The sequence below is a fragment of the Trachemys scripta genome, chromosome 8 (genome assembly GCF_013100865.1).
Source record: "Trachemys scripta elegans isolate TJP31775 chromosome 8, CAS_Tse_1.0, whole genome shotgun sequence".
NCBI lineage: Eukaryota > Metazoa > Chordata > Testudines > Emydidae > Trachemys > Trachemys scripta.
This window is the reverse complement of record NC_048305.1, coordinates 36,718,963-36,787,823: the sequence shown is the minus strand read 5'-3', so window position 1 is coordinate 36,787,823 and position 68,861 is coordinate 36,718,963. Positions and strand designations below refer to the sequence as shown.

Below are 68,861 nucleotides of genomic sequence, written 5' to 3'. Positions count from 1 at the left end.
GCGAGCTTAGCTTTTCAGTTAGACATATGCCTAACTATTTCTAAGCCTCACAAAGTATATGGCAGGGGCACACACGATTGACAGCCACCAGGTGGTCTAGTGGTTAGAATAATGGACTTGGACTCAATAAACCAGGATTCTATTTTTGGTGCTGCCACAGGCTGCTCAGTGACCTTGCCCAAGTCGCAGCATTGCTCTGTTCCTCAGTGTCCCCATAGGGATAATGCTGTTTCCTTTCTTGGTAAAGTGCTTTGAGATCTGAGGAAAAGTACTATGGGAGAGCATCTCAACTGCAAATCTATATGATAATTACAACTGCCCCATAATGAACGCTAACTCCTACCAACAACATTTTTCTGTTTAAAAAAAAAAAAATCCAAAACAAAACAGCAAATTCACTGACAGGAAATTTGGTTAAAGCAGAGTTAAGGTTGCTGAGTGACAGTTCATGCTCAGCAAAATTCAAACTTGTGAAAACCATGAAATAGAGCGTTATGGTACATGCCCACACAACCATATCTCTGCCTTCTTGGAGCAGAGTGCCCATGTGCCATAACACATACTTGCCCTCTGCCTTTGCATTGTACTGAAAAGGAGATGCCTACACTTGCCCCATACAGCTACACAGAAAGAACACTACAGCTGCTAAATTTTACACCCCCCTTCATTCTTAGGCACACAATGCCATACAGCTTTCTACTGTACTTCCCCTTACCCTTCATTAAACCCACAGACAAGGTTCATCTTACTTCTGCCTAACTGCTAATCCCTGTGGCAAGAAGACTCCCACATTTCAGTGTTACATTGCATGAGTATCCCCCAAGATAGAATTATACCATATCAGGGTTGGAAGGGACCTCAGGAGGCCATCTAGTCCAACCACCTGCTCAAAGCAGGACCAATCCCCAGACAGATTTTTGCCCCCGCTCCCTAAGTGGCTCCCTCAAGGATTGAGCTCACAATCCTGGGTTTAGTAGGCCAATGCTCAAACCACTGAGCTATCCCTCTCCCCCAAATTAATGGAGATATCCTAGCTCCTTGAACTGGAAGGGACCTTGAAAGGTCATTCCGTCCAGCCCCCTGCCTTCACTAGCAGGACCAAGTACTGATTTTGCCCCAGATCCCCAAGTGGCCCCGTCAAGGATTGAACTCCCAACCCTGGCTTTAGCAGGCCAATGCTCAAACCACTGAGCTATCCCCCCATACATGGAGATATACCTATGTCATAGACATGCACCTCTTTCCTTTGATCACATGTGCAGGTCAGGGAGAGGGGCTCTCACATACCCTTAGAGGGGCACAACCCCCCCTCCACCCAAAAAATAGCTTCATATCTCAATCACAGGCTCTTCCAATCTGCTCCAGCTAATCCCTCCACCATTCAATGCAGTGACATCTAAGGCAGTGAAAGCAGCTGGAGTGCATGCAGCTAATTCCAAGGGGCTATTGCCAGCTACAGGGGGGCAGAATGAAGGAGGTCTGGGTATTTACCTTATCTCTGTATTTCCTGATTCTTTTCAGAAGTCTTAAGTTTTGCTGGAGTCAACATTTTGCAAGGCCACAGATACCATCCAGCAATCTTAACTCTGTGTTAATGAAACTTTTTGTCAGTGAATTCATCTCTGTTGTAGACTCATTCCAATTGTTTGAGTCTCTTCCCGTCTGGAAGACTTTACAGGCTTTGAATCTCTGCTCTCCCCTCTTTCTGCACCCCCACTCTTTGTGCTTTTTCTCCATTGAGAGAGGGTGACCAGAAGTGTCATTAGTATTCCAGGTGAGGGCATGCCATTGAGGCATTTAATGGATTGAATATTTCCAGTATTCCCTGTCCCATTCCTTTTGCATCTGTTTTCATTATTGGCCACTGCTGCTCGATTTTCATTGATGCTTAGGTTTTTTCCCCCGTGAGTGGTGGTAGTTAGTTTGAAACCCAGCAGTGTCTGAGTAATTCAGATGATTTTCTCTGCTGTGCATTACCTTGCATTGGAATTCATTGAGCTTTGTCTGCTGTTGTGCCACCCACGCACCTACCTTAGCTCCTCAGACTTGGCTAACTGTAATAATTGTCACTTTGCCACCTTGCTGCTTGTTGATGTGTTCAGTAAACGCTGGTCCTCATACAGAAACTTGGGGCACCTGCTGTTAACCTTTGCCATGCTGAAAACTGAACATTTCCTCCTCCTTCTTTGTTTTCTGTCTTGCCCAGTTTCTGTTCCATGATGGGACTTTAATTCTCATCCGTGCCTCTCCTTCCTGAATAGTCTCCTGTGAGGCCCTTTGTCAGAGGCTTTTGAAAGTCCAGCTAAATTGTCATCCAGTTTTCACTTGTCCACTGTTTCGTAGCAGGAGCAGCTAAGCCCCTGGGACTTCTGGGAGCTGATGGTGGTAGGGGTAGTTGGCTAGGTGGGTCGGGGTGGTAGCCAGCCCCTCTTCTCTACCCCCAAAGTCTCAGAGGAGTGGAGCTGAAGATTCTGTTGTAATTGGGATATTTCCATTGGGTTCCCATTGAGTGACTCTGCTTCCTTCCAGGTCAACGACCGGCGTATCCTCGATGGGATGTTTGCAGTTTGCGGGGTACCAGACAGCAAGTTTCGAATGATTTGCTCCACTGTGGACAAACTAGACAAGGTAAGGGCTGAGGTTTCCTGTTACAGCTGCTTTGTGGGTTTCACAGCCCGCCCAGTCAGCACAGACTGCTCAGACAGACTAAGGGCAGTGGAATCTGGTTAGAGAATGCTAGTAAACGTTGAATTATTTCATTTCTTCCCCCGTGTGTTGGACATTGGGGGTTCAGCACCTAGATAGTGTAACTAGGTCTCCACGAAACACCCTATTTCCTTTAACATCCCCAATGGGTCCTGAGCAAACTGATTTACAGTGCAAGTCACCCTAAATCCATGGGATTCTGCAGGTCTCTTAATTCACCGTCACAAGACTTAAAAGGATGAGCTGCTGGTTATTAACCTGGAGTAGTGAAGCTCCTGTGTGTCTGGAGCGCAGGGATCCCACCACCCCACTCCTGGTTGCCATCTGGAATCCATGCTGCATCGGAACGTTCAAAAGCTTTTTTCTAATTCAGTGTTTGTGGGGCCATCAACATCCACTGTTGTGCTGGGGATCTCATTACAGCCCAGCTGTTCTCCAGCACAGATCTGTAGTATAGATGGAACCTTGCTAAAGCCTTGGTATCTGGCATAGTGGCAGACTGCAGCAGGAGGAGTATAGAGGCCAGGATCCTGCAAGCCAGCCACACTTCAGATGACTGAGGACTGAGTTTTGTCAGGTAAATTTGCAAATGAATAGGATGTAGCGGCATTGTCCTGTCAATGGCTCTGTAAATATCACCTTGTGAGCAAGTGCTCTAGTGCTCAACAATGCTCCAGCCAGCATCAGAGCAGGAGACACACCGTCTGTGGAGGCTGGGCATTGCTAGCTGTAGTGTCTGTGGGAGGCTGGGGTCATATGCGGACTTGTCACTTCAAAGCATCCCTTGCTCTAGCAACTTGTGCATCCTGTGAGGAAGGAAGGAGCTGCACTGTGGATGCTTAGGGAGATGGAGTAATGGTGAAACCATCTCCATGTTCCAATCAAATGAAAGTACAGAGGAAGGAAAGAGAAACCAGCCTGAAGAAGCTGTGAGCGCTGAGATTGGTACCCACAGTGTGTGGGATATGCACGTTTCTTGTGGTGGACAGGCTTATGCCAACCAGGCTGGCTAGTGTAGATGAGCTGTAATGGTCCAATTCTCTATTGTAGCCAGAGTTAAAGATAACAGCCCAGCACTCTGCACTGGTCAATAGCTTTATTTCCAGGAGGAACAATAGCAGCAATTCTCACCTCCACTTTGGTTTGTGAAGATGAATGAGGTCAAAAAGTGAGTTGGCCTTCAGCTGCCTCTCTAGACAGTTTTCTTTGCTGCTGAGTCTTGACTGTAATTCCCAGGCAGACTTTACAAAGCTGGAGTTAAGGCTGCAAATGACTTTGCTCCTCTGTGCTAACTGAAGGGGGAAACCTTAAAAGAACGTTATAAGGAGTTGGAGCCAGAAACCAGACCACTGGAAAATCTGTAAACAGAGTTAAAGCCCAGGTAAGGAGCCAGGGTAAGGCAGCCTAGGGACACCATGACAGAGGAGGGGCCCTGTGACCTCCTTGTGCCGTGGTTCCACACACACTTTGAGCCCTGATGGTGGGGGGCTCTCTCCCCTCCCAGAGAGGCACAGACATTAGCATAGGGTCCCCTTCTTCACTCTCCTCCCATAGAGCAGCAGGAGGGGCCCAGCCTTCTCCTAGAGGGGCAGCAATTACAGCAGGGAGCTTCCACAGTACTTAACCTGGTAGCTGACATGTAGTTGCTTGGGAGGGTGGATTGCACCCACTGTAATCTTCTCCTGCCATACACAGAGTCCTGTGCTGGGGTGGTGTTGACCATCCCTTACGCCATGCATTGGGTCTTGACGTTAATACCCAATTGAGATGCATAGGACAGTTCCCCCTCTAAGAGCTACTGTTTCAGACTCTCTGCAGACTCAGGCAGATATAGCTACACCAGTTACACTTTGTATTTTTGAGCTTTCCTTTGCAAATACAGCAAACTCAGAGTTATGAACACCTCGGGAATGGAGGTTATTTGTAACCCTGAACTGTGTGTAACTCTGAACAAAACATTATGGTTGTTCTTTCAAAGTTTACAGCTGAGCATTGACTTAATACAGGTTTGAAACTTTATTATGAAGAAGAAAAATGCTGCTTTCCCTTTATTTTTTTAGTAGTTTACGTTTAACACAGTACTGTACTGTATTTGCTTCTTTTTTGGGGGATGGAAGGTGTTGTCTCTGCTGCTTCCTGATTGTGTACTTCCGGTTCCAAATGAAGTGTGTGGTTAACTAGTCAGTTCATAACTCTGAGGTTCTACTGCATGAGGGCTAGGAACTTTTTTTACGAAAGCTGAGATTCTGATGTGCTCACCCGACTGTAGGAGCGGGGAACCCTTGTGCTGGGGCCTATAGTGTCTGTGCCTTAATCTGTCTCTGTCTCTACTCACAGCGTTGAGAGCCATCCTTGCAGCTGAGATGTCTGCTGTACTCGGGCGGCTCCAGGCACCAGCGCAGCAAGTGCGTGCCTGGGGTGGCAAGCCGCGGGGGGCGGCCTGCCCGTCACTGCAAGGGCGGCAGTCAGGAGGCCTTCGGCGGCGTGCCTGCGGGAGGTGGTCCACTGGTCCCGCGGTTTCAGTGGCGGGTACGCTGAAGCCGCGGAACCGGCAGATCACCCACAGAAATGCCGCTGAATCCATGTGACCGCGGACTGCCCACAGGCATGCCACCGAAGGCTGCTTGACTGCCATGCTTGGGGCAGCAAAAAACATACAGCCGCCCCGGCAGTACTTCAGTTATCTTCCTATGTTTGAAAGTATTAACAGTGAGAGATTTATACACAGGGCCCACCCCTGCAAGCGCACTGCAAGCACTGGGAGTTGCGCATCCCTACGTGGGCTAGCAAAGGGTGTCAGTAGGACACTTGGAAACTTGCTGGAACCTTTACTAATTCAGAGGAATTTGGGGGAGAAAAATTTACACAGCTGCTTTAGTGAAATCTCTCAGGACACACAGGAAAAGGCAGAGTGGTTAGTAAACTAACTATATTGAGTAGTTGTAAATAAAACAAAACCTGCAGCAGCTGGTCTTGTCTTTAGCAGCCCTCTGCTCTAGACCAGTGGTTTTCAAACATTTTAGGCTGCGTACCCCTTTCCAAATAATGTAGCCTACCATGTACCCCCATCTGAGATAGGGTCATAATATACCTATGACTAGATTGCCGAGTCTTCCTAAATAAAATGCGTTGTCTGCCATTACAGGATTTTTCTTACATACCCCCGACGAAAGCTCCTTTACCCCTAGGGGTACATGTACCCCAGTTTGAAAACCACTGCTCTAGAATGTACTTCTAACACTTGCATTCTTCTTCCTGTGGAGGCCTCCTTTAATGATTCTAACAACATTCAAGAAAGGCTACTAGCTGGATGCTTAGGTTTGAATGCTCAGCAGTGAAAGAGTTAATGCTAGCATTTTGCGGTTCATCGTTAACCCCAAAATGCCAGATGTAGTTTGTGTCTCTCTGAGCATGTGGCGCTGCACCTGTGCTGCTGTAGTGTAGATGCTTCTTACTTCGATGGAAGGGATTTTTCCATGGCTGTAGTTAATCTCTCTCTCAGAGGTGGTAGCTAGGTTGTCAGAAGAATTCTTCCATCAACTTAGTTACATCTACACCAGGGTTTAGGTCAGCCTAACTATATTGCTGAGGTCACACAATTTTTCACAGCCTTGAGCAATGTAGCTAGGACAATCTCATTTTTAAGTGGAATCAAGGCCTGAGCTATTTCAGGCTGCTGGCTGCATACTCAGGCCTCGTCTACACTAGGGGGAAAAGGTGTGGCTTCTACAATGAGATCATAACACACTGTAAACACTAGTGGAGAACGGGCAAGGTGTAGTTTTACCTTGGTATAGCTAGTCATTTTGCCCTGTCTACACGAGGGTTTTTACAGTGTGTTAGTGGTCTCCTTCTAAAAATGACACCTTTTTTCTTAGTGTAGACGTGGCCTGGAAGCCAGTATCTGCACTGGCAAACATGGGACCTGCAATTCATAACCAGTGCAGCAGCAGAAGCTGTAGAGCGGACAGGTCCTGGGTGGGCTCAGATGTTTTTACTGCTGTGACCCTGGCCTGAGATCAAAACAAAAGCTTTGTTTGCTATGTCATCCCTGAGTTCTGTGATAGTTTGCTCCATGTTCTTGCTTGATGAATTCCATTAGAGCTGCTGTCCCAGGGATGGATTTACAAGATGATTTTAAGACAGGGTAAGGGGTAATGTTATCAGAGTAACAATGCCCTGAGGGGATGCATTGGTAAGTGGGTAGTGTGTGTTGGATATGCTCATTGGATATGCTGTGTAGTGTAGCACTCCCAAGAAATATAGTAGTTAGGAGGGGGGTGAATGGCCTGGTCTAGTGGGCTACTAAAATATGTAATTGGCTATTCATTTGTAAATGCTGGCACCCTGCATCATTATTCCACAGACAACTGAGTCACTAACAAAAGTAGCCAGTCTGTCCTCCTCCATCGCTGCCTCTTTCTTTGTAGTGGTGTGATCCCAGGACCAGGAGCCCAGGTACCCCAGCTAATCCCAGCTCTGAAGCTGATTCTAGCTGTGACTTTGGAAAAGCCACTTAACCACTATGTGCCTCAGTTTCCCCTCTGTTAAAAGAGGGGAGATAAATACTTACCGACCTTGGTGCTGTGGGGTAGGTTTGTCTGCGAAGTGTTCCCTGTTGTCATCTCTGCAGTATTTTTTTTCCTCTCTTATTTTCTCTTAGCCTTTTCTAGCTGTGTTCTCACTTTCTTTTCTTATAACGATTTTTACTGTATCTTCTTTTATACCTTGCCACACATTGTTCTGCTTCACATGAAATAAATTGACTAGCTCCTGGAATTCTGAGGCATAAAGGTGCTTTAGAGTCTGATTTCCCAATTCCTCTTTGCTGCTCTATTTATATGAAGCAGAACAGTGGCAGACAGGGAGAGATGGTGATGAGCGCTCCACTGAGAACAACTCCCAGGAGCAGTGGGTTCAGCCTGGGGAGCTGTGATTAACATTCTCATCTCCCCTTCCCCAGGCAACATGGGAAGATGTGAAGAGCGAGATGGTTGGAGAGAAGGGGCTCTCGCCAGAGGCTGCGGATCGCATCGGGGAATACGTTCAACTGCATGGTGAGTTCTGTGGAGCTGTGAGACCTGGTTCCCTGTCCAGCCTCACCCAGGTCAGATGAGAGTCCATGTGGGTCACTTCACCAGCCACTCCAATTTCCTTGGTCTCTGCATGGGGAGGGTCAGGGTTCCCCAGAGGTTTAGCTGCTGTTGCCCAGGCCGAGCTGACATGCAGCCTGCACATCACAGGTAGGATGCATGGTCGGTATCCCCTGGGAGGGAGATAGAGATGCATGAAGCTGGAGGAGTGAGCAGGTGGCTGTGAGCCAGGCTGAGTGGAGCGAGTCCATGGGAGCTTGACCACGTCACCCTCCCTGGTATATTTAAGTTGTGTGTCATTTCTGCAGGTGGGCTGGGTCTGATTGAGCAGCTGCTCCAGGACCCTAAGTTGTCCCAGAACAAGCTGGCCCGAGAGGGGCTGGGAGACATGAAGCTGCTGTTTGAGTACCTGACCCTGTTTGGCATCGCAGATAAGGTGAGTGGTGAAGGGACACTGACCAGGCCTGACTGGGTCATTTGTTGTGCCTGGTAATGGGATTCCCCTCCTGTCCCACAGATCGCCTTCGACCTGAGCCTGGCGCGGGGTCTGGATTATTACACTGGGGTGATCTACGAGGCCATCCTACTGCAGCCTCAGAACGCCCACAAGGAGGAGCCGGTCAGCGTGGGCAGTGTGGCTGGAGGCGGGCGCTACGACGGGCTGGTGGGGATGTTCGATCCCAAGGGGCGGAAGGTGCCCTGTGTGGGAGTCAGCATTGGAATCGAGCGGATCTTCTCCATCATGGAGCAGAAAGTGGAGGTGAGTGCCACCTGGCTACTCTTCCTCCTTTGATCCTGGGGAGGACAGACTGGCACCTGCCCTTCCTCCCTGCTGACACAGGGCTGATCAAAAGCTGCGGGGCTGGGGAGCATGCAGGCTCACAACCTGTGTTGGTCAGCCACTTAGTTGCCTAAGTCAGATTGCTGTGGCTCTACATGATTAACCAGTTTTAGGCAGGTAAATATGATCAGCACAGTAGTGACTGGGTAGTCTCTGTAACTCCATCTGGCAACAAAAGACCCAGGTTCAGATGCTGCTTTAACATCTAGGAAGATGAAAAACACAGCCCCCTGCCCCAAAGAGCTTACCGACCGAAAGATAAAGTGGTACAGCACAGGGTTGTCAGAGTGACAGCTACCACATGGAGTGTTCATGGGTTTTAATACACTGAGCAGGGAGGCAGGAGCTCACGTTCTAACTGGGGAAAGCAGTGTCTGTCATTGCAAAATTGTGAAGGTGCCTCATCCCATTGCTTTAGCGCTACCTCTGACCGCTGCTCTTGTTTCTTCCTCAGCTCCCCAGCCCCTTCCTGCTGGGCTGGAGGGACATCTGCTCCTGAGAACTTTTCTGCCAAGTCTTTTGTCAGGAGTTAAGCCACTAGCCTACTATTAGACTATTTTAATTTATCTCCACAGTCCCAGCAGGATTGGCACCAGCCCAGAGGCTGGATTTGACCCTTTTCCTCAGAACTTAATTTATTGTTCAAACACACAACTCACAAACTAACACAAACCAAGGCTTTTCATCCTAAGTGCCATCGCCCTGGGGGAGGTCCCTTGCCACAACAGCCAACCTGCTTCCTGTAGCTTCCCTCCTCCTCCTCTGAGCTCTTTCAGTCTGTATGGGAAGCAGCTGACCCTTCCCAGCTGGAGATGATCTTTCCCTCTCACAAGTCCAAATACCTGTTCTTAAAGGGGCTCTGCCTCATAACAGGGCTGCCTGGCCCTTAAGGGGACAGACCACCCAGTCTAAAGCAACCTGACTGCAAATCCCTTCCCTGCTCAATTGCTTATGTTTCAGTTTCTTGTGATTTCATGACCCCCAGCTCTCTCATCAGCCATAGAGTTCCCCTGCAAATACAGACCAGACAAGATCTGATTTTCTCATGTTAAGAAAACAAATCTATTTAGGCCACCACCTCCTCTCCAGCTTGGGGCACAAGCCCAATGCTTCTCCTTAACAGGTGAGCTTTACAGGGGGCTCTCAGGCAAAGTAGAGCCAGGAAAATGCCACTTTGAGTAACTGGCAGAAAGGGAGGAAGAGCATAAAGATGTCGAAGTTCCTGGCCTCCAGTGGGGAAGAAGGGGGAGAGAGTGTGTTCGTTCGAGCTTGGCATTGCTTACTTAGTGGTACCTGGCTCAGTCTGGGTCCCACCTTTCCTGCTGCTGCTATGGAGCTGGTGATGTTTTTTGTAAGGCTAGGTCAATGAGAGTACATCTGTTACACTGGGAAGGTCTCTGGGGGGAAGCTTCCATGGAATTGCTCATCTCCAGCAGAAACTCCAACCCCGTGGCACTGGAGTGGGGAAAGCTAGAAACTGCATTTTAAACCAAATTGGATCCCCAAGGATATAGAATGTAGAACTGTGGGGATTTGGCTTGTTGGGGTTCCCAGGGGCTCTTCCACTGCGTTGCTGCTGCTGGCTTGACCTTCCACTGTCTAAGCTACTGGCTTCCCAGTCCCCATTGAATCCATGCGTGCGAAGTGCTCTGTGTGAAGTGGTGGTGGGTCCTGATAGAAAGGGTCTGGGTGGGTGAGGAGTGTCTTAGCTCATGAGCGGCTGGGTGTTTCTATACGTCATCAACAACTCTCACAAGACTCTTTCCCTGCATCCAGGCTTCAGAAGAAAAGATCCGGACCACAGAGACACAAGTGCTTGTAGCAGCTGCACAGAAGAAACTCCTTGAAGAGAGACTGAAGCTCATCTCTGAGCTGTGGGATTCTGGGATCAAGGTATGGCTGGGCAGAGTCTGAGTGAGGGAGAAGAAGGAAACTGGTTGGCTCCAGCCCTTCCATTCCCAGTGCTGGGCATGGACTAGAGCCATCCTCCTGTTCGTGTTACCCTAACCCCATAAGTGGAGAGGAGGGAGATGCTCTGGGGAGACATGCCACGTGAGCAGCAAGCCCTGCCTACTTGAATGTGACCTTGCTGCCTATTCTCTTCTATCCAGCCTCACCATTCCTACAGTTAGGCACTCACTCTGCTGTACATGAGGCGGGGCCAGAGCTGCCAGTCGCTGGGAAGGGGGGTTGGCACCCCTTTAAGAAAAGTTGTACACGCTACATCCTGGTGGCAGCAGCAGCACATGGTTTCCAGACTTCCTGCTTTCCCTGGGTTGTGCAGCACTAGAAATCCTTTACACAAGCTCTCACTTGGCTCCAAGTTGGGAATATTGCTAACCTCTTCTACAGGGCAAAGGGCACTCTCTAGCATGGCATGCATCGGTTGCCCTTCTGATGCCAGCAGAGCTAAGAGAGCTATGTGCCTCATGCCACACCCCTGATGCCTTGCCTAGCTGGGGAATATTGCATCTTTTGCTCTCTAGCCTCAACTGCCAGACCCACCATTGGAACTGGTAGGAGAGGCTCCCTATGCTTCAGCAAAACAATGCAGAGGAAAAGAGCTCCACCTGTGCCCATGGCACACTTTGCTAATGTTGGGTAAGCTGTTTCAGTTTTGGAAGCATTCTAATTGGGTTGCTTTTCAGAAGGGGGACCCTGCCCCCCTGCCTGGTCATTGAGAGATCTGGTCCTGCTGCCTCAAATGCAAACTAGATGGAGAAATCCAAGAACAGGAATGGCAAGTGGGTGCCTGGAGAAATCAGCAGGTATCAAATGTATTGCTGTACTGTGGGTCCCCTCTAGGCAGAGATGCTGTATAAGAAGAACCCCAAGCTGCTGAACCAGCTGCAGTATTGTGAAGACACAGGAATCCCTCTCGTTGCCATCGTAGGAGAGCAGGAGCTGAAGGATGGAGTTGTCAAGCTGCGAGTCGTAGCTACCAGGGAAGAGGTGAGGATGCCTTTGAATATAAGGGATGGGCTGAAGATAGACATTAACAGGCTTTGTCTTGCCAAAGATGAAGTGGACCAAAGCCACCCCAGTACATGGGAATGGATGTAGGAAGAGAAATTGAGGTGTCAGTAATCTCTCAGCCACATGAATGATTGTTGGGTACCATTGCTGAATTTCTCCTTTATACCCCTATAGTGGATATAATGCAGCTGTATTAGTATGGGGACCTTCCCATATACTGCATCTCAGGAGGCCTTAGAATTAATATCAGCAGAAGATATCAAAGGAGCTAGGCACATTCATCTGACTTGAAGAGTCAGTGAGCTACACGAAGGCTGTTTGATGTGGCAGGTACTACGGAGGAGAAGGCTCGCCCACCGACAATGGCTAAACTGAGTGCGGGGACAGAGGGGAGGTAGATGCTAGATGAGGACAGGGAGGGGAGTGGAGATAAGGTCTGTGAACTGGTGACAATACTTTGCACATATAGGCTGGAGCAAGGCTACAGAGGGATGGTTCAGAAATAAGGGCAACTTTGAACTGGCTCCTACAGGCATGGAGAGCCTGTGAAGGTGTTGGATATGGTTGTGCTTCTTTGCATGAGAAGGTGGATAGCAGCATTCTCTGTGTGCTGGGCAACCGGGTCTTAAGGATGCCATAGAGAAAGGAGTTATTAAAAACTGTTTAGATTGGACCCTGTGCTAGAGATGAATCAAGCTGGAGAGCCACTTACCTAGGAGTTGTTTTGCAGAGAAGGGGTGTGTGTGTTAGAAACATTACTTCAAAAATGAACAGTTCTGAATACTTTGGCTTGATTTGTGGGAGGACAGCTAGGTGCTCTTTTGTCAGACAGGGCAGTGCGTGCGATTTGGGGTATTCTTGGATGGACTGGAGAAGAATGGTTCCAGGAGGAGGCTGGATTATAGGAGGGGAGTGGTTCTGTTAATTCATTTATTTGTTTTTCAGATTGATGTTCGCAGGGAAAACCTCACTGAGGAAATCAAGAGGCGAACGTGCCAGCCCTAGCCTTCCAGCCAGCCAGCCACATCAGCTAGTTTATTGGATTTCAACTGATACGGAGGAAGGGGAAGACTTGTAGAGATTTCCTCTCTAAATGCCAGAGTTCTTGCTCATGACATGTCAGTGGGGGCACAGGGGTCTTTGAAGCCGTATTTATTATTTTATCATGAAATTCCTTTTCCCAGAGGGAGCAGAGATGCTGCTTTGCCTTTTAAAGAACACTGTGCTCCTGGGCGTAGCCAGTGAGAGAGCTGGAGAGGATGTTTCCTGAGACACTTTGGAGAATGCCAGCTGTGTGTCTGTAATCATTACTGTTACTGGGCAGAGCTGTGGCGCCCTGGGCCATTGGCAGATACTGAGGATCTTGGTCACAGCTTCATGTTCCTTTCTGTTTGAATAAAGGTTCTGCACGGTGTCACTTCTCTGCCTGGAGGGGAAATGACCTCGTCTCAAAGTGTAAAACATTCTAAGCAAGCTTAATAAATCTTCTGACAGTCCCACACCTGCCTCTTGTTTGACTGTCTTCTGGGATTGCAAGGATTTCAGGGCCTCTGTTACTCTTCCCCCCCACACTCCCTCAGGACAAGGGCCGGGTGTTAAATGTCACTGCTGCTGCTGTTCCATTCTTTGAGTTCCAGGGACCTTTTAAAAAGTGCACTGGGGATGGTATTTTGCAGTGTGCAGTGAAAAGCCTTATCTGGAAACTCCCATTGGAAACTGTAACTATGCTGGTTCTGGTGGACCCAACTGAGAGTGCCAATTCAGGACAAATTGCTTAAAACAGGGCAGTTACAGCCCAAGGCTGGGGTTTTTTCACCTCGAAGGCAAACCAAACCAGCCAGACTAAGAGGACTTTGGTTTCACCCCACTAGCTAACCACAAGTCACACAAGCAATTCCTTTTGACACTCGTTTCCCAGTATCACCACCAGTGCCACTCATTATGGGGACAAATGGTTATGAAAACCAATACCCCAGTAAAAGAAAAAAGGTTCTCCTGATCCCCAAGGATCAAGCCACAGACCCAGGTCAATATACAAATCAGATCTTACCCACAAATCACGCTGTTGCCAATCCTTTAGAATCTAAAATCTAAAGGTTTATTCATAAAAGGAAAAAGATATACATGGGAGCTAGAATTGGTTAAATGGAATCAATTACATACAGTAATAGCAAAGTTCTTGGTTCAGGCTTGTAGCAGTGATAAAATAAACTGCAGGCTCAAATCAAGTCTCTGGAGCACATCCACAGCTGGGATGGGTCATTCAGTCCTTTGTGTAGAGCTTCCTTGTAGCAAAGTCCCTCCAGAGGTAAAAGGCAGGATTGAAGACCAGATGGAGAGGAGGCATCAGCCTTTTATAGTCTTTTCCTCTTTGTTCTTATTGTGGAAAATTACAGCCAAATGGAGTTTGGAGTCACATGGGCAAGTTCCTGCATACTTTGCTGAGTTACAAGGCATATGTGCCTTTTCTCAATGGGTCAGTTGTATAGCTGATGATCCTTAATGGGCCATCAAGCAGGAGCCGGAGCAGGGACATGCTGCTGCTTCTGGGAGCTGCTTGAAGTAGGTGCTGCTTGGAACCTGCAACCCTGAGCCTCTCCCCACGCTCTGACCCTGCCCTCCAAACCCCTCAATCCCAGCCCGGAGCACCCTCCTGCACCCCAAGCCTCTCATCCCCAGCCCTACCCAAGCCTGCACCCCCAGCTGGAGCCTGCACTCCCATCTCCACACCTCACTCCCTCACCCCAGCCCAGAGCCCCCTCCCACATCCAGATCTTATTTCTGGCCCCACCCTGGAGCCCACACCCCCAACCAGAGCCCTCACCCCCTCCCACCCCAACCCCAATTTTGTGAGCATTCATAGTCTGCCATACAATTTCTATTTCCAGATGTGGCCCTCGGGCCAAAATATTAGACCATCGCTGCTATAGCCTGTCTAAACCTTAGACATTTCCGCCCCGTGCATCCCTTCAGGCTTGTAGAATGTGAAATTGTTTATTTCTGAGACCATTCACCTAATCTCTGTCCAAATCCTCTCTCAAGATTATTCTGTAAAACAGCTACAATGTTGAGTCTTAACCACTCCCCTTCTTCTGTTTCAAATCCTAATGCTAATTACATGTTTTTGTCCAAGGCTGGAATTTTCAAATTTGTCCAAATCCCATCAAAATTTAGTGGAAGTTGGATACCTAATAATCTGGGCTTTTTGGAAATACCCCAGACTGATTAGAAAGTTGCATGCATTGAAATGTAACCTAAATCACTTTAAAACAAATGTTGCATCTTCAGCAGACTGTCATGATTGTATACTTAAAAGTAAAACTCAAAAGCCCAGATTTTGCTTAAATTAATGAGAAAGCAGCTCCTATTTTTCTTTAAAGGTAAGAGTGGTTACACTTAGCACATTTTTTAAATGTAGGAACTGGCAACTGCTTTCCAACTACCAAGAAAGAAAATTGCGGAGTTGCTACTTTCTCGTGCATTTAAATGGGTGCTGAATTATTAAAGTTATACTGTCAGGAAAACCTGAATTCTTATTAGAGTATCAGTATATGGGAGCTTTCACTGAGATAACTGGTAGTGTTACAGAGAAGGTGGGCTAAGGAATAAGGTTCCTAAGCAAATAGAACAGGATCCAACCCTGACATTTTTCTTTGTCACAAAACTTGCACTGACTTAAAAGAGCACCTCTGATTTAATACTTAACTTCAAGGTGCTACAACTGATCACTGCAGTTTTCCTTTAAAACTTCTGAACAAACCAAAGCTGTACTGTGTTGGGTTGGGTAGGGCTGGAAGAGGCTATATTAATTCTGGGAGAAAATAAATGAAGAAACTCTCTTCTCCATGAGCCACTTTCCCTGAAAAATCAGAAGTGGGTGGGTTTGACTGGCTCTGGTGCCTGCTTTCTTTTCTGGAGAAGCTGGTTGTGAGTAGGTAGTTGTAAGTTTCTGCAAAAAAAATTGTTGACTCCTACAGCAACTGCATCTGAAAGGACTGGGCTGGGGGGGGGGCATTACACTTTGCTAGCCCTGTTCACACAGGGCAGTGCACAAACCGCCCCAGAACATGTTGCCTTTCTCTGACCCTGCTAGCAAATGCAAGGACATTTCATTATCGTTAAGATAGCGCTGGTTCTTGAGCAGTCTCCATTCCTATTCAGTTCCCTTATGTTATTCTGCATCGTGCCAGCGTCAGATCCTCAAGGTTCGGCAGTAGCTGGGCCTGTGGCTGCCAGGGCATTGGGCTAGTAGTTGGGGGTTTCTGCAGCTATTACTTCTCGTGGTTTTTCTCATTAGTGTGAGTGTCGGCACAATAAGGGAGCTAATGGGGAGGGAGGGTGGTTCTGTACATAACTATCCTTCAGTGCTCTGGAACAGGAAGAAGTGACAGGTGCTATCCGCCTCGCTGCTGCATGTGGGGGGGATCAGCTGGGGCTCCCGTCCCACCCCTTTCGTGGGGAAACTGCCCGCATGGCCCCTGCCCCCTTGCCTTGCCGGCAGCCCTGGCGCGGAAGCTGCGGGGAGCAGCGCCCCTCTCCGCAGGCCCCCCAAGGGCTGTAACTTTGTAGCGATGCCCAGAGACGGCAACTTCGCCTCAGCCGCTTCGCCCTGGGTGCCGGAGCGAGGCGCGCCGTCGGGGCCGAGGCCAGCCCCACCCTGCAGCCCGGGGGCGGGGTGAGCCCAGCCAGCGCCCAATGAGCGAGCCCCGATCGCGGCCACTGGAAGCTTCCAGGCCTGGGGAGGGTATAAAGGGGCGGCGGGCGCAGCCGCTGCTGTGGCGGGTTTGGCTGGTGTAGCATGGAGGGCGCGCTGGAGGCGCAGGTGAGCGCCCCGGGCCTCCCCTGCAGGGGCCCGTCTGGTTGGATGGCGGCGCGAGTGAAGGAGCCTGGGCTCTGGTGCCGAGCACGTTGTCCTGGGATCCCTGGGTAGCTCTAGCCGCCTCTTGCTTCCCACCCGAGGGCAGGAGGAACCTCCAGCGTCCTCGGGCAGCGCAGCCTCTTTGGCTGTTGTGGCGCCTTCCGCCGGCACAGGGCTCCTGGAGCGGGGCTCAGCACTTTCCCGGCCCCAGGGGGCCCGTCCCGTCTGCAGGCAGCGGAGCGAGCTTCGCTGTGAGCGTCTCCTCCGGTAGAGGGCAGGGCGGGGCTGCCGGGACCCTCCTGGCGCGGGGGACGCAGGCTTGGAGGGATGTGCGGGGTTGTTGCCATCGCTGGTTTGGGGTAGTCGCTCGAGTGCTCCCGTGTGCTGCCCCTCTTGGCTCCGCAAACTGGCCCTGAGGATGGCGGGTGCCAGGTTCAGGGGCCCGGCGGAGCCGTGCAGCCAGTTTTGCTGCGGGTCTGGCCAAGGGGCCGAATTACCTCCCTGGAGACTCCCCTAAACAGGCGCTTTGTGGAGAGGAGTCTGCCCCAGGGTCCGGGAGCGTTAATGAACTTGGATCCCCTCTGGGACCTCTTCTTTCTCTCCCCCCACCCGTGGGTCCCAAGAGGCTGGGGTGGCGCCCTTGTCAGCATGGAGGAGCCCGGAGGTTGTGTGCGCCCCGATGTGGGAGTCCAGCGAGGCTGTGTTCGGTGATGCCCGTCCCCTGCGGAGGAGCAGGGGAGTAGGTGGAACTCCAGGAAGAGGTGGGGTGGGGTTCTGGAAATCGGCGCCTGTGCTACTGATCCCTCAAAGGCTTGGAGCCTGCAAACAATCAGAGATAAATTAATGTAACTCTCCCCAGGATTTAGCTACAAATTTTGGCTTTAATTATGTGTAAATGTCAGTCTGTTAAGGCTGCCTCGGCACGATCTGTTGTACGTTGATAGTTTTGGCACACCCCCTGCCTGTTCTGGCTGACACCATTTTCCCCAACTGCTCAGCTACCACTCTGTTCAGCTGGCTGTTGCAGCCAGACCATGTTTCTCCTCAAGAGATGCAAGTTGCTTAGCTTTGGTGGCAGGGTGCTGCATTCCCAGATTAATGGGGAAAAACCATCTTCATAAGACACTCTTTTAGAGCCCCATAAAGACAACTCAAACTGGGGAGGAAGCCCATCTTTAAAAGGGGAGGGGGAAGGTGACTTAAAATCTTAACATGTATTATGGCCATCTCTACCTTTTCATGGCTGTGTTAAGCCCGTGAGGTGCCCTGGCAAGTTGGATTCTGTATGCAGGGAGCATTGTTGCTGGTTTAGAAAACTAGGGAGTTTAGGGCCAATCTCTTTCCTGCTGTCTAATCTCTACCTTCTGGAAGGATTTTTCCTGTTTTAGAAAAACAGTACAACTAAATATGTACTAGCTGTAGAAACTATAAAGTTGAGGCTTGAGAGCAGTCTCTAAAATGCTTGCTTACTTTGGAAAGCTGCCCTGTATTAATGTAAAGCGTGACTGCTAACCCAATCTAGTTAGACTAGTGCAGACCCCTGTGTGGCTGCACTTATTTTAATGCAATTTAAACTGACTTCTAATCACCTTAAGCTAAATCAAAACATGCTTGTTTTGAAACCAGAATAAGAGCCTATACACAGGGGTTTGCACCAGTTTAATTAAAGTGGGTTTAAAAAAAAAACTTGAGTGACATTGATGCAATGGTCCCATGTAGGAAAGGTTTTAAGAACTCCTTGTTTTACGGTATCTTCATACCCAGGAAAGATGCTGATGTCTCTTTGGGTGGGGTATGGGAGCTGCCACTTTACCAATATTTCTCCAGTCTGTTCACTCCAGCTGAGTTGCAATTTAAGTCTTATAAAATGCAGCTTCTAATTGGCGCGAGTGAGTCTCACAGCAATATGGTATTCTCTCAGGACATACATCTGGAATAGGATGCCAATCTTAGCATCAGTCTGAGTTGGTGGCTGACTGCTTGCTACACCTTTTTATGTATTACTCTTTAGCTTTTCTCGAATACTGAGGTGTTTCTCTTGAAAACCTTCTGCAACCTGGGAGCTTCATAGGTCCTCATCACCATGGAGTGGGTGGGTGTGAGCTGATGAGGCTCCCTGCAACATGGGATCTACCATGGCTCCATTTAATCAGACTAGGTAGGTGAACCTTGACTGAGTAGAGCCACTGGAGGTCTCTGTGATGTAATGAGTCTTGTCACATGTTCTCTGACCCTGGAGAATAAGAAAGCACAGTCTAAAGTTTTACATACCACTTGATAGTTGTTTTTGGAGGAGGGTTGTAAATGGGTGTCCGTCTACTGGTGGGATGGATCACTGCTAACTCCCTTCCTTTGAAGGCCTCAGGTGTGAGGTCAGAAATAACCACTGGGACCTTGGACAAAGTGTCTATCTGGTTCCTTGACAGATGTGGAGTGATGCTGTCAATCAGAACAATAAAACAGCCCTGTTGGCCTGGGTGAAGGAGACTGGCATCCAACTGGTGCAGGTCAATGGTCAGAGGAAGTATGGAGGCCCTCCCTCAGGTATGTAGACTGCTTTTTCAGTTGCTTTAGGCATAGAAATATAGTCACTCTACTGGTTCCAAACTGCTGAGTCCATTCACTGCTCCGTAGCGAGTAGCAATTAATGGAAAACCTAGATAAGTTTCCTGATGAGGAAGTGTGGTGATTTGGGGGCATCTGTACAATGTAAGAATTTTCATTGATATTGTGAAGCTGTTGCTATGAAAACTAGTATCACAAGTGTGTGTGTGTATTCCACTTCTGCTGGCAAGAAATTGTCATGTCTCTGCCAGACCAGGGACAATGTTGGGCTATTCGAACTCAGTGACAACTTACCCAGAGTGAAGCACATTGGGACACATCCACAGTACAAACTCTTGCCAGTGCAAGTTACATAGGTAAAAAGCTGGTGAAGTTAGCATATCACTTGTGCACTTGTATGCTTGGCTCCTTGCATTGGTGTTCTGCACGCTCACTAGGTGTGCCTATAACGATATGCAGTGGGTAGGTATCCTGGTGTGCAACTCATTGTGTTCTGGCAGTGCATGGAGGAGCAGAAACAAGTTGCACAGGGGTGAGTGGAACTGCAGGGTCAAGTTCCTATCATGTAACTTTCTGCATCTCATAACCTCTCTACCCCATAATTTTTGCTCCTGTTTTAAAAGTCCTGTGAACCCAGGCAGGGCTTGTCATTGTTGGCCATCTCTGATAGAAGCATGGAGTCTGCGCAGCTCTGCACTATTATCATGAGCATTGCAGGCACAGGATACACAATATTTTTGGAATTTGTAGAGCCACAAGAAGAGTGAGGGGTGTATTGGGGTGCTATGATGGAGCTCTCCATGGACTGCAAAAGGGGGCAAGCCTGTGTTTGAACATGTAGGTCCACAAGAGTCTATAGGGATTTTTGCTGCTGGAGGAGCTCCATTATATCCTGATAAATCTGTCATCGTTTCCTGCTGGGACTCCTGGATCTTTCTCCTGTCCACTCTATCCTTCTCCATACAGTCTGCGGTATTCAACCTCCAGGTCCTTCGTTCACAATCTGATACAGCTCTTGCTTGCAGGATCTTGCTCAGCATGTCATCTCAAGTCCTCCTCTTTCACCACCTTATCTGGCTCAGGTGTTCTGCATGTGTGAAGGGGGAACCCCTCAAGCCCATAACAGCTACAGACAGAGGTGATGTCGGGGTATGAGTCACATGCATGAGTCACATGCCCCATTTCTGCAAGCACCGAGCAGGGCCACTCCTAGACATTGTGGTGCCCTATGCCACCCCTCCACAGGGGTTGGCCCCAGGCCTCCGGGGAAGGGGGGGAAATGCGCCCAAGGTCTTTGGGGGCAGGGGGGAAACCGCCCCCTAGCACGAACCAGCAAAGTGGGTTGGGGCTGGATCGTTCCACTTCCCGCTGCCCAGTGATTGCAGGACAGGCCTGACCCCGCGCTCACAACGCGGCGGGAAGTGGAGTGACCTGGCCTCAGCCTGCTCCCCAGGCTCCCAGACTTGGGGAGCAGGGAGGAACTACCCCCCCAGAACTCACCAGTGGCATGGCTGGGAGCGGGCTGCGGCTGGGTTGCTCCGCTTCCTGTTGCCAGTGAGTGCAGGGCACACCCAACCCCTGCTGCAGTCCCCCAGCATGTAGCTCAGGGAAAGGGGTGGGGGATTTGGGGAAGGGGTGGAGTGGGAGTGGGGGCAGCTTTCCTGGCCAGGGGATCGGGCTGGCCACTGGAGCAGCATGCAGCTGCGTAGGGCAATGTGGTGCCCCAAATGTAGCTTGCGTGTGAGTAAGGATGGCTCTGGCGCCGAGCTGCGCTTGCTCTTCGTGTCCTGCCAGTGGGTCAAGAGGGGTCTGTCCTGCTGCTGTGCCTCTCCTTGGCATGTTTCTGGCTCACTCAGTCCCTCTCCCTGGCAGCTGGGCCCAGGCAGGGAGCAGAGGGGGCAGGATGGAGCCACTTTGCACGCTGGGTGAAGGTGGCTGCCTCTGTGCAGCGTGGCTGCTGCTTGGAAAAGCCCAGCTGTGGAGGCAGCAGCGGCCCAGGCCTGGCTGCTGGAGACGGGGGGCAAGCGAGTAAGAGGTGCCCCCCTGCAAGCTTATTTCCAGCTCAGCCCCTGTCCCTGGCAGCTGGGCCAAGGTGGAAGTGGAGGAGGTGGGCTGCTACTGCTTCCCCAGCCAGGCGCTTGCTCAGGCAGCCATTGCTCTGCAGCTACCCTGAGCAGCCACCCTCAGCCAGTGGGAGAAGCGGCTCGGTCTCAGCCCCTCTGCTCCCAGCCTGGGTCCAGCTGCTGGGGACAGAGGCTGAGTGAGCAGGAAATATGCCTGGGGAGAGGAGAGGGTGGAGCGGTGGGCAGTGGGAGAAGGACAGTGCCCCCCACCTGCAGGTAACTCTTGTGGGGAGTGTGGTGGCCCTGGACTGAGCTCAGAATTGGGGGCGGGGGGTGCAGGGGTTTGCTGGGGAAGATATTGGGCACTTCCTCTGCTCACCCAGAGTTTGGGGCATTGCCTGCAACCCTCCCTGTGCTGAGGTGTCCACAAGGTACAGGAGCTCTCGGAAGACACTGTGGTGCTGCGAGTTTCCCAAGGCAATGGGCCCAGCCCTCCAGGAGCTGGTGGGATTGGCTGTCCTGGCCCAGGGACATGGGGCTGCAAGGTTCCTCCCAGAGGTGACACATGGGATGGTTATGTCAATCCCCAACACCCCCCCACCCCCAGTATGAGCAGGTACAAGTCCTGTCTGGCTACAGATAAAACCAGATTGACCGTTTGCCTTCCTGGCTTGTGACATGCCTGACTCAGTTCCTTCGCTTTCACATGGCACTGCTGCTGATCCCTGTCATTCTCATTGTCCTGTGCTACCTGCTCATAGGTGTCCATGTTTCTACAGCTGGATTGGAGCTATGCCTGCACAGCCTCTTCTCCCCACAGGCACAGAAGTTCTGATATCTCCTGTCCACTCCAGGCTGGAGCCTATGACCAGCTGGGCAGCTGCACACAGCAATCTACTAGGTGTGCTTGCCAAGATGGACAGTCAGGAAAAGGCATTTAAAAATTTCAAAGGTGGGGGTGGCTTCTGGTCTCTGAGTCATGGGCAGTGGAGATGACAGTTGAATGTGTCAGGCACTGTGGGACAGCTGCTGGAGGACTGTTAGGGTCTACATAGGTAATGCAGGGTCTACACTCGCACTGTGACCCTCTGTATGTCAACCATGGCTCAGTGCTGCTTGGGGAGCTGATACTACTATGTTGGTGTAATGGAGACCTTGCATTGGTGGGAGACCAGTTTACACATACACGCACAACTAGGTTGATGCAAGGCAGCTTATGTTGACTGAACTTTGTAATGTAGACCAGGCCTGGGTGTACTCCAGCTATGAGAAGATACGCCCACCTCTCTCTGAAGGGATGGGGGAATGGCAGGAGTTGAAAGTTGTCAAACACAGAACAAAGAGGAGGTGTTGGTGGGATGTACAAACTAGGAAAGGTCAGGCACAAATGTACAGGCGATATGTTGGGCAGGAGGGGAGGGAGGGTGTGGATCAGCCAAGGACCGAGAAGGCAAGCTGGGCTGGAAGTCTCCATGCAGGAGAAGCAGTCCAGTGTGTAGAAGTCTGAGGCCAGGGGCCCGGCTTATCTACCTGAACAGAGTTGGTCTGCCAAGGGCAGGGTGAGCTAGTGAGGGGTGTTGCAGTCAGGTTGTTTTCTAAATGATCTGTAATCTGAGGCATGGTATCCGCTACTGTTAGGTCAGCAAAGAGTCCTGTGGCACCTTATAGACTAACAGATGTATTGGAGCATGAGCTTTCATGGGTGAATACCCACTTCATCGGATGCATGTAGTTAGGTCGACGTTAGGCAGCTTACATCAACCTAATTATGTCAGTGTCTACACTGCAGCCTTGTCCCACCGATGTGAGTGCCCCACTACACCAATATAATTCCTCCACTGCCATGAGAGGTGTAGGGTTTATGTTGGTGTAGTTAGGGCAACAGTGTCTGTGTAGACACTGCATTCCGTACATAAGCTGTTGGCTCTTGTCAATTGACAAGAAAGCTGGGCAGCTAGAGCCCAACTGCCTCTTACTCCCCGGAGAGATGGGCAGCTGGACCCTACTCCCGGCCGAGAATGTTGGCTGTCTGGCTGTCTTGTCAATTTTATGGCTCTGGAGCCGGGAGCAGGGAGGTGAGAAACCCCAGGTGGTTTGCCCCTGCTCCTGGCAAGGAATGGGGAGGCAATTGGGGCAGGGGGGGACCTCAGGCTCCTTCAGGGAGCTGCCAGCAAAATGGAGAGACTAGGGTCTCAGCTCCCCACACTGCCCCTTTTAGGTCAGTGGAAGCGCTTCTGGTGAGGATGTGCACCACCAACCCAAGGAGAGTAGTATAGACATGCACCACCACAGTAATTACTATGGTGGTTGTAAGCCAACCTAATAGAGGTTGGCTTAGGGTATGTCTACACTATAAACTGGAGTAATTTTCTCTATTAAAGATCAAGGATGTGTTAGACTTCTGTGCAAAGTCTGTATGTGTTAAGCATTCACACCTACCACCTGAGCCCTCAGAGGTACCGAAAAGACTCCTGCTTAGGGCCCTACCAAATTCACAAGCGTGAAATATGCACCACAGACCATGAAATCTGGTCTCCCCTGTAAAATCTGTCCATTGTAGGGGGGCGTCACAGTATTGCCACCCTTACTTCTGTGCTGCCTTCAGAGCTGGGCGGCCAGAGAGCAGTGGCTTCTGGGCAGGCACCCAGCTTGGAAGGAAGCGCCACAGCCAGCAGTAGCGCAGAAGTGAGGTTGCCGTGGTATGAGGGGGATTGTTGCTTTTTGTGGGGGCAGGGCTGGTCTTACAGGTGGATTATATGGGCAACCGCCCAGGGTGATGTGGTTGGGGGGCACTGTGGTCACTCTGCTCCACACACAGCCAACCCAATGCCCCCTTAATCTCTGAACCCTGGCCCAGAGCTGGGGGGCCTCAGCTGGAGGCTTCTGTGAGGGGAGCAGGGTGGATTGCTTTAAATCGAGGCCTTTGAAGATCACTGATCCTCAAGTCACCAAGTGAGAGCCTCTGTTTAAATACTGATTTTAATTAACTTTTCCATTTGTGCTTCAGTTCTTTTCTAAAGAAAGGTGCTGTCTTATTGGTTGGTGTACCCATTAAAACATGTTGCTTTATGACTAAGTAGAGCCTTGACACTAGGTTAGTGCATCTTTTTGCTACATGTATTTAAGCAACTTTAGAGCTTTATATTTTCAGAGTCTTAATTGTATGTTTTTTAGTATGTTAGAATGGTAACTGATATATGGCTTACTTACTAGATAATTAACTTTTTGCTCATGATTTGTGAAGCTCCATGAGGATGGTAACTGGAATTTAATTAAACACAACAGCATATACTTTTTTAAATAAAACACATTTAATACAGTACATGACCTATTGTGCCATATTTCTAAAGCAAAATTAGAATCAGGGGAAAACCATCTTGCCTCCTATAGAAAAGCAGCCTTTAATGCCAAGTTTTTGATAGCAGCTCATGGATTTAACTTATTTTATTTAAATGTTTTAAGCAATTATTTACTCAGATTTCATTATAAACAGGTTTACTTATAAAAAGTAAAATGTATAATAATTTAAAAAACAAAGTAAAAATTTTTTTTTTAACATTTTTATCACCCCTGGATGAGAGGGTTCCCCCTGTCCTCTCCCACTGAGCAGGACAACCTTGCTTTTTACCCTTTTGGATCTGCTCTATCCTGTCCTGTGTGCAGAGCTGGTGTCCAAGGCACATTGCCTACCCAGAATCCTTCTGCAGATAAGGGATAAGCTGAGGCCTGGTTCACTTTGTGCCCTGGGGGCACAGCCTCTTGTCGAACTGAGTTTCAGGGAAGTGCGGTTGTTGGAGACTGGGTGTCTCTCACAATCTTACTGCTTGGCTTTTGTTGTGTATCTGCAGGCTGGATTGGGGAGCCCCCTCCATCCGGCTCAGAGGTATTCATTGGAAAACTCCCTCAGGACATCTATGAAAACAAACTAATTCCTCTCTTCCAAAGCGTGGGCAAGCTGTATGAGTTCCGCCTCATGATGACCTTCAGTGGGCTCAACCGTGGCTTTGCCTATGCCAAGTACAGCAATCGGCGCAGTGCGCAAATAGCTATTGCTGCTCTGAACAACTTTGAGGTGCAGAAGGGCTGCCCCATCATGGTTTGCAGGAGCACTGAGAAGTGTGAGCTGTGTGTGGATGGCCTGTCATCCTCGATGGAGCAGGGCCAGCTGCGGACACTGTTGCAGGAGGTGACCACGGGGGTCCTGAACATTTCCCTGTATCCCAGCCCCTCCCGGAAGGGGGGACAGCTCGCAGTGCTGAAATACAACTCCCACCGAGCTGCAGCCATGGCCAAGAAAACTCTAGTGGAAGGTACTCAACCTCTGTGGGGAGGAGCGGGCCAGGGCAAGAGGAGTCAGAATGGCAGGGGCGTTGCAGATCCCACAAGTGGCAGTGGCTTCTCTGGGCACTAGTCTGGGAGTAGTGGGTGCATGTATCTTTTGGTCTACTGACGTCTCTTGTCCTGACAGGCTGGTATCGCCTTAAAATGGCAACATTGGTTGCCGTCTTGTCCCTTTCCATGTCCATTTGGATGTTGCTTTTGTTTGTGACCGTTGATTGCCCCAGCTATCCTGGGGTATAAATCACCAGGGCAGAAAGGAGAACTTGAAAATGACAGCAGAGCTGTCGCTTTTCCCTCAGGCTAGATGAGTTTGGGGGTGGGGTTTTCTCTAGGTTAGGCCTATAATCTGGTAACCTGTAGCCATTGTCAGTGTAAACCCAACCCAGAACTGCAGAGAATTATCAGTAGGGTCTCACTGTCTTGTATCCAATACCTTTGTGTGTGGAGGAATCTGTGTGCATTTTTACTCCCTCTTGCTTTCTTGCCTGTATCTTGCATTTACCATCCCCATTCTCAGCACCAGGAGCACCAATGCTCTGAAACTGAGACCTGCTTCTTCTTGTGCATAGGTAACTTGGGTCTGTATGAAGAGGAAATTGAAGTGGATTGGCTGAAAGTAGACATGAAGCAGAAACTCCGTGCCAACACAGAGAGAACCTTTCCAGAAAGCTTGCAGCCTGGTGGCTGCAAGAGTGGCAGTCCGAGCCAGACACCTCATGGTGCCGTGACATGCCCTTTGCCACAGGCATTCTGCGTGTTAGACTACCTGAACGCACTGTGTAAGAAGCAGCGGCTGGGAATCCCTGTGTTTCTGACTAAATGTGTACAAGCGAACCCTGACGGCTGGCTGCGGTTCTGGTATCAGGTGGTCATTCCAGGTTACCCATCCCCCTTCAGTGGGTTTATGTGGATCAAACCTGATAAGTCTGGCTTGAGTGGACATGACAAGGCCAAGAATGCCATAGCGCTGCAGCTGCTCAAAACTTTGGGTGAGTCCTTGCATGGCTCTGCAGACGTCTTGGGCTTTGTTCCCCTCAGCCTCAACAGCTAGGGCATTAAAAACCCAGTGTCTCAGTTATGGGGATGCTGTTGGACCAAATTCAGCCTGGTATCTTGACCCTTTTATGTAGGTTTAGGAAAGAACCATAGAAACATTTGCACATTCTTTCCAGTGGAATGTCAGGGGTTGATAGATGGTCCTCTTCTGCATGCCCAACCCAGCCATTGCAGCTTTGTCCTTATGCGTGAGACACTTCCGGTAGAGTTAGAGACCAGGCATGAACCGCCCAGAGTCTGGCTGAGGGGGAAATTCCGAACGAAAGTGAAATAAGCCAGTGAGGAGGAAGATGAAATTAAACCTTGAAATAATTTTAATCTTGGGAACCTCTCCTTGCTTGAGGGATTTCCTGCCCTCCAGGTTAGGGGATGCTAGTATCTCCTGTTGCCTTTGGGATTGCAAGGGTGGGGAAGGGAGCAGGAATCAAAGGAATGTGAAACACCTCCTGCTGGAGGGTAGGTGAATTGCTACCCAGTGGAGTGACTGGGTTATGGGCTTCCTGTGCTAGCACTCCAGTGGCTGGCGTGTATTGATGAGAGCTGAAGTTGAAGGAGGAGCTGTGAGCTGCAGGAAAGGCTGGGTAAATGGTCTATTTGGGAAGGGGAGGAGTGGGCTGTCTCTCTGACTGTTCATCTCTCTGTTGTGTTGCATATGGCTCTAATTCTCTTTTCCTTCTCCAACAGGGTGCCCGGTGGTGTAGGCTGGATGTTTCCACAGAGCCATGTGCTGCCCCTCTGGGGCTTGGTGCATTGGCTTTGCGTTCCTGTGGGGAGGAGGGGTGGGACTGATGTGCTGACGTATTGTAAGCTGGTTTTACAGGACGTGGGCACTGAGCAGAGGCTGCTTCTGGTCCCTGTTCGTCTGTTTTTGTGTTTTCTCTCAGATGTTAGTTTGACACAGATTTGTCTTAGGTTTTTTTAAATGTTTTTGTTCTCTGCTCTGGTGTGCCCAGGTGGGTTAACCCAGTGAGACGGGGGAAGGTGGATGTCATGGGGATTCCCACATACCATTGTAGGACAGGCTAAATTGGCCAGGCAATGAAGGACCCCATCTGCATAGGTCTTGGGGTCATAGAGGATGCATGCTGGGCAACTAGGTGAGTCTGACCAGGCTCAAAGATTTTTCTTTTGTTCTATTTGGGTTTTATTTGTATTGAAATACACCTGCCAGCGTGGTAGAGAGGGGGATGTACAGTGCTCTTTGGAGAGGGTCTGGGGAACTCCCTGTTATTAGACTGGGCAATTAATGACTGTCCCTGGCATGTACAGCACAGTGCTATATTGATAGCAAGCCCTGCAGGTGCACTGAGCAAACCTCTGCTTCCCCCACCCCCACCTGGGGGAAGGGCTGCTCTGTTTAAATTCCTGGGCCTAAATCTTGTTCTCTTGCCTTTTTGTTTGACTTATTCTGTTAAAGGTTGTTTACTTTGTTTTAAAAGCTTGGTTGAGTTTCTTATTGTGGCCTTGGCCAGTGAGGTCAGACAACTGTCCTGTGAAGCAAGGAAGAGCATGGGACTAGTGCTGGGTGGGAAATACCCCCTGCATTGCTGCCTGTTCCACTGGCCTAGGCACTGTTTGGAAGAATCCAATGTTCTTCATTGGAAGCATCCCTCCTGGGCTGAGTTGTGAGCAGAGGCCTTTCCTGAATCCTGCTAGTGCCTAAGTAGGGGAGGGTCATGGCTGCCATGCTGATGGGAGCTGTTTTTAATGAGGAAATGGTGACCACCTCTCTGAGGCACCAAGGTATTTATGAGCAAGGGACTGTAAGGAAATGGCATTTGGGGTTCTCTGGTCCCCAGTGGCATTGATAGTCCATGCCGCTGTGTATGAATGGTCATTCAGACTGACTGAAGGGAAGTTCTATTAAAGTAGCCTGAAAGGCAACTGCTGTGTCCTGTCTTCTCTGGAGTATGGTGCCAACAGCCTTTTGGGCCCCCCATATGTGGAATGGATCCTACCTCTGTCACCAGTGTTGGCTTGAGCTCAGGGAGAGGGGTCCTTCTCCACTGCTGGAATGCTGAGTCACCATCCTGCTGGAGCAGAAGGGCTGGTGGGCTTCCATGTCAGCAGCTACACTCTTCCTTCCCCAAAGCCAGGCCAGTGAGGTCCTGTTCTAGAGTATCCTCTGGTCTAACCTCTGGCTGCCTAGTCCCTGCCCCGAGCAGCATGAGCTCTGCTCTTCCCACTGCTTTATCTCCAGCACTGGCCTGTCCGCTCACATGGCGTTTGGGCCTTGAAAAGCTCAACCTCATGGCTCCATTAGCTAATGCCTGGGGCTGGCAGGGTTAGGGAGGAGCTGCTGGGGTGTAGGGAGAGTTGCTGGCAGGGGGCAGCCACTGCTGAAGGTAAAGTGGAAGCTTAAATGCTTCAGGGAGCAGTGGCAGGTGCTCAGCTTCACGCCCGGTACTGAGTGTCTCCAGGGTCTGTCTGCTGGTGAGCTGCCCTGGCCTTAAAGAACTTGGGGAGGGGTGGCAGAGGCTCTGCTCCTGAGTTGGAGCTTGCAGGATTTTTTAGAGGGTTTTGGGGGTGACTGCAAAGGCTCAGCTAGGAGTGAAGCACCTGCCTCATGGTGGTGGCTCACATCCTCTTGAGAAACCAACTGCCCCTTCCTTGGGAGTTCTGTCAGTTCAGGACAGCTGCACCCGTTTCCTCTCCTATGGTCCACTGTGGGCACCTACTTAAGTTCTCTGGCTTCCTGCTGTCATCTCATGGTGGTGGCAGAGACCAGTTTGTTCTCTCCCTCCTGGGGGTGGGGGGTTCCATGCTGCAGTTCCCTGCCTGTACTGTGACATTCCCAGCAAGCCAAACTACATAAACTGGCCACTGTCTGTGCTTTGCTTCCTCTCCACTGCCTATGCCCAGAGTAACTGCCTGCAGTTACACCAAGCTGTTTTTAAGCAAGTACATTTATTCTTAATGTGAAACTTTTTGAAAACACTAAAAAAAAAACACCTCCATGCGAGGTACAGTGCTTCCTGGAGCTCATGCCCACTCCACCCTAGGCCCCTGTTAGCTGTTACAAATTCAGCATCCACAAATATCCCTTTCCCTTTGTTACTAGTTCATAGCTGTCTGATTCAGAACTAGAGCCCAGACTGGGTTGATTGGCCTTTTTATTGATGCAGCTCAGGCCCTTGATCTCCAGCTTCTGCTACAGGTAAGCAGCAGCCTAGTGTCAGGGCCTATGTCTGGCAGGCTTGGTTTTGTGTAAGGGAATTTGCATTAACCTCTCCAAAGTATTTCCCAGGAAACCCACTTCACATTTACGGATCCAACCTGTTCATTCTCATCTGCCACCTTGTTCAATCTAGTCCTTGAATCCCACAGCCTCACATCACATGTTCTGCTAGAGAGTACACCCTAGTCCCATAGTACAGAAACTCCCTTAATTCAATAAGGTTTCCCAAGGATCTGCTGGCGATTGCCCTCTGTCACATTTCCCCTCTCCTCTTTTGTCAAGCTCTTCTGCTGTTGAGACTAGGGGGTTCCCCCTCTTACTGGTAAGGGGGTGGGCAAGGGATGTACACTGGCATCCTTTAGTGATAAAACAGCCCAGTTGGGACACCGTTTGGCTACTCTATACTGATGAATGTGCTGTCTATGGTATGGAAAGCCCTGTTGGAGGGCGTGGTGTAGGAGAGCCAGAGCAGAGTACTCGCCTCTCTGGACTCCCTCCCATCATCTCTGCCCTAGCTCCTTAGTGCCTTCCCATGAGGGTGACCTTTCCCCTATCCTTCCTAGCTGAGTGCTTTCTGGAATGGCTTGTAAACTCTCCATGCAAATGGCTCTTGCAGTTAAGGGACTGTGCTGTCTTTTGTGTGACTCGCTCCTGCAGGAGTGGTATTGCCTTGTCTCTGTCCCAACCTGTCAGGGTGGTCACAGCGGTCCTCTGGTGCAGGTAACTGTGTGGTGCCTTGGACCAGTTCTGTCAGAGCAACTCTTCAATATGTCTCCATGTCTAAGTGTTGTTAGGGCTTGAGATGATGGGAATCACTGGCTTGAATGAACCTGCTCTGGTTCTGTTTTCCACCCTACCATGTGCTTAAAATTCAATGTGTTGGCACCCAAAATCACTGGTCACTCCTGGAATTCCAGGCCTAACTTGACACCTTTTTTTAATGGGGCCTGACTTTGGACAGGCTGATACCAGGTAACCACACTGAGCCCTTGTACTGCCACCCACTTGTCTGTCACTGGTTTCTGGAAAGGGAGGGAGTAGAAACCCATCCTAGGCCTAGGGCAGGAGAGGAGAGAAAGGGCTGTGTCCAGGCCAGAGCAGCTTGGGATAGTGCGTAAGGCAAGCTGCAGCAGAGGACACACTGGTGGTTTTTCCATAATGTACAAAGCCGAAGTTTCTCCCCTCCCCCTTGTCTTCTCTCTTCCCCCCTCCCCCCCACCCCCAGTATCAGGAAAGCTACAGCCAATGCAGGAGCAGTCAGCTATATAGTGGAAGGTTGGGCTATTTTGAGCCCTTATGCGAAGGGCCAGGTATGTTGATTTAATGAAGTCAAGGGGTGGCTGCTGTTTAAACTAAAGTGCTACCAGAAGGCAGTGTGGCATAGCTCCTGGGGCATGGAACTGGGATTTGGGAGTGGGATTCAAGTCCTCCTTCATCCACTGACTTGCTATGTGAGTGCATTACTTAATCTGTTTCTCCTCCCACCCTTTGTCCAGTTAGAGTGGGGTGGGCAAACTTTTTGACCCAAGGGCCACATCGGGGTTGTGCAACTGTATGGAGGGCCACATAAGGAAGACTGTGCCTTCCCAAACAGCCTCGTCACTGCCCCCATCCGCCCCCTCCCACTTCCTGCCCCCTGACTGCACTCATCAGAACCCCTGACCCATCCAATCCCCCTGCTCCTTGTCCCCTGACTGCCCCCTCCCGGGATCCCTGCCCCCTATCCAACCACCCTCTGCTCCTTATCCCCTGACCACCCCCTCCCAGGACCCCCTGCCCCTAACTGTCCCCTGGGATCCCACCCACTTATCCAACCCCCCCCGCTCCCTGTCCACTGACTGCCCTCCTGACCCCTAGCCACATCCCAACCCCCTGACAGGCCCCCTGGGACTCTCACTCCCAACCCTCCCTGTTCCCCATCCCCTGACAGCTGCGCCCCTGAACCTTTGCCCCATCCAACCGCTCCCTTACCTGCTCCCCTCTCCCCCGACCCCCTTACCAGCAACAGGAGCTCGCAGCCATGACACGGAGCCAGAACCAGCTGCCCTCCCAGGAGCGGGGGGCCAGAGTACGGCAGTGGGGGAGGGGTTGGGCACTAGGCTCCCTGGCCGGGAGCTCAGGGGCTGGGCAGGATGGTCCCACGGGCTGTAGTTTGCCCATGTCTAAATTAGACTGTCACTTGGGCAGAGGGAGTGTCCTTTTTGTATATGTTGGTACAGCACCTAGCACCTGTTCCCAGCTTGGGGCTGGGATGAAGTGGGGAATTTTTAATATTTTGTAGGACTATTGTGTGTGCCTCAGTTTCCCCTGTGCAATACATATTTAACTGGGCGGGGGGGGAGATAGGCTATGGCTACACTGCAGAGCTTACAATGGTGCAGCTGCACCTAGGCAGTGTTGCTAGCCCAGACACTATGCTGCCAGGAGAGAGCTCTCCCATCAACTTAATTACTCCCACACACCTGAGCAGGGGTGGCTATGTTGGCGGGAGAAGCAATGTCCACACTGGTGCTTAGGTTAGTGTAACTAACATCCCTCCAGGGGCTGCTTAGGCCTGGTCTACACTATGGGATTAGGTTGAATTTAGCCGTGTTACATCAATTTTAAAATAAATGTGTCCACATAACCAACCCCGTTCCTTCAACTTAAAGGGCTCTTAAAATTGACTTCTGTACTCCTCCCCTGAGGAGGGGATTAGCACTAAAATCAACCTTGCTGGGTCGAATTTGGGGTAGTGCAGATGCAAATCCGGGGTAGTGGTCTCCAAGAGCTATCCCTGAGTGCTCCAATGTGGCTGCTGTGACAGCACTTTGAACTCAGATGCACTAGCCAGGTACATAGGAAAAGCTGTGGGAACTTTTGTTTAATTTCCTGTTTGGTCAGTGTGGTGAATTCAGCAGCACAGGTGACCATGCAGTCCCCCCAGAATCAGAGGGTAGAATGTTTCTATGCTCCCCCTATCACTTCCCTCCCTGAGCTTATCGCAGATTAGAAGATGGAAAAAAACGCACTTGTGATGACATGTTTTCCAAGTTCATGCAGTCCTCCTGCACTGATAGGACACAGCTTAATGCATGGAAGCGTTCAGTGGCAGAGGCCAGGAAAGAATTAAGTCCGCATGAAGAGCGGAGGCAGGACGTGATGCTGAAGAAAGCCAGCAAGAGCACAGACCCACGCGGCATCCACTGTATAACCACCTACCCTCCTCCCCATGTTCAAGAACGTGGGGGGGAGGCTCCGGGCACCCAGCCCCTCCCCTCCAGAGGATGGCCCAAGCAACAGAAGGCTGTTATTCAAACAGTTTGATTTTTAGTGTGGCTATAATAAGCAGTTTGGCTGTGTCCTTCTCTCCTCCCCCACCTCACCTGGGCTACCTTGTCTGTTATCTCTTTTTTTTTTATTTTATTTTATTAATAAAGAATGCATGGTTTCAAAACTATAGTTACTTTATTTCAAAGGGAGGAGGGTGGCTGGTTTACAGGGAATTAAAATCAACAAAAGGGGCAGGTTTGCTTCAAGGAGAAACGCATACAACCATCACACCGTAGCCTAACCAGTCATGAAACTGGTTTTCAAAGCCTCTCTGATGCACAGTGTGCCTTGCTGTGCTCTTCTAATGGCTCTGGTGTCTGGCTGCTCAAAATTGGATGCCAGGTGATTTGCCTCAACCTCCCACCCTGCCATAAACGTCTCCCCCTTACTCTCACAGATATTATGGAGCACACAGCAAGCAGCACTAACAACGGGAATGTTGGTTGCGCTGAGGTCTGACCTAGCGAGCTTTTAAAGTGTGTGAGTGAGCTGAGTGGGCTCCGTGCTTGCCGGGATATGGCATCTGCATGGGTAACACAGGAAAAAAGGCGCAAAAAGATTGACATGTTGCTTTCACAGAGGGAGGGGTGACTGACACCATGTACCCAAAACCACCTGTGACAATGTTTTTGCCGCATTGGGCGCTTAACCCAAAATTCCAAGGGGTGGCAGAGACTGCGGGAACTGTGGGATAACTACCCACTGTGCACCACTCCATAAGTCGATGCTAGCCATGGTAGTAAGGATGCACTCCGCCGACTTAATGTGCTTCATGTGGACACACACAATTGACTGTATAAAATTGATTTCTAAAAATCATTGTCTATAAAATCAATTTAATTTTGTAGTGTAGACATACCCTTAGTCACACCCCTCAGTGACATAACTTATACCGACATAAACTGTAGTGTTCATAGCTTCAGAGATACAACTGTGATCAAGCCTGAGCTGCCTGGGGCCCTTTGCCCAGGGAGAGGCCCAGAAACAATAGCCACACCAATTGTCCGTACACTTGGCACCTAGCAACAAAGGGTTGGGGATGGCCCACCCTCTACAGGAAGCCTGTGTGGTGTGACCAACTGGAGAACAAAGGACTGAGGAGAGCCAGGTGCACTTGTTAAGTGTGGGCTGCTGGAGGCAGGAGAGAAGCTTCTGGACTGGGACTAAAGAAGGGGTCAGAGGGCTCAGCACTAACCCACATGACCTATTCTGTAACTTTCTGTTCTCGGTATCTACGGGCATTCTATGCTGTGTTCCAGACATCTAATAAATCCTGCTGGCAAAGAGTCACTCCTGCAGTGGGGAGGGGTGCGTTGCTCCCTTTGGGTGTGCCAGTCTCCCTCAGGTGCCCAATCCAGGGGTACTCAGCAGGGAGCTCATGGCATGAAGCAGGGGAGCTGAAAGCTCTGAGGTTTGATCCTAGGAGACAGAGAAGTCAAGAGACCTCCCCTAGTGGGAGTGTGACCCAGAGGGGGCTGCCATACTGAAGGGGCTCTCTGAACGAACACTGGGCCTGTCGACCCGTGACAGGAGCCTCTGACTTTCACTGTAATAAAAACACGCCAGAGTTTAAAGTCTTGCTACACTCCCATCCCCTCTGAGGTTTAAGAGCACGTAGCAAGCTGTAGTCTCTCTGCAAGTGGTAGCATCTTTGTTGCTAATTTATAAAAAGCAAAGAGCTTTTTCCCAATAACTGGTCTATTGCTGCTGACTATTCCTTCTTTCCTTCCCCTTTGTTACTCTTAAGAGTGGTTCTCAAACTTCTTGTATTGGTGACCCCTTTCACACAGCAAGCCTCTGTGTAACCCCCTTATAAATTAAAAAGGGGTTAATTTAACAGGGGCTTGGGGCTGTCAGCCTCACACAGGACCAGGCTTTGGGCTCTTAGCCCCACAGAGCTGATAGCTTGTGACCCCCATGTAACCACCTTCTGACCCCCTGAGGGCTCATGACCCCCAGTTTGAGAACCTCTGCTCTAAGAGCTGTCTTTACATAAAGGGGCAGGTGACTCCCCTGCTCACAACATTTTAATTGATCACTGCTAAAATGTTAAAAGCCCCAGCTGCATGTGCTGCTGTTGCCACACATAGGACCCCAAGTGAGGTATAGCAGGAGGGCAAGTTCCTCGCTCTTGCTGCCTATGTGCTTAGAGTTTAGCTGTCAGTGATTTCTGGGGTGCAGAGTAATCCCAGGTGCTGCACAATGGGTAAAATGTACTGACAAACTAGGTGCTTCTTCTGAAGAGTTCACAGGCCCAAGGGGCTGCAATAAAGAGAAATGGTGAATGAACAAACTCTCAAACGCTCCAGGTCATAAGAACATAAGAATGGCCACACTGGGTCAGACCAAAGGTCCATCTAGCCCAGTGTCCTGTCTTCCAGCAGTGGCCAGTACCAGTTGCTCCAGAGGGAATGAACAGAACAGGTATCATCAAGGTCTTGTTGCAATGGGTGCTAAAGGGCAGGCTAACAGAAGATCAGTCAGTGAAGCAAGGCCACTGTGGTTGAGTCTGAAGTCACAAGGTGCTGAAAGCTGGATCTTTACAGGTATTTAGGTGCCTCATGGGATTTTTCAAAAGTGCCTAAGCTGCTGTGGTGCCTAAATACCTTTGACAGACTGACCCCAAATCCTCTCTCGTGGTTTCAAACTCTTGGGCCGATTAGCCAGCCATGGGGCTCTTCCCAAATGCCAGTGTGCCTGTCTCCTGCTGGGTGTTGGGGTGAGGCCTGGCTGTCTTTTGTGCTACAAGTGAGGGCAACGGCAGTAGGTTAAACAAACTGGTACAGCTTTGCCTGGAGTCACAGGGCTGCAAGGACACCGTAAGCTGGGGGGAGCTGGCAGTCAGTTTAACCGCGATGGCTCAAAATAGCCACAGGGTGGCAGCTTACTACAAAACATTGAAACAAACCTTGGACCCATTGCATGCAGCAGGAGGAAGGAGAGGAAATAGCAGGGCATGCAGCTGGGTAAAAGCAAAGCAATACAAGTGCCTGGAAAGAGTAGGCCTGGCAAGTAAGCACAGCTTCCCTCAGGAGGGTTTTTTCCCCCATAACTGTCAGGATGGCCGAGCGGTCTAAGGCGCTGCGTTCAGGTCGCAGTCTCCCCTGGAGGCGTGGGTTCGAATCCCACTTCTGACAAATGCATTTTTTATTAAATCCACTCCTAAAAGCAGCCAAGAAAGTGGTAAATATCTCGCATAAGCTGCTGTGCCTGTGATATTATATAGGGTGCAGCCTTTTTCTGTATTCCAGAGATGGGCAGCATCCCTCGCCTAATGGCAGGCTAGGAAAGCTCAACTGCACAGAGGAGAGTGAGGACGAGCCAGCCTTTGATCCCTCCCCCCAGCACAGCCACTGCTCACACTACCTACATCAATCAGTGATGTTAAAGAGCAATTCCCCAAGCCTAAGGAAAGGCAAATGCTGAGGCCTGAAGCTGTGTGACTATCATCATGGCTTGAAGCTAGGAAGCAGAGCCAGGTTCTGCCCCTCTGACCAGTACAATGCTGCCAGGGTACCTGGAACAAATCCAAGGAAACCCTGGGAGTGCTGGCTCAGATGAGCTATTCTGCTCTGTGTGGCCACTAGGCGGCACTGGGCTGGGGAGAGAGGCTGGGTCTGATTCTAACCTTCTGAGTGAAGGCCATTCTCCCCTCACTCACCCACCCCCGTTAGTTCCATCAGAAGCTCCAGGCAGCAGAAAGCTGGAGCCAACACCATTCTGGGGCACTGGTGGGGTCTTCTTCATTCAGGCTCCTCTCTGAATCTCTGCCCCAGCAGGCCTCCCCTCTCATGCAGTGCAGACGACTGGAACAGGGGAGCTGATGCTCACAAGGCTGGCAAGGTGGGGGTAAGCCAAAGGAATTACAATGGGTGGGGGGTTGTTTTTTATATATCTCAGGCACAATGGTGGGCAAGGGCCTAGTGCTCAGAGATGGGAGCTTCAGCTCAGGTGCAATGGCTTCTGCTCGCTGCCCCTTGTGCTCCTCCAGCTCCTGGCCATGGCTGGGAACCCACCCCTCATTCCCTAGCAAAGTGTTGTTGGCAGTAGGGCTACGGTCCTAGGGAGCTGAAGGGGGGCTCAGCCCTCGTAAAACTGTATGGCTGGAGGGACATGGTTTGGACACTGCCATTTGAAAGCATTGGCCTTAAGCTCTGCCTTGGTTTCCCTCACTACAGCCTGAGGCTCACACTTTGCCTTTCAGAGTGCTTTGAGAGATGCCATGGAGGTGCTGCTGTCACACCCTAATTTATGAGAGGAGAAATCAAAGCCAATTAGAGGGACCAACAGGCAACTGACAGAGTGGGGCCAGTTCTCCAGCAGTTATGTGGAAGGAGACATGAATGCCAGCAGCCAACCAGGAGCCCAGCACATGGAAAGCAATGGCAGAACTGGCCTTGGCGGCACTAGTGTGCCTTTGCTGTTAGCTGCTCTGGGTCAGGCTAGTCATTGAGGTTGCCCAATAGAAAGCCTGGATTGACCTCCCAAAATGCACCATTTTTTTACAAGGTGTTACCAACCGGAGATGGCCCTGCCCCTTGTTCCTGTGAGTGTTTTCCAACCATGGGAGGCCATATGACAGGGGTGGACAAACTTTTTGGCCCGAGGGCCACATCTGGGTGGAGAAATTGCATGCGTGGCCATGAATGTAGGGGTGGGGCAGGGGGTTAGGGTGCAGGAGGAATTGCGGGGTGTGCAGTGTGCAGGAAGTGGCTCAGGGCAAGAGGTTGGGGCAGAGAAGGGGTGTGGGGTGTATGAGGGGCTTAGGGGAGGGGTGCAGGGAGGAGTGCAGCAGGGGGCTCAGGGCAGAGGGTTGGGGCAGAGAAGGGGTGCAGGGTGTATGATGGGGCTTAAGGAAGGGGGTTGGGGTGCAGGAAGAGGTGTGGAGTCCAGGAGGGGGCTCAGGGCAGGGGGTTGGGGTGCGAGGTGAAGGAGGGATTCAGGGTGCGGGCTCCAGCCTGGCACCACTTACCTGGAGTGGCTCCGGGGTCGCAGCGGCACGCACTGGGGCCAAGGCAGGCTCCCTGCCTGCCCTGGCCCCACGCCACTCCCAGAAGCAGCCAGCACCACATCCCTGCACCCCCTGGGGAAGGGGGTGGCAGAGGGTTCCGTGCACTGCCCTCGCCCATAGGTACCTCCCCCCGCAGCTCCCATTGGCCGGAGCTGCAGGGGGAGGAACCCACAGGCGAGGGCAGCGCACAGAGCCCTCTGCTCCCCCTCCCCCAGGGGCCTCAGGGACATGGTACTAGCCGCTTCCAGGAGTGGCGTGGGGCCTGCAGCGCCATGCAGGTGGCAATCTAACAGGCCAGATCCGGCCCGCGGGCCGTAGTTTGCCCACTCCTGCTATAGGACATTGCGGACCATGCCACTTCCCTGCCTGGTGCTGTCCACATGAGGACCACTGGCCTTCACCTTGCACAGCTGCCAAGCCAGCACGCTGCACCAGCACTAACCCTACCAAAGCAGGGGTTCCCAAACAGCATCTACCCCAGGCTGAGGGACCAGGCCCTTGCAGAGCAGTTTGGAAACTGCAGCATGAGAGACGAAGCCATAGAGGCCCTAGAACCCACCTGTCCCTTCCACCTAGAACAGAGCAGAGGCAAGAGTTCACAGCACACAACCCCCACAGTGCCCTAAAGGCAGCCAAATGTGTTTTATTATGAAAGTCTGGAATGAAACACTGTATGAATGTCCTGAGCAGGAACAAATACGGGGGACCAGTCTGCCCGCAGGCTCCATCCCCACCCCTGCCCAGCAGAGAGGGTGGGGGATGGTGCCATGTACTCACTGCAGAGAGACAAGCACATGGAAGGCAGGAGTTTAAAAGTTAAGTGAAGGACTTTGAGGTTCACAAATTATGTGAATGCAACAGTTAAACAGCTGCCCTAGAACCAGTTTTGCCATCCGCCAAGGCTTGGATGTTAGGCAGGACAGGCCCACCAGAGCTTTGGCTGGGTTGAGCCGGTTGCAGTGGGAGGGCCTGCCAGCAGGGTCAGCCCTGGAGCTACAGGATGGCACAGCAGTCAGATGGGTCCCTGTGTGCAGCTATAATCTCAGCCCCAGGATTGGTCCATGTCACACCATGTGATCCCAGGCAGGGAATTTTCTTTAGGGGGAGCCAGCAGGTCCAGCTCGGTGAGGTGGTACAGAGAATCACTCTTAGATGCCTGGCTGGTGAGTCTTGCTCACATGCTCAGGTCTAACTAACTGCTAGGTCTGGAGTCAGGAAGGAATTTCCCCATGTCAGATTGTCTGGCGCCTTGAGGGTGTGTGTTTCATCTTCCTTTGTAGCATGGATCCCCGGATCATCTGGCCATATTTTCACCTGATCAATTCCCTACCGTTACAGGGGTCTCAGGCAGGTGGCATCTCAGTCTGTCCTGTTCTCTGCCTGTGGCACACAACAGTTGAGTCTCTTGAAGGCTAAAATACTTTAGTTTGACTAAAGCAACAGGGACATTTGGGTGAATATCATGGCCTGTAATGTACTGATCAGACTATCTGAGCTAATTGTCCCTTCTAGCCTTAAACTCTATGAATCAATGAGTATGTCCAAGGCATTCGCCCATGTAGGGAAACAAAGCTGTGGTCCTACATACCCTACACACTGGAACCATGTCAGAACTAGGTTCCCAGCTCCACCATATTTGAACGCACGAGGACTTACTGAGTTATAACAGGTTGGCACATGTTTGACTTCATATATGGCTCATGTCCACATCGACATGGCTAACTCACAGCTCCTAACTGCATGGGTGTTATTGTGTTTATACTCTGTGCACAAGAATGCCTGTGGCATCTGCCTGTGTGTCCATGTAAGCAGGTTAGCCAGTCCTCCTTTCTCCCAGGTTGTGCACTGCATCTGGGAAATGGCTGCCCTGGCACCAGCTGCTCTGTGGAGTTACAGCCACCTTTTCCCAGCATGCACTGATACAAACACTGCCATGCAGCATGGACAAACCAGCAGAGCTGCCATTCCTGCCGGGAACTCGCTGCTGTGCGAGTACCCCCAACAGGGTTAGCTGTAACCAGGCCAAGCGAATCAGAGCCTGGTTACCCAGAATGTGGTTCTCTCTGCTTCCCAGGCACAGCCAGAGCCTGCTCATGTTCTGAGTCCCGCTAGCAGGGCTCCAGCCTCATCTCCCTCTCTGTTGTAGAAACAAATTGTTTTCTGAGAACTGCGTTAACCAAACTGTGTTAGATTAGAGTTGGGCAATTTTTTTTTGGACAAATAATTTTTTTTTTTATTAGCAGTTTCTGTTGACCCAAAACTATTAAGAACATAAGAACGGCCATACTGGGTCAGACCAAAGGACCATCTAGCCCAGTATCCTCTCTTCCGACAGGGACCATTGCCAGGGACCCCAGAGGGAATGAACAGAACAGGTAATCATCGAGTGATCCATCCCCTGTCGCTCATTCCCAGCTTCTGGCAAACGGAGGCTAGGGACACCATTTCTGCCCATCCTAACTAATAGCCATTGATGGACCTATCCTCCTCCATGAACTTATCTAGTTTTTTTTTTTAACCCTCTTATATTCACAGATTTCACATGAATTTGCCAGATAGTTTTAGCCTGTACATTTTTTGTTGTCCTGATTCACCAGGGGATATAGGTGCCATTCACACCATAGGAGATGGTGGAGCTTGTACCCTTCCCCACACCATATAATCTCTAGCCCAGTGGCTAGCATGCTCCCCTGTAATGTGGGAGACCAAGGTTCAACTCCCTGCTTTGGACCGAGGCTATTTGTATGTGGATCTCTCCCAATCTCTCCTTTGAAGCTGTTCCACTTTGGGTAAAATGCCTGAATAGTCATTAGACCAGCATACGAATGTGAGAACGACTCTACAGCCCAATGGCCAGAGCACTCACTTGGGAGACTGAGGTTCCAGTCCCAGCCCTCTACTCCAAAGAATAATCACACAAAGCGGAACAGCTTCTGTAAGAGAGACTGAGAGCACTTCATGCCAATAACCTGGGGTTAGGGCAGGCACTTGGAAGGGCAGGCACCTGTGTTTAGAGCCCTAGCCCAAAGTGAGGATTCAGACCTCGGTCTCCCACATCCCAGCTGAGTGTCTATCCACTGGGCTAACATGTTTAAGGGTGGAAGGGACAGCAGCGCCTCCACTGGCCATTTTGTGACTCTAGGCATTTACAAATACTCAAAAAACCCAACCCATTTTGTTCACCCTGAACCAGACTTTTTCAAATTACCAACAATTCTGCTGGGGCTAGCGAGGGCAGGCAGGCAGGCTGGGAAGTCGGAGGTCTAACGGCAGCTTGGTGTCAGAGGGGGAGGGAGAAGAGGAAGCAGAGGAGGGAAGGCAGGCGGCGGTGGGGCTCCTCCTAACCAGGTTTGGATGAAGGTCTGTGAGCACCGCAGCCTGCCCAGCTCAGAGGGTCTGTCTTCAAGGCCAGTACATCCTTCCTATAACCTCAACTGCATGAACTCCCTCTTGTATCCTAGACAATGGCACCTTCTCTTCCTCGCCTCCCCAGCAACTACACATAGCGAAGAGCTTGGCAAGGCTTCGTCCGTTCCCCAGATCCCCGGTGCTCAGCTCCTGCAGCACAAATGCCACGCAAAGGGATCTACTCCGGCGCCAGCCCAAATCAGTCCCTGTGCCACTTTCTGCCCATTTAAAAAGTGACACAGGTAAAAATAACCTCCCTGAACTCAGGGTCTGGCTCGCTGCTGCCTGAACTGTTCCCTTCCAGGCCGCTTAGAAGGGCAGGGCTATCCCCAGAGGGGCACAGTTCAGCCAGCCCCAGCCCCTCCACAAGAGGCTCTCATTATTCCTGGTGGTGAGAAGCCAGGAGGCCGCATTTCCTGTCTTGAGAGGGAACCTGGTGCCACAAGGCTGTCTTGGACATCTCAAGACTAGCAGAGAGCTGTCTTCACCACAGCAACAGCACTAGCTCACCTACAGCTGCGCTCTTCTTAGGGCAAGAAACCTAACTTCACAGGCTTCCAGCTCTCCCCTTCACACCTCCCCAGCCAAAGGCAGAAACTGCTCTTCTTAGGGCTAAATGGGCCCCATAGTTGCCCTCGTCTTTTGTACAGATGGGGCAGCCCCAGAGCATGAGGCCCCGCTTCTTGGGTTTCCAGATGCACACAGGGGCATAGGCAACCTGACCCGTTCACACAGGTCAGATGCACATGTGGAAAATCTCAGCTCCTGTCTGCAGGGCCACACTAGGTCCCTAGTCTGGGCTCTAGGGAGTCCCCCCCCCCCCCCCCCCCTAAGCTGCTCTTTGGTAACACGGACAGCCTGGCACTAGCCAAAAGAGTGCTGGGAAAATCACTATCCTGAATGGAGGCCTGCAGTGGCTCTGCATGCGGGAATGGAAGCTGACACTGAAGGGGGGGTGCAACAGCCAGACACCTGGGCCCACTGCACTCCCCCTCCAATGGGGCTTCTCTCCCCACCACACGTCTCCCCCTCCCCCCACCCCACCCCAGTGACAACCAGCTCCACAGGTTGTCAACCTAAGGAATGTCAGGCCAGCCCCCATAGTCAGGAGAGCCAAGATGTCTGTTGTTTCTTTTGGGCGTTCCCCCAGCCTGTAGAGGCCAGAGGTGAAAGGCCTTGTGGTAACTTACTGGGTCACATCCCTGTCCCCAAGCCTTCTGACTGCAGTACAAAACTCCTGCCCCCAATCTCTGCCAATCCGCTCCCCCGTTTCCCAGGAGACCCACTAAGGAGACACATGCGGAAAACAGCGCGCACTCTCCAGGTCAGCAGATGCCATAGCAGCAGCAGTGTGGTTGTCAGTCACACACACACTCACTGTTAGACTAGTATTTAGGGTTACCATATTTCCACAATCAAAAACGAGGACACTGGGGACCTCACAGGACCCCCAGAACTCCCGACCCATCCAACCCCCTCTGCTCCCTGCCTGCCTCGACCTCTGTCCACACCCCCGCCCCAACAGCCCCCTCCCAGAACCTCTGACCAATCCAATCCCCCCTACTCTCTGTCCCTTGACTGCCCCATCCAGAAACCCCCTGCCCCTTCTCCTGCCCCCTGACCCTCTTACCCTGTCGCTCAGAACAGCATGTCGGGCTCCGCACGGAGCCGGACACGTGGCTGCGCTCCCCAGCGCAACACACAACCCGGTCCCGGTCCCTGCCCCCACACAGTGCTGCCGGAGCGAGGCACTGGGCAGCAGGGAAGGGGGAGCAGGGGAGGAGAAGGGGGGGAGGAGGAGCTGCTGAGGCCCGATGCGAACGGCCGGGCCGGCGATCTGAGAATGCAGGGAGGGAGGAGAGGGGAGTAGCTCTACATTGGCCAGGCTGGACTCCGGCAGCTGATCTGAAGCTGTGGGGGAAGGGCTCTGGCTGCCGCCCTGCAGCCCTGCTGCGCTCTGCATGGGGGAGAAATCCCGGACATTTGTAGCTATTTACAAATTCCCCCTGGATGCTATTTTTAACCCAAAAAGCCGGACATGTCCGGGAAAATCCGGACAAACGGTAACCCTACTAGTACTGCTAGAATGTTCTAACAGCAAACTCTGCTGGATTATCACTTACTCCCTGACCAGCTCGGGACAGAGGCTTCCTGATGGTTTATTCACATACAAATTCACAATGGGAATCAGTCACTCTCCTCAGATAGGCAGCACCTGGGCCCTGCACTGTGGCTTATCCAAGTTTCTTGTCTACATGAATCTTCTCAGCTTGGAGAGAAGCTGGTGCAACTGGCTGTTGTTTTTTTTGAAGACACCTTTAGAGGGAGGAGAAGTTGTGAGGGTAGCTGGGGAGAGCCTGGCCTGACAGAAATACAGCTGGCAGCAGTGCCCATATCGCCTGGGCCAGCAAAGGGGCTCTGAGCTCAGTACTTTGTAGCAAACTTCAAGAGGCCAGGGAGGAGGTCGGTGTGAAACACAGCTGGCAGCCGGGGGGATTCTTCTTCCCACTCCTCTCCCTGTCCCACATCTCGTTACAACAGGTGCCTAAGCAGCAGTTCTGAGAAAGTGGCCTTCAGCATCTCTGGTGACACAGAAGCAACGGGGAACCCTGTGCTGTGTCATCCCACAGGCAGCACCCAGAGCTCAGGCACCTGCTTTAGACCAGCACAGCCAGATGCTCTAGGGCCCTGGCCCAGTGCTCCATGCAGAGGGGCTGGAATTCACACTGTTCACTGCAGAGATTCTTTGGTGCACAAAGGAGTTTGGAGAGAGCTCCTGGACCACAGACCACCACATTCACCTCCAGGCTCCTGCCAACCAGCAGGAGTGGGGAAGGAATTCAGGGCTCAGCCCTGGTCCCATAAGGCACCCGTTGCTCATAAGAGCTCACAAGGGAGGGGCTGGGGCAGAGCGTGGAGAGGGGGCCAAGGTATGTTGTTTCCTCCTGGAGAGAGAGAACTGGAGAAACTCCTTTCCCATCAGGACCGTTGCTTCTTTCCAAACAAAGCCTGGAGATCCCAGCTGGCAGGAGGCTCCAGCCCCTCTCCCCATATGACCTCCATCGGCCTTTAATGAGGAACACAGAGAGGGACATTGCGCCTCGTCAGCTCAGCTGCACCAAGGGCCCTGCTAGCACTCTGGCCTGCAGGAACACTCCCAGATGAGCCAGTCCTCTATGGGAAAATGAGCTCGGCCTCCAGCTTCTTCCACAACACAGTGAGGACGCATCCTTCCCACGGCTGCAGAATCTGCTGGCTTCATAGTCCATGTCCCCACGGAGCTTTCTGGCCATGGAATCTCCCAGAGGCCACTGGGCTTCCGTCAGTCACTGTCATCACTGTCGCTCTCCTTCTCCTGCTCCTCCTTCGGTGCCTTTGCCTCCTCTCTCAGGTCAGCAAAGAAGTCCTCTCTGCCACCCAAGGCTTTGCTGCTCAGGGCCTTCAGCTGCCCACTCTTCTTCCTCTTCCGGTAATCATCCACCACCACGGAGCAGAGTGATGAGATGTCCCAGAACTTCACCTTCTGGTCGTGGCCACAGCTGGCCAGCAGCTGACCGGTGTGGGACTTGGCCAGCTGTTCAATGGGCTCCCCCAGGTGCTGTCCAACGCTGCCTATCACCCGATTAGGTAAGATATTCACCGCCCTGAGACAAGAACAGACGCTTGATTAATGGAGGGCCAGCTCCACCGTAACTATGCGTGGTACTCTAGCCAACCCACCCACCAAGAGGAGGTGTTCTGGGACACTAAGAGATTAGAAGACTATAATACAGGGCCAACTGTCCAGTAACCTTGTATGCTACCCAATCACTACCCACCTACCAGATGCGGGTCCTCTGGGATGCTGAGAGCTTAGAAGAGGGAAAGTGCCAAGTGGTTTAAGCCCCAAATTCAGGGCTTAGTAAGTAAGTTCAATAGATCCATCTCCAAGGAGATAATTCCTGACAGTGAAGTGAGAAGTTAATGTAAACATCCCCTGGGAATCCAAATCCAGCAGCAACAGCCGCACGGTGCAGAACGCCAGAACCCAGGAAGGGAAATGCACTGGGAACAGTAGGAACAGCCCTGAACGCACAGCGAGGCCAGCCTGGGGTTTTGATTCCTTCCAGTTTAACTGCTTTCATGGCGTTAGCAGCACAGCTCCCAAGAGTTCCCACCAACAGCCCTTTCATGGAGGCACCCAGGGGGATCCAACCCAGTAGGCTGTCTGAAGTCCATCCCCCAGCATCAGGGCAGGAGATTCCCTTGCAGTACTTCTGCCAGGGCTTTGCTCTGTCTGCTTGTAATGGTGCCCTACTCATAGGGCTCCCATCTCTTCCCTTGGCATATTATTCCACAACTGCATTTGCCTTTGGCAAATACACCTCTACCCCGATATAACACCACCTGATATAACACAAATTCAGATATAACTCGGTAAAGCAGTGCTCCGGGGGGCGGGGCTGCGCACTCCAGCAGATCAAAGCAAGTTCGATATAACACAGTTTCACCTATAACATGGTAAGATTTTTTGGCTCCCGAGGACAGCGTTATATCGGGGTAGAGGTGTATCTCCTGATAGTCTGCCTACATTTTCCCTTTGCTCAATTCCACCCCAATACTCCTAACCCCTTGGCCCTTCTCCCCACACTCTCCCTGCTATTCACACCCTATAGATCCTCTAAGCAGAAGTTCATCACGTCCTCTCAGCCCTGCTCGCAGAAGCAAGGCAGGCAGCCCCCTTTTCCCAGCCTCCCTGCTGGGAGCCAGCACTGGGTTCTCTAACCTGATGACTCCATCGATGGAACCTGTGCACAGGACGTTCTCCGTGACTGGGACCATGCAGTCGATAGACTCAGCCTTCACTGCAAAGCGGTCGCTAGTGGCACCAAAACCGTCCCAGTTGAAGAGATAAATGGTCCCCTCACTAGAGCCGCACGCCACTTTCTTCCCCCTCTGGACAAGAAGTGAATGAGGCGGAGCTGAAAAAGCAGTAGCTCAGGACAGGACCCTCCCCTCCCCACACGGACTCTCTAGCAGGGAGTGCTTACGTCAGAGGCCGACAGCACAGGGAGTGTGACAGAATGGGCTCCTTTCCTCTTAGTCAAAGGAGTCCACATGTTTAACTCAGCAGGGTCCTTTGAGCTCATGGCTGAATATTAAACGGCACTGGAGCGCCCACCACTGCCCACGTCTGGGACAGCTCAGTGCTGAGGCAGGGAAGCCTGGCTCTGTATGGCTGCCCCCACATGAAGGACAGTCACACAGGTGGCCCGTGAGCACCTACCTTCATCAGCACGACGGACGTCAGGTCTCCACTCTGAGGCTCTGAGAGCAGCTCAAAGCGCCGTCTCTTGATGTTGAAGACACCCATGGTTCCATCGCCGCTGTGGGAATCAAAGTGGTACATTGCACTCACTTAGACACGGGATTCCTCACTTCCTGTCCTAAACTGGCAAGTGTTAACTTTATACCCCCCAGAGGTGGCTGCACACTTCAGAGAGAGGGTATAAGTGATCCCCCCCTTTGGGATTGTCCAGGATGAGAAGTACAACAAACTCCAATGATTACAAAGGGTCTGGAGCCATGGTGATAATAGCACTTACCCCTTCCTTCAACGGTGAAGACAACTGTGCCATCTGCATTAGACAAGCAGAACCAACGAGGTACGAACAAACCTGCTCTCCCCCTAGGGGAGCTGCTCTCAGGCCCCCCGGAGCAGGCTTTGCTGCCTGATGTGCCCGCAGGCACCCAGGCGCACATGGCTGAGGAGCCCAACGTCACCTGGTGGTGAGCAGGAGCTTCTTGTTCTCGTCTATGGCCATGCCACTGATGTACTCCTCGTGCTGCTGCATCTCCATGATGGCTGTGCCTTTGCGGAGGTCCCACACCTTCAGCATCCCACCATCGTCCCCCGTGGCAAAGAGGTGCTCGTCTATCACCAGCAGGCTGTTGAGGGCTGAGCTGTGAAGACCCGTGCCCCAGTCACCAAGAACGTTGGGGACAGAGAGAACCCTTCTACATGAGGCAGCCCTATGAAATGCTCCATGCTGTGGCAGGGACCGGAGGCACCTCAGAGAGCCATGTGCCATTCAAAGGCCCTGCCAGGGAGGTCTGACTACATGGCAGCTCTAGCCATGGTACTGAGCACAGGTGGGATCTGGGGGAGGGGGGAGTTTGGCACCCCCAACATGCTGGGTGCTCCTAGGGTGAGGGAACATGGAAGGAGCCCATTTTCAGGCAGCAGAGAGCTCCCCAGGAGCTCTTGACCCTCTCAAGGGGGCCATCTGGAGAGGGCAGTACCTCCTATCAGCGTATGTGGGGGAGGAGGAAACCAGCTTCCTCCAGAGCTAGTTCCTGCAGCCCGACTCGGCCAGAGGGGTCGGTAGAGGGTGACCGGTGGCCACCCGCACGCAGCAGGCTGTCACTACAGTCCTGGCCCCATGGCCGGCTCCAGGGGGTTTGGTCATTTGGCCTGCTCTTTGCCCCAGCGTCCCACCTGAGTCTTTGACAGCCCCACCAGGCAGGGCAGCCTTAGGGCAGATTTCCCTGCTCCCCATCCCACATATGGCCCAGCCAGCACCGAGCAGCACTCAGCGTCAGGGATGGACATGATGGGCAAGCATGAGTGCACGGGAGACCAGCTCTCTGCCAAGGGGAGCAGCCAGCTCTAGTGGAAGCGCTGAGCCAAAGGACACTCAGGGAGGAACCACTCTCCTGCTCTAGGGAGCTTAGGCAGCCAGTTCCCAGGAGGCCCTCGCTGGGCTGGGCAGGGCAGGGCTGCGTGGAGCCGGGAATCCCCTATAGACACATACCTGTGAGCCTTGGAGAAGCGTGTCACCAGTCGGCCCTCCTCCACGTTCAGAATGTGGATGGATTTATCCTTAGACACGGTGAAGAGCTCTGGGGACAAGACACACAGTATACATTCAACACCCCCAGCCCATCCAGCAACCAGAGCAGCAGGAGTGACACCGAGTTACCCAACTCCAGTGCCCATGTCCTGTGCTTATCCCTCACCAGCAGGATTCCGGCAGGATCGCTGTTACTCCTGGGCTCTGTGTCCATGAAGCCAGCCAGGATCCTAGCCCTGCCCTGGAGCAGCATAGCGCAGTGTGTTAGGGCACAGAAACATCGTGGCAGAATGGGACTTCTGAGCTACAGGGAGGAAACCCTTGGAAGTCTGGTGAGGGAGTAGAAAGGGCAGCATGGGAGAGTCTCAGCCTGGGAGCCCTGCCCCCGCCACACCTCTCGGATCTCTAGTCTCCACAGTACGGACTGACTGCATGGCTCTGAGCAGTCACTGTGCAACAGTCAAGCAGCCCCGGCCCTGCCTCTCCACACTCCCCCCCATGCATCCCAGTCTCTCTGGACCCCTCACTCCCAGGCACAGCTGATTGCAGGGAGATCTCATCCACAGGCTGGGAGCTCAGCACATTTCCTGAGCCAAGCACAGCTGGGCCTGCTCAGCAATTGGCTGAGAGACTTCTAAGCAAACTCCAGCAAATTCCTCACACTGCCGCATGGCTGAGACCCAGACAGGCTCAGCAGCCCCCCTTCCAGGGTGCAAGGAGAGGAGCTTCTCCCCGGAAGACAGAGAAAGGCATCCTCCTTGCTAGCTTGACCTCCACCCAGTGAGTCTGCACAGGTCGCTACAATGGTGTGAGAAAGTCAAAGGGAAGTGCACTCACTGTGTCCATCGTGGGAAAAGGACACTTCCCGGCAGGATTTCAGGTGATGTCCCGAGGACCAGAGCTCCCGGTTCCCACCCTCCAGGCAAGAGTACGAATACCTGAAACAAAAGCATGCGTGTTAAGGTGATGCCAGTGAGAAGCTGCTCCCTATCTTGCCCTTCCAGCTGAGGAGCACAGCTTTTCCGCGTGGAAGGACCATTCAGATCCAAGTTCAAGGGCTCCTGGTGCCTTGAATGGGGAGGTCTGTGTCCAGAGGGGGCTTTCATGGTGCAGGACTGGAGAAGGGGGAGGATGTGCCATGTCCAAATTGCTGGGGGACCACCAGCCCCCAGAGGTGGAAGGGAAACAGGAGTCAGAGGTCTGAGGAGCTGGATTCACATGGAAGAAAAAAGATCCCGGTGGAGCAGGAGCCCCAGCTGTGTGATGGGAAAGGAACAGGTTGCACCTCAGCATTGAGGGTCAGCTCCCATAAGTCCCCTTGCTTCCCAGTACTCACTATCAGGAACTGGAGACTCCCCATGGCTAGTAGGAGACCAATCTCCAAACCAGTGGGATTGTGAGGGACCGTGAACGTCTGGAACATACCGGGCAGGTTCCCTAGAAATCTAATCTAATGCCTTCCAAGTCAGGTCACTGGAGAGCCACCATTGCAGATGGGACAGATGGCAGCTGCAGTGAGAGGCAGAGACCTTGCGCTACACCTGTGTGAGTGCAAGACAGATTTATGGCACCGTCAAGTGATGAAATGGAGCAGTGCCAGCCAGGAACCTGTTCCCAGGCTAAGCCCTTGGCAGAGGAAGGATGATGTGTCCCCAGCTACAGCATCCCAAATGCCAATGCTCAGATATTGGAAGCAGCTTTGCCCAGCCCCAATCTTCCTCTGCAGAGATAAGTGGTTTTTTCAAGCCAACTTAGCCTTGGAGCATGGAAAAAATCACCTCTAAACACACATCACTCTCCACAGGAAGCCTCTCCCCAAACCCCAGGCTTCTCCCAGCACCGTCACCTCCAGCAGCTGAGCCTAGCTTCTATCGACAGTGGTGGGGTGGGGCTGAATGGGCCATGGGGTCACAGACCCCTACCCATAGCATACACCCCATAGGGGCCTCTCTCTCTCTGCCTCTTGGGCAGTGCTGACCCCGGGGATTTCCTTGCAGCTCCCTGGTTGCACTGCCTGTTGCTGATTATCTACACGGTGCTCTTCTCTCAGATAGATCCAACTCACACATAGACATCGCCGTCCACATCGCCAGCTGCAAGGATGTCCTGGCTGGGGTGGAAAGCAATGGTGTTGGCAGCAGCTTCAAAGGAGATGTCCTCTGGGGTTTCTCGGAGCCTGGGCTCCGGCTCCTCCTGCTCCGGATCTGCCTTTGTGGGGTAAAGAGACATGAGCTAGATGGTCAGCCAAGGTACCACCAGGACACTCAGTTCCACTCTCCCCCATGCGCACACAGGGGCTGCTAGCAGGGCTTAGGATTCCCCACTACTGAACCCTCCCCACATACATGGGGACACCAGTAGAGCCCCCACTGCCCATCCGACATGCACCCAAAGGGGGGAGCCGACCTGCATGTGCCCTGCATCTTCCTCCTCCTCCACAGCTGCCTCCAGCTCCTGAGACGTTCCCTGGGTGGAAGGAGAAAGATCATCAGATTTAAGTGAGGGAAGGTGCATCCTGGGGAGCAGGTCGCAAGCGCTGCCTCCAATCAGCTACAACCAAGGGAACACACTCAAGACAAATGGGCCCACTCCAGCCCCAGCAAGAAATGTCCCCTGGGGCCAGGACCCAGGAGATGCTACTATGACAAATATGACTATTTCCTGCTACAGCCTGGAAAAATCCCATTGAACTAAGTATCTTTTGAGTCCACTGTATCAAACATAAAGGTTATGTGTTATCGAGGATTGTATGTGACCTTGCTAGAGGGGAGATGGAACTTCCAAGGACCATACTGAATAATGAGCCCAGAATGAGCTTTTGGACAGACAGTGTCAAGTGGGGGAATCTCTAAGGGAGGAAAATGCAAATTCTCAACTCTAGTTATGCAAAAGCCCCCTAGAGCTATATCCTGAGGAGAGGATAATTGTCTACTGCTTATCTGTTTCCAAAATCTGAAGATCAAAGGCCCAGGCTGTACAAAGGACAGACTAACCTATTCACAGATATACTTGTTCTGGGCTGAAGCTGTTATGAATAAGGCCCTACCAAATTCACAGCCAAGAAAAAACATGTCACGGACCGGAAATCTGGTCTTTTGTGTGCTTTTACCTTATACTATACTTATTTCACGGGGGAGACCAATGGTTATCAAATTGGGGGTCCTGTCCCAAAAGGGAGTTGCAGGGGAGTTGTAAGGTTATTTTAGGGGGGGGTTGTGGTATTGCCACCCTTACTTCTGCGCTGCCTTCAGAACTGGGCAGCCAGAGGCTAGCAACTGTTTGTTAGGCACCCAGTTCTGAAGGCAGCACTCCACCAGCAGCAGCGCAGAAGCAAGGGTGGCAATGCCAGACCATGCCACCCTTACTTCTGCGCTGCTGCCTGCAGAGCTGGGCAGCTGGAGAGTGGCTGCTGCTGACTGAGGGCCCAGCTTTGCAGACAGCAGCGCAGAAGTAAGGGTGGCAATATCATACCATGCCAGCAGCTGCCTCTCCAGCTGCCCAGCTCTGAAGGCAGCGCCGCCGCCAGCAGCAGCGCAGAAGTAAAGGTAGCAGTACTGCAACCCCCACACACAATAACTTTGCGACTCCCCACAACTCCTTTTTGGGTCAGGACCCCTTCAATTACAACACCGTGACATTTCAGATTTAAATAGCTGAAATAATGAAATTTACTATTTTTAAAATCCTTTGACCGTGAAATTGACCAAAATGGACCATTAATTTGGTAGGGCCCTAGTTATGAACTTGTAGCCACAGAAAAACCCCTTTGTGGACTTTGAAGGTCTGACTTCACCAGAGCCCTTGTTGGAGTGAGGGGGTGATCTCTGGAAAGCTTATTAGCATTCTTTGTTTTAATGTGTTTTCTCTATAATGCTTTCATCTTCAGAATAAATGTGTTTGCTTAGAAAAGAGTTGTGGGGTAACTTGTAACTGTGCACAATTACACAGTTTAAAGCCTCTGAAGAGGAAGAGCAAAGTACAGCCACTGGCCTGTCTAGGCTGCCTGGCTCACTGGGAATAACACAGGGTAGGTAGGGAACTGTGAAGCCAAGAAAAACCCCAGTCAGGAGGGAGAGAGACACGTGCCTCCACCCAGCAGAGAGGGAAAACAGGTGCAGTTGTCCTGAACTATGACAGCTGCTCCCCTCACAGCAGGTCAAAGAGAAGATAATATGTCCCTGGGTCCTCCATGGGGCACAAAGAGAAGGGCAGGGCTACTGGGCTCCATTGAGGAAGAAGAGTTGCTGCTAAGGACCCGCAGGGGATGGGAAAGGAACACCTACTGTTTATAAAAATGGAATCAGTTAACACAGCCCTTCTACTGCAGTGTGGACAGAGTCTTAGGCCTGGTCTACACAAAGAAATTGGACTAGTTTAACTAAATCTGTGTAAAAACCAGTTTAGTTAAATGAGTGCAAATCAATATAAGTGTGTTCATAAAGGGGTTTGCTGTGGTGTAACTGAATCACTTTAAAAACACCCCTTTGGTTAGACCAGTGCGAGTCAGTGCGAGTTCATGTGTAGACACAGTTGAAGAGGTGAATGTACTGAATCAAAAAAGTGCAGATAGACAACGCCAGCGAAAGCCAGATATGATTCAAGCAGGTCAGGGCCCCAGGAATAAGGGGGACAAACTAATTGCTGTAGAATCATGCTCAGGAATCTCAGCACTCCTTTTAGGAACAACACAAACAAGCCATCAAGTCAGTAGCACTGATGCCTGTGAAAAAAACTTTTCAAGTGCAACCCAAACATTAACACATAGGCAGGTCCACCCAGGCCTATAGGCAGCCTGTAACAAGAGTTCTCAGTAGCCCATTCATCTCAATGAGACATTAACTCTGGAGGCTAATGATATTTAAAAAAGCAACTCTAGTAACTACTACATAAGAATGGCCACATTGGGTCAGACCAAAGGGTCCATCTAGCTCAGTATCCTGTCTTCCCACAGTAGCCAATGCCAGGTGCTTCAGAGGGAATGAACTGAACAGGTAATCATCAAGTGATCCATCCCATCACCAGCTTCTGGCAAACATCCTGGCTAATAGCTATTGATGGACCTATGCTCCATGAACTTATCTAATTCTTTTTTTAACCCAGTTATAATCTTGGTCTTCGCAACATCATCTGGCAAGGAGTTCCACAGGTTGAATGTGCATTGTGTGAAGAAATACTTCCTATTGTTTGTTTTAAACTGCTGCTTATTAATTTCATTTGGTGACCCCTAGTTCTTGTGTTATGAGACGGCGTAAATAACACTTACTTATTTACTTTCTCCACATCAGTCGTGATTTTATAGACCTCTATCATATACCCCCTTAGTCATCTCTTTTCCAAACTGACAAATCCCAGTTTTTTAAATCTCTCCTCAGATGGAAGCTGTTCCATACCCCTAACCATTTTAACTCCTCTCCTGAGCGCGTTGGCAGGAACATCGAGCTAATCTGCTTGCCCATGAGTGCAGGGTGCAGTGACAAGCCTATCCTCGTGCTGGGAGGCAGGGAGCCGATGTCCAGGTTTGCTGAATCGGGTAATGAGGGATACAAACCTCCCTTCCCTGCTCCAAAGGGGGGGGAGAAAAGTTTCCTCCCGTTACTCTGCGCCAAAAGCCTCGAGCAGCCTCCTGTCCCCTGTCCCCCACCAGCAGCTTCTCTCTCTCTGATGCGGCTGCCGGTTCGGGTCATGAAAGGAAGGGACAGAGTGACTGGGTCTGATAGAATTGGCTCGTGCTTACCTCTCTGGGCGCCGCCATCTTGGCATGGATCGGTCCTGGCTGGGGAGTACTGGATGCGTTTCAGCCAGGCGCTTGCGGTAGGCGCTGGGTTGGCCTTTCCCCTTCCAGGACCCTATAACGTTCAATCTCTCGCTTTAGTCATTTGCATGGCCCCGCCCCACTGAGAACTCTTAGAGCACTCGGAGAGGAGGTCTTCTCGGACTAGCTTTAGCTCAGCGCCGCGGTTCCTTCGAGACGTCAATTCATTGAAAACCCAGCCGCTCCGGGGGTTCGAGACCCGCGAGCGCTGTCTGGCCTTTTGCCCCGCGGATCCGATTTTACTCCTGCGCGCGTGGACCGGACAGGGGCTCCGCGCTAATTGGTCTGGCCTTCACCCCTTCGTCCGCGCTCACTGCTCTCAGGCTTCAGCCCCGCAAGGTCTTCAGACTGAGCTTCCAGGGGAGGGGAGGGGGAGTTCGTGGGGCGCAGTGAAAAGCCCCGGCGGACACATCAGTCGGTAATAAAGACCCAGGGCCCCATAGCGCTATCCCAGCAGGGGGCCTCCTTCGCTCCACGCGCACTGGACAGCCTGGGAATGATCTTTTGAAGTAGAGGTAGAAGAAACAGCCCCCAGGTTTGCAGTAAGAAAGAGGCAAGTCTTAGCCAGGCCGGGCTCTGACTCCATGTGCCAAATCTCTCACACTGCCCAGCTCTGCCATGCCCTGGGAGACACACATGGCTTTGCTCCCTGCGTAGTTGTGCAGGATGGTATTTTCTCATAGTAAATAAGGCAGAGCAGTGGCACCAGAAGACGGTTGAAACTGCCCTAGTACCCAGCGGGCCTGTGTCCTGGCCCAGGTGTCACAGTCATTTTAATTGCAAACTCAGATTTTTTAAACACAGGACATGGCTTGCTTAGAAAACTGATCCTTCCACTTGGAAAAATAGTTCCTAGACAAAGGCAGACAAACCCTAGGCAAAGGTTCTAAGCCCCATTTCTCCCTTCTTCTTTATGGGTCCCTGAACTTTTGGGACCCCTCCCCCAACCAAGAAGCTCAGCTACTCTTTGTGGCCCAATATCCAAGAGTGCTATTGCTCTTCCTCCCATTGAACACGGTGGGTGCAGATAGTGTCTGTGTCCTAGTGATGAGCACCACTGGGGAGCTGGTGCATGAATGATTCCTTTATAAAGGTCCATCTAGTCACTCAGAATGTGGCTTTAGACCATCAATATCTCCAGCCAGTGCTGTGTTGACTCTTTGGACACCATAGCGAAAGCAGCGTTTGTCTTGTGAGCCTGTCCCCAGGAGAAGATAAACCTCTGGCTCCAAACATGCTCTGTCTCCTTCTGTTTGAAAGGGGGTGATGCACTGTGATCCTCCACAGGAGGGAAAAAGGAAGCAGAAACTTCTCAAGCTTCCAACAGGCAGCCCCCCAGATCCCACCCATTCCAGCTGCAGCCCAACAGGAGTGACACACACAAAGAGCTGTTGCAATTTTATTGCATCAAAAAGGATTACAAATTTCGTGGTAATAGATAAAACAGAAAATGTCATATTGACTCTGTGACAGTGTACCCCATAAGGCTTTATGGGGAGGGGGTGCTTATAAATGTATGTATGACATAACTGGAATATGTTTTGTGCTGCCTGTGCCATGTAACATATCTCCGTAAGGGTTATGGTCTACTATATCTATTCATCCTATTTGTACACATATATCATTTTCTACTCGAGGTTAAGAATATGGGCTGTATGCTTGCCTGATTTCTAAGTAAGCTTTGTGAGGCATTTGGTCAGCTTCTTTAGGAAGGAATTTGCCAGGTTAAGTACCTGATCAGGAGACACTTAGGGAACAATGCATCTTGGAATGCTCCAATCCACATGAGAAGTCTTCCTGGAGACATGCAAGATGCCATGTGGACAATGGTGTCGGCCTGCAAAGACTGAGTCATGCAGGGGCATGTGACTTGCCCAGGTGACTCCAAAACTCCATCTTGGAGCTGGGCTTTGCATAGGAGGGAGGAGGGGGGTCTCCACCCACAAGAGAGAGTCTACTTAAACCTGTGGGAGACCCCTCCAGGTTGTCTTCAGCTGGCTAAAGAAGGAGCCTCTCCACCCCCCCCAGGATACTTGAAGGAGACTGAAACAAAGGACAGTAACTACAGGGGGTGTGAGTGATTGCTGGACCCAGGCTAAAAGGAGCTTAGCCTGTAAAAGGGAGCACTCTGGAACTGGTGAGGAAATTATCTGTATTCAGTTTGATTAGGCATAGATCTGCGCATTTTATTTTATTTTGCTTGGTGACTTACTTTGTTCTGTCTGTTACTACTTTGAACCACTTAAATCCTACTGTCTGTATTTAATAAAATCACTTTCTATTTAGTAATTCACTCAGAGTATGTATTAATACCTGCGGGAGCAAACAACTGTGCATATCTCTCTATCAGTGTTATAGAGGGCGAACAATTTATGAGTTTGCCCTGCATAAGCTTTATGCAGGGTAAAACGGATTTATTTGGGTTTAGACCCCTTCCACTGGGAGTTGGGCATCTGAGTGCTAAAGACAAGCACACTACTGTGAGCTGTTTTCGGGTAAACTTGCAGCTTTGGGACAAGTGATTCAGACCCTGGGTCTGTGTCTGGAGCCAGACGGGAGTGTCCGGCTCAGCAAGACAGGGTGCTGGAGTCCTGAGCTGGCAGGGAAAACAGAAGCAGGGGTAGTCTTTGCACATCAGGTGGCAGCTCCCAAGGGGGTTTCTGTGATCCAACCCGTCACAGACTCTATATAAATCCATGGTACGCCCACATCTTGAATACTGCATAAAGATGTGGTTGCCTCATCTCAAAAAAGATATATTGGAATTGGAAAAGGTTCAGAAAAGGGAACAAAATTTATTAGGGGTATGGAACAGCTTCCATAAAACTGTGATTTTTCATCTTGGAAAAGAGACGACTAATGGGGGATATGATTGTGGGCTATAAAATCATGACTGGTGTGGAGAAAGTAAATAAGGAAGTGTTATTTACTCCTTCTCATAACACAACAGGGAGGGATGGGTCCAGTTTGGGGGAGGGGGCTCTGTTGTCTGGGGAATGGGGCGGGATGGGTCCAGTTTGGGACAGGGGGCGGGGGGCACCATCATCTGGGGAGGGGACACCATCATCTGGGGAGGGGGCAGAATGGGCCGAGTTTGGGGGAGGGGGCCTTCGGCGCCATTGTCTGGGGAGAGAGGGGTCCTGTTTGCGGGAGGAGCAGGTGGGGGGCACCATCGTCTGTGGAGGGAGGCGGGCCGGGTGCAGTTTTGAGGAGGGAATTGGGGTGCAGTAGTCTGGGGGGGTGGCTCCAGTTTGGGGGGAGGCAGGGGCACACTGTCATCTCGGCAGCGGAGAGGAACAACTTCAGTTTTGGGCGGGGAGCACCATTGTCTCGGGACGGGGGCAGGATGGTTCGGTCCAGTTTGGTGAAGGGGACCGGAGGGGCGCTGTCATTTGGGGAAGGGGACAGGACGGGTCCAGTTTGGGGTAGGGGGGCGCCATCATTGTCTGGGGAGGGGGGCGGTATGGGTCCAGTTTGGGGGAGAGTGCGGGGGACACCATAGTCTGGGGAGAGGGGTGTGATGAGTCCACTTTGGGGGAGGGGTGCCGTCGTTGTCTGGAAAGGAGGGCAGAAAGGGGCCAGTTTCAGGGACGGGGGGGCAGGACCGGTCCACTTTGGGGTGGGGAGGCGTCGTTGTCCGGGGAGGGGGACGGGAAGGGTCCAGTTTGGGGCAGGGGGGCGTCGTTGTTGTCTGGGGAGGGGGATGGGACAGGTCTAGTTTGGAGGAGGGAGTGGGTGCACAGTCTTCTGAGGAGGCGGAAAGATGGGTCTAGTTTGGGGGAGGGGTGGGAGAAGGACAGGTCCAGTTTGCAGGAGGGGTAGGCAGGGCCCAATCATCTGGTGAGGGGGGGCGGGACATGTCCAGATTGAGGTTGGGGGCAAGGGGCACTGTCATCTGGGGAGGGGGTGGGATGGGTCCATTTTGTGGGAGGGCACGGGGGCGGCATCATCTGTGGAATGGAGCCAGACGGATCCAGTTGGGTGGAGAGGGCAGGGGCGCTGTCATCTGGGGAGGAGGGCAGGAAGATGTCACAGAGTCACCAGGCGATACTCTGGAACTACTCCATATGAGGCCAGTCAAGACTCTGGTGTAGCATGTCGGTAGGGTAAAAAGCTTACACAGCTTTGACCTTGCTGGATCTGACCTCGGAGCATTCAGCAACCCCTTCCACACCATGTGCTTCCCACAGCGAGTCCGCCTAGGCGGTGCTTCTGGGGAAGCCAGAGGGCCCTGCACCCCAATTCTGCAGTCAGATGTGACTCTCAGCCAGCATGAAACGGAAGGTTTATTAGTTGACAGGAACACAGTGTAGAACAGAACTTGTTAGCACAGAAATCAGTGACTTTCAGCCAAGTCCATCTTGGGAAGTCCTGGGTCAGAAGCCCTGGACTCCCCCTCTTCCAATCCCCCCAAGCAGGCTTCCAGCGACCTGACCTCAGACACCCCCATTGCCCTCCTCCTTGTCTTTGTCTTGCTTCCCTGGCAAAGAGTCAGCTGGTTGTCACCTGATTGCATCCCCCTCCTGGGTCTCAGGTTACAAAGGGCACCGGTCATAGCCTACATGCAGACATCTGGAACAGCCTCACAGGTCTCAGCCAAAGTCACACATCCCTATTCCCACCACCAAGGTATTGGTGCAGCACACAGGGAAACTGAGGAACACATTATTCATGCAAAACAATAAAACTCACATAGGCTCAACACTGCAGTAAGACTCACAACATAACAAGGATAAACCCCCACTTCGTCACAGAAGGTTCCATTTTGGGGAGGACGCGGGAGGCGCCATTGTCTGGGGAAGGGGGCAGAATTTGTCCAGTTTGGGGGCAGGGGTGGGACAGATCCAGTTTGGGGGAGGGCACCGGGGGCACTGTCTTCTGGGGAGGGGGGTGGGATGGGTCTAGTTGGGGTGGAGGGCGCCATCGTCTGGGGAGGGGAGCTGGACATATCCAGTTTGGGGCACGGGGCAGGTTGTCTGGGGAGGGGGGGAAGGACAGGTTGAGTTTGGGGCACACTATAGTCTGGGGAGAGGGGTGGGATGAGTCCACTTTGGGGGAGGGGGCGCTGTCGTCTGATGAGGGGGCGAGATGTGTCCAGTGTGGTGTGGGGGGCGCCATTGTCTAGGGAGGTGGGAGGGGCGGGTTCAGTTTGGGGGATTGGCAGGGGACGCCAATGTATGGGGAGGGGAGCGGGACAGGTCCAGTTGGGGGAGCGCCGTCGTCTGGGGAGGGGGGCAGGATTTGTCCATTTTAGAGGCCGGGATGCTGTCATCTGGGGAGGGGGGCAGGAAGGGTCCAGTTTGGGAGAGGGAGCAGGTGGTGCCGTCATTTGGGAAGGGGGCAGGATGGGTCCACTTTGGGGTGGGGGTCGTCATTGTCTGGGGAGGGGGATGAGACGGGTCCAGTTTGGCGAGGTGGGCGCCATTGTCATCTGGGGAGGGTCACTGAACGTGTCCTGATTGGAGTGGGGGGGCACTGTCATCTGGGGAGTGGGACAGGATAGGTCCAGTTTGGGGGTGGGGGAGCTGTCATCTGGGGAGGGAGTGGGCCGGGTCCAGTTTGTGGAGGCGTGGGGGTACCTTCGTCTGGGGCTGGATGAGGTACCAGTCCCATTCCAGTTTGTATTTGTCTTCACGTCACAACACCAAGTCCCTGGTGAAAAGCATCTCCATAGAGCTCCCCATATCTCCTGCATCAAGGGGTCCATTCCGATCAGAGATAAGAATGGGTTCAATGATGACCCTTGGTGCAGACCTACCCGTACAGCGAATGACTCAGTGGAGTCACCGTTGCTTCTCCCTACTGTTGTGCTGCCCCATTTCACCATCTTTAGTGCGATCTGAGTCTCCATCATGGTGACAGGTCTTGTGAGGCTGTCGCTTGAGCCTACTTCCCTTACCAGCTTCTTCACAGTCTCTTCACTGAGCATTTTCTCATAAAACTGCTGCCACCTCCTAGTGATTTCACCGTCCTCCACAAGCAGTCTTCCCTTTTCATCTCCTAAATGCTCTGTGCTTTTTCCCCTAATCTTGGCTAATCTGTGTATTCCTTTCCCCCTTTCCCTTGTTAACTAGTCCTGCATAAAAACCTTTAAATGCTTGACCTCTAGCTTCCACCCCTGCCCTTTCACCTTCTTCTTTCCCAGGTTGTTACCTCATCACTTTCCATCAGTCTTACTTTTTGCCATGGCTTAAGCCTCCTGTCCTCCTTCTTCTTCCCTGCCTCCTGCCCATTGTTGGATGCTACATCTCCTTGCCATGAAATTTCCCTCCTTTCCTTTGGACAGAGGCAGCTTGTGCACTTCCTGTAATCTGTTTGGATATTTTCTCCCCAAACCTCCTTGGTATCATTGTGGTCATTGTCCAACCTCCGCAGAATCTCATCCTTATATCTTCGACTAACTTCGCTATCCGCAAACCTCCACCACTCTGTCCTTTGTTCCACAGCTTGTGTTTTGTCCTCCCGTAGAAAAATTCGGGGGGGTGTAGGGAATCACTGCATGCAAGACAGGTTTGGGAGCATGGGCAGCAGGTATAATAGGCAAGGGGAGGCATTGCCTCCCCTAGCATAGTCGTCCCTGCCGCCCGACACCTGAGCCGTGGTGCCCCCCCTCCCGCCTCTTCCCCTCCCTGCTCTGACCCTTCCCTGAGGCTCCTATGGCTTGCTGCTGCTGCCTGGGGTGAATCTTCTTCCTCTCCTCTCCTCAATCCCAGCCCCTTCCCCTCTCAGAGGTCCCCGCAGCTGCCGGCTGCATCTCTCCTCACCCCCCCTCTCCACAGGGCACGGTGTGTGTGTGTGTGTGTGTGAGTGAAAGAGAGAGAGAGAATGCGAGAGCAGGGAGTCAGTGGCTTTTCACACCCCTGAGCGAGTAAGTTGCCGTGCTGTAAAGTGCCAGTGTAGACAAGCCCCAGTGAAAAAGCCTTCTAGAAACCTAGTAGCAGAGATCACTGACACTTTAATGAGCCATTAAAGTGGTAATGAAGCTATTTAACAGGCATTTGCCAACACCCAGGAAGCCTTTAGCCATGTTCAGCTGCCTTTTATATTGTAGGAAAATGTGTTATTGGGGTTAAAAACAGTTTCCAAATGAGGACGCCTCAGTTAAGGGCATGTCTATACTGGCAAAGTTACAGCACAAGCAGTTACTGTGCCGCTCAGAGAGAGCTGAAGGAAAACTTTTGTTGTATGTTCACACTGACAGCTGCCTGCGCAATAGCGTGTTCACACTTGCAGCACTATTTGGAGCGGTGCACTCTGGGAACCTATCCCACAGAGCACCTCTTTCTCTTTTGCTGCTAAGACTTGTGGGAAGGCGGAGGGGGTCGCTGGGCATCCTAGGTCCAATCCCAATGCCCCGTGATGCATTGTTTCGCATCCCAGCAATCCCTGTGCTTCTGTCCGCATTTTGCGCCATCTTTCAATGGTTTGTGTACTGTGTGCTCTGCCTCTTTCAGGCTGCAGGAATGGATCCCAAACTGCTGACCAGTATGTTGCTCATTCTGACCAACACATCACAAGTGGTAGTGGAGTTATTCCTTAAACTACAAAGGCAAGAGGAGTGTAACGTTGATCTCGCCACACATAGTAGCTACGACACAAGATTGCTTGTGGCATTCACGGAGGTGCTGACCACAGTGGAATGCCGCTTTTGGGCTCAGGAAACAAGCACTGAGTGGTGGAATCACATCGTGATGCACGTCTGGGCTGACAAGCAGTGGCTGCAGAACTTTCGCATGAGGAAAGCCACATTCATGGGACTGTGTGATGAGCTCGCCCCAGCCCTGCGGCACAAGGACACGAGAATGAGAGCTGCCCTGTTGTTGGAGAAGTGCGTGGCGATTGCACTGTGAAAGGTGGCTACTCCAGACTGCTACCAATCGGTTGCTAACCAGTTCGGAGTGGGAAAGTCAACCGTTGGACTTGTGTTGATGGAAGCATGCAGGGCCATTAATCACATCCTGCTCTGAAAGACCGTGACTCTGGGTAACGTGCAGGACTTTGTGGATGGCTTTGCACAAATGGGCTTCCCTAACTGTGGAGGGGCGATAGATGGCACACATATTCCAATGCTGGCACCAGACCACCTAGCCACCAAGTTCTCCAGGCGCTTGTGGATCACTGTGGGCGTTTTACGGACATTAACACAGGCTGGTCTGGAAAGGTGCGGCTTCCACCTTGGCCCCTATGCAGCTCGCCTGTGTGCAGCAATGGTCCCCGCCCTCCGCCGCCCCCCGTGACGGCACAGTGACATGGGAAAGTGACCATTAATGGGGCAAGAAACAAAGCAGCTCTGTCAAAGAACCTGCAGCAGTGGATTGCCCAGTATCTCCGGGAGAGTTTCCTGGAGATCTCTGAGGGAGATTCTGTGAAGTGAGGGAGTCGATCAACAGCCTGTTCTGCCGCTCAGAATAGGCATGCAGTGGGAGACTAGCCTGCTTTCTGCAACCCTCCTGCCCCCAACAAATCGCTTCAGCAATTCCCAAAATCAGATCCACTTACCTGGGGCCTCCTTTTCTGTTTGCATTTCGCCAAGATCTGACTGCTGTAACTGGCTAGGCTCCTCCGGTGTAGAAAAGAGCTCCTGACTACATGCATCTCTGTCCTCTGAGCCATCCTCTTCCTCTGGGTCCCCCTTCCCCTCTTCGTCCAAGATTGCCTCCTCCTGGCTTGGTTCACTTTCGACTGACACGCGAGCCAACGAAGTATCCACAAGGTCCTTCACTGTGGAGGTGGGGTCGCCACTGAGTATCACATCCAGCTCTTTGTAGAACCGGCAGCTCATGAGTGCAGCACTGAGTGGCAGTTTGCCTCCTGCGCCTTGTGGTAGGCATTCCATATCTCCTTCACTTTTACCCTACACTGGAGTGTGTCCCGGTAATGGCCCCTTTCTATCATGCACCGTGAAATCTGTCCGTAGGTATCCTAATTCCTACGGCTGGAGTGCAGTTGGGACTGGACAGCCTCCTCTCCCCAAATGCTGATGAGGTCCAGCAGCTCGGCATTGCTCCAAGTGTGGGGATCGCCTGGTGCATGGAGCAGGCATGGTCACCTGGAAAGATGCACAGAGACCACTGAACGCATCACTGAGCAGACAGAAAGGAGACTTTAAAATTTGCAAAGGAATGTACGGGGTGGGGATGGTGGTTGGTCACCAGAGGGCAGGGCAGTAGAGTTCAAATCGAGGACCACAGAGGTGAGAACAGGCATTGTGGGACATCTCCCAGAGGCCAATCGCAGCGCTGTAATACCATGGTGTCTACACTGGCACCGCAGCGCTGTAGCCCCAGCGCCTCTCCTCGGGGTGGTTTTTTTAGAGCGCTACAACTGCGCAGTTTCTTCACACTAAGTGGCTTGGCAATGTGTAAACTTTGGGAGTTACAGCGCAGAAAGCTGCTTTACTGCACAGAAACTTGCCAGTGTAGACGGGGCCTTAGTCTCTGTACCCAGAAGAAGTAACTGCTGACCCAGCTCAAGGAGGAGCTGACATAGCCAGTAAGTTTATTTCTTGATCTAGTCATTTTATTCAAACCCAGTTTAAGTAAATGAATCTGGCAGAGAATTCAGTGCAAAAAGGTAATGAAACTACTGCCTTAGTGACGGCTGTCAATGACAAGCACTTTCTCAAAAGGAGAAATTAGGCTTCAGGTTGGCGCAGGTAGCCTGGCTTTTCATCTCTCTCTATACGGCATACACTGAACTCCCTGCCACGCAAAGGAGAATCTCTCTGGCAACTGAGCTATACTTTGGGGAATGTTATTAGTGCTTTAAGGTGAAAAGGGAAGACGCTGTCACGGGGGAGAGGGGCAGCAGCAGGGTGAGGAGGCGAGTGGCAAGCCAGCTGCACAGCAGGTGGTGGTGGGGGTCTCCTGGCAGGTGGGGAAAGGGTCTGGTGGGCGGGGAGTGAGGAGGTGAGCAGCAGATGGGCAAGTGGAAGGCGAGCAGGAGAGGAGGTGAGCAGAGGGAGGATCTTGGGGGGGTGAAGAGGTGAGTGGTGAGTCAGCGGTGGGTGGGGTCTGGGGCAGAGCAGGGGTGGAGTGTGGGCAGGGCTGTGGGCAGAAGAGGCAGGACATGGAGCTCGCCTCTCCCAGGGGAAGTTTCACCCACCGCCCATGGTTGGGAGTTTGGTAGAGATCAATGTATTTTGCATGCTGGTAAGTAAGGAGCAGTACTGCGTTTGTGTTCTGTGCTGAGTGCGTGTGTGTTATGGGCCCCCCTTGTTCTCAGGCCCCCTGAGCAAGGTCATCAGGCATCCAGTGGGCTCAAACCTTTGGTAGAATCCTGGAAGAGGGTGTGTTTAAGCTCTGGGACAGCCTGAGGGTCAGCACAGGTTCTAGGACAAACTGTGGGGCACACCCCTTATGGGTCACAAAGGAACGTTCGGGGGCCGCAGTGGGCTGGGCAAGCCCCCACAGGGGGTCAGGAAGGAGTGCCATGCAGCCCTGGCCCACCCCACCCCTAGCTCTGCTCTGGCCCTGCCCCAGTCGCAGACCCAGCTCCCAGCCCCTCGCGTTACTCCATCCCCAGCTTTGGCCCCTGGCTGTGGCTCCAGACCCAGACCCACCCCCAGCTGCAGCCCCAGCCTTGGCCCCCTTACACCTGTCATCATCTGTTCTCCCCGCCCCACCAGGAGCCTTAGCCCTACTCCTGGCCCTGGCTTGTGGGGGGCACAAACACAGGGACAGGGTGGGTGTGACCCTCAAAAATTTGGGAACCACCATTCTAGGGGCTGGGCAGGGGGCTGTATGGTCAGAGCTCTCAGGATGGGGTGCTGAATAGAGGCTATGCACCCTGAGCGTGTGCCCAGGGACTGCAGTGTCTGAGCTCTGTTCAGACTCTGCAGGCTCAAAAGACCTGGGACAGCAGTCTAGGGAGAGGCCGCGGCGGGCGGGCAGGGGGTGCTTGACTGGACCAGCCCCACGGACGGATACACTGCCAGGGGATGGAACTGATTGCAGATCAAACTTCTCATGCCTCACCCTCTGCCAATGCCCCTCACCAGCCTGCCCTGGGGGACCCGCTCTGGGCAGAGAAGGGAAAACCCGACTGTGCTAGGGTGACCAGACAGCAAATGTGAAAAATTGGGACGGGGGTGGGGGGTAATAAGAGTCTATATAAGATAAAGACCCAAAAATCAGCACTGTCCTGATAAAATCGGGACATCTGGTCACCCTAGACTGTGCCCTCTGCTGAGGCGGCCAAGGATGGGTGGTTAGCAGCAGTGGGGTTGGAGCGTTGGAGATGGGGACCCCTGTCTGGCAGGAGCTGGGCTGGGCCCCACCCAGTGGGAACAACACCTGACTTCTCCAAGGGCTGTGATGGCACCATCTGCTCCTCTGCACAAGATGATGCCCTGCTCATTAAACTCCTCTAGGTGGTGCCGTGTCCCCATTGCCCCAACCCAGGGTCTAACAGCAACCTGGGCTCAGTCTCCCTCTCTCTGCAGGTTTACAGGAGCTGGACCAGGCCCAGAAGCTGAAGTGTTGCCCTGGTGGCTGCAGGACGGAGCTTCCCCTCTCATGGGTGCAGTCATTTCCCTACACGCACACCCTGAATTTCCCCAACACACACCCCTCCCCCAGTTTTGTGAACTAGTTACATGCCAATTTAGTGACTGTTTGGAAATTTGAATTGAAATTGAAACACTAATACACACTTTAAAAGCATATACAGTGTATGATAAAATACGTGTATCTGAAAAAGTATAATAGATTTGAAAAGTATGAACATAGACTAGCTTCCTTATACAGCTGTTGTTTTTTATGACAATGTCAGTGCATTCAGTTCGGTGATGCTGGCCAATCTAATAATTTCAAATGATGATTTGTAAACAAAGTCTAAATGAGCTCTTCCTGATAGCTAGTGATGAGCTGGGGTTGGGGGGAAAAGCTTCAGGACCAGATTGTATTTACATTCACACCTAATCTACCTAGGTATCCAGCAAACAGAGCTATGTTGCCCAAGTGATAAATTTTGGCTGGGGTTGGGTTACAAATCACTTGAATGCGGGGCGGGGGGAATGAAATGTTGTTGTTTTTATTGTATGAGTAAAGGGTAGTAGAACTGTACATAGCCTGTGCTGATTGAGGGCATCAAGAGAGAGGGTGGGGACCTGTCCCTCTCCACTGTTTAAAGACGGAGCTGATTAGGCTCCATAGATAGTCTTTTGTTCTGTTAAGTGACCACTGCAGCTGAAATCACTGATAATCAGGTCTAAGTGTTTAGTCCTGCTGTGGGGCCAGTATTTCTGTGGAAGAGATGGCCCAGACTGCACTACTAGTGAGGTTCCCCCACTGAGAGCTCAGCTGAAATCACTGAGAGCTGGGTGGAACCTCAAGAGACCAACTTGCAGAGGTCACAGTGGCAGGTGGCAGCAGAAGGTGACTGGGCAGGGCCATTGGCAACAGACAAAACATTCCCACTTAGTCACACACTCCCACCAGACAGACCAGGCCTGGCCAAGACGTCTCCCCCCTTCACTCCCACCAGAGAGATCGGGACCGGCCAGGACATCTCCCCCCTCTCCTCCCACCCCACCAGAGAGACCAGGACCAGCCGGGACGTTTCCCCCTTTCCCTCCCACCAGAAAGACTGGAACCAGCTGGGGTGTCTCCCCCGTCCTCCCACCAGAGAAATTGGCACTGTGAATGTGTAGTAGAGTCTAGGGCCAAGGGGAGGGGGGATGCCCTGCCCCACTTCATTGTGTTTTGTAAGTAGCACTCTCTTGCCTTCAGCCTGCCCCAGGCACACTCCCCCACTATTCGGCAATTGCTCTGGGGGTGACTGAGCTTTCTGCTGCCAGGTGCTCTCTCATCAGGGTTCAGCTTCATAAACCAGGGCAGGGGGTGGGCCTGGCCACCCATACAACAGTGGTCACAGATATCCCATTGATAGCCATAACGTGAGGAGACAAAAGCCCCTTCTTGTCCAAACAGGTAAATGCCAGATCTCTGGAATGCTCTGGCACCATGCGCCTGGCCAGTGCATCCCATGCTGTGTCCATGAAGCCCCCTCTGTGGTTGACCAAAGGCTATGTAACAAGGGTGCAGTATCATTTCCAGATGCCATATTCCTGTGCCCCTTGTGCTAGGCAGACCATGGGAACAGGAGTGCCAGCAAAGGCCTCTACACCAAGGGTAGTCAATAGGTGGACCCGAGGCCAAATCCGGACTACCAGGCACTTTTGAATGGACCCTGAAATCTTTCTACTTATTATCATTATTGTTATTATTTTTTAAAATTTTCTCTGGAGTGTGGACCTTGACTATACCTTGACCAAGAAATTTGGACCTTGACAAAAAATAATTGACTACCCATGCCCTACATGGCTCGGGAAAGCCATCTGCTCAAAGCCAGTATTTCAGGGCCCTTAGTAATCACCACCACCTAAGTTCCCCCTAAGTTGCGCAGCAGCATGGCCACATAGCTCCCTTTTAAGCCCTGCACAGGGGCTCAGGGCTGCGACGGGGAGAGATCCCTCCCTGCCGGCCCCAGCGTGGACTTGCCACAGCCAGAGGAGAGGCGCCCGTTCCCATCAGCCCCAAACTTGCTGCGGCCAGGGGAGAGACGCCTCTCCCCGCCGGCCCCAACATGGACCTGCCCCAGACTTGCCGCGGCTGGGGGAGAGGAGCCCCTCCCTCAGCCCGGCCCAGGCCCACCAGAGCTGCTGCAACTGGGGAGAGGTGCCTCTACCCCCACCCCAAGCTTCCGCAGTGAGAGAGGGCTGGGGGAAGTCCTCTCTCCACACTGCAGCTGTGGGGCAGCCTGCACCCCCAAACCCCTCATCCCTGGCCCCACCCCAGAGCCCGGACCCCCAAACCCCTCATCCCCAGCCCCACCCCAGAGCCCACCCCAACCTTCTGCCGCCTCATGCACCTTGAACCCCCCACCCCCACCCCAGAGCATTCACCCCTAGCAGAGCTCACCCCGCGCACCCAACACTCTGCCCCAGCCCTGAGCCCCCTCCTGCACCCCAAACCCCTTATCCCCATCCCCACCCCAGAGACCGCATCCCCAGCCAGAGCCCTCATTTCCCTCCACCCCAACCCTCTGCCCCAACCCTGAGCCCGCTCCCAAACTCCAAACCCCTCGGCCCCACCCCCACCACATGAATTTTGTTGTGTCACACATCACTTCCATATTGGTGCACATAACAAAATTAATTCCATGGAAGTAAAAAATTAGAGGGAACAGTGGCCACCATCTGTGGGCAAACCACAGGAATAATCACCTGCCAAACCTCCATCACCACAACACTAATGCTTGGCTTGTCACCACCAAACTGACCACCCACCAACCTGCAGCAGTCTGGGGAAGTCAGCTTCCATATGGCAACATCAACCCATTTCTGGATTCGTATGGCCTCCCTGCATCCTGGGGCTCAAGGCTCGGGCAAGCTCCTCACATGGCTACTGTTTACTGACTTGGTGGGCTAAAAGCACTTCCACATACAGACTGAGGACAGACAAGTTCTCCCACAATACATTACAAAACAGTTCAGAGAGTGGCTTGGTTTAAAAATTGCTGGTTATGGGGAATCGGCCACAATTGTTGGCTGTTAAAAATTTGTGCCTTATTTCCAGTCTGAATTTGTCTGGCTCTAAATTCCAAAGATTGGATCTTGTTGGACCTTTGCCTACTAGATTGAAGAGCCCATTATAAAATTGCTACTTTGAAGTAGGTACTTAGGGTATGTCTACACTACGGGATTAATCCGAATTTATATAATTCGGATTTGAAAAACAGGTTGTATAAAGTTGAAATGTATGCGGCCACACTAAGCACATTAATTCGGTGGTGTGCGTCCAAGTA

General features: G+C 51.9%; 3 protein-coding genes and 1 non-coding gene across 8 annotated transcripts in view; 3 read left to right on the top strand and 1 right to left on the bottom strand.

The window, feature by feature from the left end:
- Positions 1–13,115, top strand: part of HARS1 (histidyl-tRNA synthetase 1) — a 24,196-nt gene extending 11,081 nt beyond the window's left edge. The window contains exons 7-13 of the mRNA XM_034779799.1: positions 2,530–2,628; positions 7,670–7,763; positions 8,108–8,235; positions 8,317–8,559; positions 10,417–10,533; positions 11,446–11,592; positions 12,562–13,115. Coding sequence (XP_034635690.1) covers positions 2,530–2,628; positions 7,670–7,763; positions 8,108–8,235; positions 8,317–8,559; positions 10,417–10,533; positions 11,446–11,592; positions 12,562–12,621 — 888 coding nt within the window. The 3' untranslated portion in view covers positions 12,622–13,115. The remainder of the gene's footprint in view (positions 1–2,529; positions 2,629–7,669; positions 7,764–8,107; positions 8,236–8,316; positions 8,560–10,416; positions 10,534–11,445; positions 11,593–12,561) is intronic.
- A 3,265-nt stretch (positions 13,116–16,380) lies between these two features.
- On the top strand, positions 16,381–28,367 carry DND1 (DND microRNA-mediated repression inhibitor 1). Of its 2 annotated transcripts, none has more exons than XM_034779270.1 (5): positions 16,381–16,438; positions 18,901–19,018; positions 24,951–25,412; positions 26,013–26,222; positions 27,184–28,367. In XM_034779270.1, exons 1-5 carry the CDS (start codon positions 16,415–16,417, stop codon positions 27,198–27,200), a joined length of 831 nt encoding a protein of 276 aa, XP_034635161.1. In that variant the 5' UTR covers positions 16,381–16,414; the 3' UTR covers positions 27,201–28,367. The 2 variants fall into 2 exon arrangements, with proteins under 2 accessions (XP_034635161.1, XP_034635160.1); XM_034779269.1 differs by having other exon boundaries at positions 26,013–26,432.
- Positions 28,368–36,043: 7,676 nt separating this feature from the next.
- TRNAL-CAG lies at positions 36,044–36,126 on the top strand. Its single transcript has one exon. It is a non-coding gene; the product is annotated as a tRNA-Leu (tRNA).
- Positions 36,127–43,548: 7,422 nt separating this feature from the next.
- On the bottom strand, positions 43,549–54,207 carry WDR55 (WD repeat domain 55). Of its 4 annotated transcripts, none has more exons than XM_034780046.1 (9): positions 53,976–54,207; positions 50,648–50,707; positions 50,307–50,434; positions 49,079–49,179; positions 48,203–48,290; positions 47,172–47,351; positions 46,675–46,774; positions 46,174–46,343; positions 43,549–45,052 (listed from the first exon to the last, which is right to left on the bottom strand). In XM_034780046.1, the coding sequence occupies exons 1-9, from the start codon at positions 53,991–53,993 to the stop codon at positions 44,731–44,733; spliced, it is 1,167 nt and encodes a 388-aa protein (XP_034635937.1). In that variant the 5' UTR covers positions 53,994–54,207; the 3' UTR covers positions 43,549–44,730. The 4 variants fall into 4 exon arrangements, with proteins under 4 accessions (XP_034635937.1, XP_034635936.1, XP_034635935.1 ...); XM_034780045.1 differs by having other exon boundaries at positions 50,307–50,449; positions 53,976–54,203; XM_034780044.1 differs by lacking the exon at positions 53,976–54,207 and adding an exon at positions 53,790–53,940 and having other exon boundaries at positions 50,307–50,445.
- Between the last annotated feature and the right edge of the window lie 14,654 nt (positions 54,208–68,861).

What these genes read in the sequence shown, in the direction of transcription:
- DND1 (XM_034779269.1), top strand. Translation starts at nt 16,415, where the DNA reads ATGGAGGGCGCGCTGGAGGCGCAG. An exon ending in AGGGCGCGCTGGAGGCGCAG is followed by an intron (nt 16,439 to 18,900) that starts GTGAGCGCCCCG and finishes GTTCCTTGACAG; the next exon opens with ATGTGGAGTGATGCTGTCAA. An exon ending in CAAGAAAACTCTAGTGGAAG is followed by an intron (nt 25,413 to 26,012) that starts GTACTCAACCTC and finishes TCTTGTGCATAG; the next exon opens with GTAACTTGGGTCTGTATGAA.
- WDR55 (XM_034780044.1), bottom strand. Translation starts at nt 53,925, where the DNA reads ATGACCCGAACCGGCAGCCGCATCAGAGAGAGAGAAGCTGCTGGTGGG. An exon ending in CTTTTCCCACGATGGACACA is followed by an intron (nt 48,291 to 49,078) that starts GTGAGTGCACTT and finishes TCTTGTCCCCAG; the next exon opens with AGCTCTTCACCGTGTCTAAG. An exon ending in CGCTTCTCCAAGGCTCACAG is followed by an intron (nt 47,352 to 48,202) that starts GTATGTGTCTAT and finishes GGGTCTTCACAG; the next exon opens with CTCAGCCCTCAACAGCCTGC.